The 71,582-nt window shown below is 48.0% G+C and overlaps 1 protein-coding gene across 2 annotated transcripts; it reads left to right on the top strand.

Annotated features, from left to right (window-relative positions):
* Positions 1–12,481: 12,481 nt before the first annotated feature.
* On the top strand, positions 12,482–41,530 carry PCTP (phosphatidylcholine transfer protein). Of its 2 annotated transcripts, none has more exons than XM_075561565.1 (6): positions 12,482–12,677; positions 33,375–33,492; positions 35,837–35,919; positions 37,782–37,953; positions 38,694–38,761; positions 40,219–41,530. In XM_075561565.1, exons 1-6 carry the CDS (start codon positions 12,537–12,539, stop codon positions 40,282–40,284), a joined length of 648 nt encoding a protein of 215 aa, XP_075417680.1. In that variant the 5' UTR covers positions 12,482–12,536; the 3' UTR covers positions 40,285–41,530. The 2 variants fall into 2 exon arrangements, with proteins under 2 accessions (XP_075417680.1, XP_075417679.1); XM_075561564.1 differs by lacking the exon at positions 40,219–41,530 and adding an exon at positions 39,213–40,212.
* The last annotated feature ends 30,052 nt before the right edge of the window (positions 41,531–71,582 follow it).

Raw genomic sequence — 71,582 nt, 5'->3', positions numbered from 1 at the left:
AATGCATTCCATAAGAGATTCCAACTCCTAGAGAGCCCCCATAGGGTTTCTGAGGCTGTCAATCTGTGGGGGAGTTGACTGCCTCATCTTTCTCCTGGGGACTGACTAGTGGGTTTGCAGCTCAGACCTTGTGGAGAGCAGCCTGTCGCTCATTCGATAGCAATAGGTTGTCACTCAGGTGCTGGCAGGCTGATTTTGACTCATAGAGACACTACAAAACAGAGACTTGTCCCCTGGGGTTTTTCTAGGCTCTAACTCATTACAGGAGTGGATTGTCAAGTGTTTTCTCCTGCAGGACCTCTGGCTGGATGGAACCGACAGCCTTTTGTTACGCGGTTGAGCACTTTAACAATTGTGTCACTAGGGCGCCTTTAAAATGACTACGAATATACATGAAATAATCTCTTCTATATTGGCCTATTATATGTAGTCCCATTCCTGGTCATCTTGTTTGTACCCATATGGAGATTAGTTCCCTAATTCATTTCTGGTAGACGCATCTGTGGACATTGTTTTCTCCATGAAAATTCTTCATGTGTTGATGGTGAAAGTGACGTGAAATTGCTTAAGGATGATCTTCTAGCCATGTGTTGGTAATTCCCCTCAAATGAGGGGGTGGGACTGTTCCCAGAGGATGTAGTCAATTTTGCCACACCTCTGAGCCCTCCCAGAAGCAGAGAGCATCTTGCAGCCACAGAGAAAGATGTGTCAGAGGGCCTGTGAAATCTGTCTGAAGTGGAAGAGGAGGTACCAGAGGTTGTAGCACTGAGACCGTGAGGCAGAACTGTGGGCTAACTGGGCAGAGCCACAGACCACGTGGCTGAGATGCTCCAGACCAGATAGAGACAAGCATCCGGCATGGCAGAGAAGAGGTGCTGTGGACAAAAGAATTGTATCTTTTTATTTTTTTGTTTAAAAATCATTTTATTGGGAGCTCTTATAAATCCTATAACAATCCATCATTTAATTTTATTAAGCACACTTGTACATATGTTTCCATCAACATTTCCGAAACATTTTCTTTTTACTTGAGCCCTTGGGATCAGCTCCTCTCCCGCCCCCCTCTCTTTAACACCCTCCCACCCTTGTGGCCCCTTGATCAGTTATTTATTATTATTGTTATTTCATGTCTTACACTGTCTGTTGTCTCCCTTCACCCACATTTCTGTTATTCATCCCCCCAGGTGGAGGGGCTGTCTATCCAACTGCACAGATGCTTCATGAGCATGATTTACAATCGCATCTTACAGCATTTAGGAAAAGACCTGAAACCACACGTGTTGCCATCAAATCTATTCTGACTCCTGTCAACCCATGAACTGTATCTTTAACGTTCTGTTGTAACCTGTTACCTTCCCTAATAAACCCCATAGTGATGCGGATTGTCTGGGAGTTCGGTGTGGCCATTACAGCAGAGAGCCCGAGTGCTGTGAGCCGATGGTGGGTGTCACACTAGGGTAGAGAAGGCTGGAGAGTGGAGATGGGTCTCACCTCTGCCCCGTGGCCATGGGCTCTGGGCTGCTGTGGAGTTGGATTCTCCTCCTCCGTGCAGCCAGAGGAAATCAGACCAAGCACACTTGCCATGCCCCCAGTGTCCCTATGTTTTGTGAAAGTGCCCTTGGTTTTGATTGTGAACGGCTCCCAGGGGTTTCAGTGGTCTTGAAGCAGACGTTGTCTTAATTTATCCGCTTGTGGCTCCCATACAGTACAAGTAACATTCCCCGGTTCTTGCATGGGTTCAGGGTTTGTGTCACCAGAGTGGTAACTCATGGTATCACTTTCCCTCGCTCCATGGACCTCCTTTTATAGCAGACCATACAGACTCCTATAGGAGCCCTAGCGGTGTAGTGGTTACACATTGGGCTGCGATCCAAAGGGTCAGCAGTTCGAAACCACCAGCAGCTCCTCAGGAAAAACCCAAACAAATAGGGCTTTTTACTCCTGTTAATAGTTACAGTCTCAGAAACCCATAGGGGGGTCACTATGAGTCAGCATTGACTCAATGGCAGTGAGTATACAGAATCCTTAGTGATGCTCATTACAATTTCTAATTATAGACTAATATGAGGCCAATACAGTTTTAACTTGCTTAAATGTAATATTTCCTAGATTATGGATACTAACAACAAAATTGCATTGTGGAATCTTTCTACATTGAACAACAGAATTGCATTGTGGAATTTTCTACATTGAACAACAGAATTGCATTGTGGAATCTTTCTACATTGAATTACAACATAGTGATAACATGATTAGTAACTGAGCAGAAGCCTTTACATTTCCCCCTCCTTCGTTTTCCTCTAATTATTATTTCTCAAAATAACGGATATATAGGTTCATAATACCACAATATACAGTGAAAACACCATAACATTTGACAAAACCAGCAACTCAGCGAACGTGGGTGGCAGTATGACCCACCACCTCTGCCTGCAGTTCACGCAGCTGAGCATCACTTAATCAGGCAGCAATGACAGCTCTGCCCGGAGTGCACACATTTCAAAGAGCAAACTAGCATAGAGTTTTAGCTTTGTTGGTATATTGCTACATGTGTCCTGGGCTTTCGAGAAATACTTTTATTGTAAACATTTCTGAAACACTGTAAATTCCACAGTGTACCCAATGAATCTGCCCTTAGGGATGGAAAAGATAATGTCACAGGATGTTGAAATATATACCTCATAAAGCAAGCCAAGCAAAGAAACAAGAAAGCACTTCACTGCCATCAAGTGGATGCTGATTCACAGTGACCCTATAGGACAGCATTGAATTATTTCTGTGGGTTACCAAAACTGCAACTCTTGATGGGAGCAGAAAGCCTCATTTTTACTCCCAGGAAGCAGCTGCTGGTTTCAAATTGCTGACTTCTGGTTAGTAGCCCAATACATAACTACTATGCCACCAGGGCTCCTATATAAGTCATAGCTAGTCTGTACTTAACCTGTTCATTCTTTCCTGATGAACTGTTTCCTTTTTGAGCCCTTCCTTCCTGGGAAAATCATCTACCCCAATAAGGGAGTATTGGTTACAACCATATCTGGCTCACTGAAATGCATAGAAATGACAATCACCACATACAATTGGCCCTAGAACAAGAGAACATTGGTCAAGGAACAAAACTTTGCTGGAAAGATATCATCAGACCAACCCAGGCAGCATTTGGAAGCCAGAGGTTCTACAAGCCATCTCCCATCCCTGACTGTCAACCATACTCCAGTGCATAGTGTTTTAGACTTTAAATTCTAAGCACCCTCTTGCAGAAGGTTATGGATAATGGTGAGAGCTCAATCCATTTCCAGAGTCCCCACATGAATTAAGCCTCCATTGAGATCCTTCTGGCATTTAACTAGGGATGTCAGCCATTTTTCCCTCAAGCAGAGTACATTGGAAAGAGTACAGTTACACCCCTGCTACCCAGCTTAAGGAGGTGCCTGTTTGGGTGTGCCCTTGGCAGAGATCACCATACTGGAGTTCCATCAGTATGAACCAGGGCCTGAACCAATCTTGTAAATCCTTCAATCTAACCCACACCCCCAGACCAAACCAAAACAAAACAAAATAGAAAAAAGCTCCGCTGGGTGGAGCTTTTGTATTACGCATTTCCCCCCACTATTCCCAAGTATTCAGCAACTCCCTCTGAATTAGTGCACCCAGGGGCATCATCTGGGAAGGTTCTCTGTGGTCACAGTGATTTTTTTTTTCATGAAAGCAGTTTTGCTCAAACCTCATTTTTGTGATGGTCAATTCAAGAGAACAGAGTGTGGCTGTGAAATTTTGTGTCCTGCTCAAGAAAAATGTTGCAGAATCTTTTAGATGTTGAACACCTCTTACAAGAACAGCGCTTTGGGGAAAACTCAAGTGTATGAGTGGTTTTCTCCTTTCAAGAACTGTGAAATGTCAATTGATGACAAGCCTTATTCTGGACATCTGTCAACTTCCCAAATGGATGAAAATGTCAACTTGTAGTGTATTTGGAGTTTGTTCCACCAGGTCAGATTGTTCATCAAGCTTTCTATTTAGAGGTTCTGTATTAGTCTGAGTAGATTAGAGAAACAAATCCACAGAAATTCATATGTATATAAAAGATGGTTTTATATAAAGGATAAGTGTACATTAAGAAAGCATCCCAACCCAGTGCTGTCTAAGGCCATAAGTCCAACATTAGCCCATATATCCAACACAGATCTACAGAGTCCTCCTCCATCTCACAAAACACACCCTGTGATGCCAACTGCAAGAGAAAAGCCGAATCAGTGAGCATGTAAGCATCTCAGCACTGGCAGAGGTCTCTACACTGCTGCTCCAGCACCCAGGGCTGCATCAGGGTAGGTCCAATATGACTCCTCCTCGGGGGTGTCTCCCAGGAAATGAGCCTTGCAGCTGAAGCAGGGAACTGGCTAAGGCAACTGCACCCTGGTCCGACCATCAGAGAACAAGAGACCAGAGAACCAGAAAGGCGAGGTTCACCGAGCCATTTATCTCTCCATGCGTCAATTAATCCCACATGTGTTTATCGGCCAGGTTAGCACAATAAACCTTAACTATCTTAGGTTCTGAAAAGATTGTGTAAATGTGTATGGCAAAAAAAGTCCTGATTTGTGATAGACAGGAACTGATTTTGCCACCATGACAATGTTCCTACTCATGCGGCCATCTCAGTTTGCTAGTTTTTTTTTTGTGGCAAAAAACAGCATGCCTCTCTTGCTCCACATAAATATTCACCCGACCTCACTCCGTGCAACTTCTTTTTGTTTCCACGAGTGAAGAGGGGCATGAAAGGACAGTGATTTCACAATGTCTAAGAGGTGAAGAAAAAAATGAGGGAGGTGCTGTCAGCCATCCAAACAGATGAGGGAAAAATGTTTCCAAGAATGGAATCGCATGTTTTGACAAATGTATTAAGTGTATCACTTTGAAGGTGATAAGGTTGTTTTGCAAAAAATTTAAATACAGCTTTGGAAAATTCAGGGTTTTTTTTTGGTGGTACCCCTCATATGTATGTCCCAACAATGGCTCCTTTCTTGCTTCTGTCATCCTATGTGCACCTGCGATATATTGGTCTGCGATATATCATCCATCATCCTTTTGTGACTGTTTCCTTTGCCCTCCCATGTAGCTCAGCAACACTTTGGATACCATTAAGACCTCATGCTAATGGTCTCCCGCATGGGGATGCTGTGCCTGTCTGTGCCGTATCTTTCCTGTTTGCTATGTTGTTGTTAGGGGCCATTGAGTCGGTTCTGACCTACAGTGACTCTGGGCACAACAGAGCAAAATGCTGCATGGTCTTACTCCATCCTCACAATGGTTCCTATGCCTGAGCCCATGTTGCAGCCACGATGTCCATCCATTTCATTGAGGACCTACCTCTTTTTTGCTGCCCTTCCACTTTACCAAGCATGATGTCCTTCCCCAGGGGCTGGTCTCTCCTGACAATATGTCCAAAGTATGTAAGATGAAGTCTTGTCATTCTTGCCTCTAAGGGGCACTTCTTCCATGGGAAATCAGTTTGTCCTTTCCCCGGTCCATGGTAGTCTCAATATTCTTCTCCGGCACCATGATTCAAGTGCATCGGTTCTTCTTCAGTCTTCCTTATTCAGTGTTCAACTTTGTTTATGAAGTGATTGAGAGTATTATGGCGTGGGTCAGGTACACCTCAGTCCTTAAAGAAACAGCCTTTTTTTGAACCCTCCAAGGAGGTCTTGGGCAGCAGATCGATCCAGTGCCACGCAGCTTTTGATCTCTTGACAGCTGCTTCCATGAGAATTGATTGTGGAGACAAACATGACAGAAATCTTGGCAACTTCAACCTTTTCTCCACTTTACACAATGTTACCTATTTGTCCTAGTGTGAGGTGTTGGTCTATTTCACATGGAGGTGTAACCCATACCGCAGGCTGCAATCTTTGATCTTCATCAGCAAGTGCTTCAAGTCCTCCTCACTTTCAGCAAGCAAGATTGCATCGTCTGCATGTCGAGATTGCATCATCTGCATGTCGTGGGTTGTTAATAAGCCTCCCTCCAATCCTGATGCCACATTCATTCTTCTTCATAAAATCCAGCCTATCTGATTACCATATATATTCCAGTGTAAGCCAGGGAACCTAATTTTACCACAAAAAACTGGGGGGGGGGGCTTTTTCAGCATAAAAATTGTGCTGAATAAAAAAACAACCAACCTCGGCTTCTACTCGAGTATATATGGTATTTGCTCAGTATGCAGACTGAACAAATACGGTGAGAGGATACAGCTCTGTCATACGCCTTTCCTGATTTAAACCATGCAGTATTCCCTTGTTCTGTTTACACAACTGCATCTCGCTGTCTGTACAAGTTCCACATGAGCACAATAAAGCGTTCTGGAATTCCCATTCTTCTCAGTACTATCCATAGTTTATTATGCTTTGGCATAGTCAACAAAATGCAAGAAAATACAAGTAAACATCCTTTTAGTGGTCTCTGCTTTCAGCCAAGATCCATCTGGCATCAGCAATGAGATTCCTAGTTCCACATCCTCTTCTGAGTCCATTCTGAACCTCTAGCAGTTCCCTGTCAATATACTGCTGCGACTGCTGTTGGAAGATCGTCAGCAGCATTTTACTTGCATGCGATCTCAGTGCTATGGTTCTATACTTTGAGTATTCTGCTGGGTCACCTTTCTTTGGAATAAGCACAAATACGGGTCTCTTCCAGTCAGTTGGCCAAGTACCTGTCTTCCAAATTTCCTGGCATAGACAAGTTCATGCTTCCAGTGGTACATGAGCTTGTTGAAATATATTTATATGTTTTATTGGGGGCTCTTACAAATCTTATTAGAATTGTCATTCAATTGTATTAAGCACATTGGTAGATATGTTGCCATCAACATTTCCAAAGCATTTTCTTTCTACTTGAGCCTTTGATATCTGCTCATCTTTTTGCCCCTCCCACCCTCGTGAATCCTTGATCAATTATATATTATCGTGGTTATTTCATGTCTTACACTGTCCATTGTCTCCCTTCACCCACCTTTCTGTTATTTGTCCCCCTGGAGGGTTCCCTTTTTCTCCTTCCCACCCCCTATCACCACCAACCTTCTACCCTCATGATATTGATACTTCCATTACTGTTCCGGAGGGTTTTTTCTGTCCTGAATTCCATGTGTGGAAAGCTCTTATCTGTCCCAATGTGTGTACTCCAGTCTAGCCAGATTGTTAAGGTAGAACTGGGTCATGGTTGTGGGGGAGAAGAAGTATTCAGGAGCTGGAGGACTGATGTGTGCTTCATTGGTGCTATACAGCACCCTGGTTAAACCGTCCCTTCCTTGTAACTCTTCTGTGGGGGGTGTCCAGTTGTCTACTGATGAGCTTTGGGTCTCCACTCTAATCCCCCCTCTTTCACATTGATATAATTGTTTGTTTTAGATCATTTGATGGCTGATATCTGATCCCACGAATACCTCATGATCACACAGGCTGGTGTGCTTCTTCCATGTGGGTTTATTTGCTTCCCTGCTAGATGGCTGCTTGTTTACCTTCAAGCCTTTAAGACCCCAGATGCTGTATCTTTCAGCTTAAGTGAGGTATGCTGAGCCTCTTCTTCCCTTTTGATTTTCCAACTCTAGGCCGTTGCACACTGCATCATAGTAACATATAATGAAATGTTATCTTGTTTAAAACCTCATATAATAACATATAAGAGCATTTCACGCAATAACATATAATGAAATGTTATCCTGTTCAAGACTTAGTTTCCTTAAATTATATTTGTTATTTTGGGTCTTTTTTTGTACCTTAAAATGATATTCATGGCCCTTTCTAGGAAATCCATCACATATTCCTGATTCCCTCAATCTACTCCTAGTCCCCTCGCTCTGGGCACTTTGCTGTGCTCCCACGGGAGCCATCAGCAGTCTGTAATTGCACCGGCGCTTTGAACCCTGTGGTTTGCTGTGCTCCTGCTACAAACTTTTAAGCTACCAATTTTTAAGTCCTGGCTGCTCCCTGCTTGATCAGTCAAGGTCAAACTGTCCCATTTCACTCTCCTCCAGTCTCTGTCTGTTTTTAAAGCATTAGACCTGGGCTGTCAACACCTGGAATCAATTTAGATGCCACACACGGGAGCTCATGCCACCACTTTGATGACCATAAAGCTGTTTGGACAATCTGGAGGCGGGTCTTTGGGCATGATAAATTTGCTACATGCTTTGCCCAAATTAAACTTTCCCTCCAGGCACAGGCAGCTCTGGTAAATCTCACTTGTAGCAGCAGTGCCCTCTGGAACTTCCTCAGTGTCCCCGGGGAGATAAGGCTCCATACTGCTGACCCTGCAGCAGGTGCCAGGAAAAGTGGAGCCAGAAAGGATAGGTCCAGACATGCCAGTCCCTTCTCCCCAACTCATCCTTTAAACCATTCCACTTTGGAGAGTAAGCACGCGGATGGGAGAGGCCGAAAGTGTTCCTTTGCTAGAAGTTCCTCTAGGGAGAAGAATGAGGGTGAAATGTAAGCATCCCAACAATATCCAGGTACTTTTATTTTTAGTGGTGCAGCAATTAAGCGCCCATCTGTGCCCTGAGAGGTCAGGGGTCCCACCCAACGTGGCAGTCAGCATCCAGCCTTGAGAAACACCCAGGCAGTTCTCTGTGTTGTGGGATATGTTAGGGTACAAAAGAGACCCCAAATATTTCTTTAAATATCATTGAAGGAAAACATTTACTAAGTCTTAAACAGGACAAGGTTTCATTATATGTTATTGTTTGAAGTGCTATTATATGTTATTATATGAAAAGCGTTAAACACAATAACATTTCATTAAATGTTATTATGATGCAATGTGCAGAAATAAGACAAAGACAGAGACAAATCATCTGGATAGGGAAGACAATGTCCAAGAGTTTTGAGGTCATAATAGAGTCCAAGGGGTTGACTGAGCTGCGGAGAATAAAAAAGATTTTAAAAGGGAGGTTAACAGGAACTGTCACAAAAGCCTGATTGGTGGCAGATCAATACATCACAGTTTGGATTATCACCCTGGAATAGACCCATGATTGGGACATGTACATTATGTTAGACGAAGGAGCTTACACCATTGGTCCATGGCCTTCCGACCAAGGCGATCCAGGCAAGTCTTGATTATGTGAGCCTCCCACCCCACCCCATCTCACTGCCACCTCAATATGGAGATCTTCTTTGAGGACACACCCTGGCCAACAAGCCCCTAAAAGCGTCTGTCCCTCCCTAGGCTTGTCTAGGGAGAGGTGGAGATAATGGAAGGTCAGAAGCACTCTGCCTGAGGGCAAGGCATCCCTAGTGAGTGGTCAGATGGAATTCCATAGACACTTAATCCACTTGGGGACTCTGAAAATGTATGTGGGGTTTTCACTGTCTCCCAGAGCCTTCTGCAACCAGGGACTCAGAATTTCAGCTCTCCAAGAAGGGTCACTTTGGGTGGAAACCAACTCTACAGCCTTGGGTTTGATCCCTCCTCCTGGTGTGTGACTGATTTCCATTCTCTCTTTCCCTTTGAAGTCCAAAATATACCTTTTTCTTTTTCAGCTAAAGTTTGCACCCCACCCCAAACCCCCCCTCTTCCCCAAGGATATTTTAGTTTTGGGTCCAGGACTTAGGCTACCATGTTGCTAGAAATTTCTCCAGGAATGTTTTCCACAAAGGAAAGCTGTCTGGCTGGTGACGGCAAGTTCAGAAGGAGAAACAGGTCTTTCTAGACACTTTTTTACCAATCTGTTGTCAAGACTCTTAAGATAAATATAATTTATCTTAATTTATAAATAAAATCTTAAGACAAAATAAAAATTATTTCCTAGCATGACCCTGTCTTTCTTTAATGGTAATAGTCATGGAGAAACCTTTGCATACTCAAATATATATGTGTGTGTATATATATAACACCTTCTGACGCTAACAAACTTTGAGGTCCATGCCATGAGTACAAGTTAAATTCCTGTCTTACATACAAGGGGGCTTTACCCTGTTCATGGGAAATTTCTATTATCTCTTAGTTCATTTTTCATGACCTTTTTGACACCCTTTCAGATCTTCCAAGATGCTGTTGGTACCCCATATTCACCTCCACTCAGAAGCCCTAGTGGCCTAGTGAGTTATGAGTTGGACCGCTAATCACAACGTCAGCGGTTTGAAACTCCCCGCTGTACCTTGTGAGATCGATGAGGCTTTCTGCTCAGTAAAAATGGATAGATAGCCTCAGAGACCCACAGGGGCAGTTCTACTTTGTCTTGAAGGGTCGCTGTCAGAACTGACTTCATGGTAGAGAGTGGTTTTTGGTTTAATTCATCTTCACGAATGAGCCAAAGTGCAGCTTCATAACGGCCCACTATAGAGTGGGAATGCTTGAAGGGATTTGAGAATCCTTCATAGGCAACAGCTTTGCATGTTCAGAGAACCTTCTCTAGAAACAAAACATAGAAATGATCCCTGACATGATCATCTTCACAGCCAACAGTCTTAGATAAAATTGCTTTTAAAAATACAGTTTTATTGCAGGATTTATAACTTACAAGACATTTTAAAACCGTGGAAAATTATTACTAAAACCATTTGTGCATTCAGCCGAGGGAAATATCACATGCCCTAGACCCATACCATAAATAGAACCAGCATTGAATGGAATAAAACATAAACCTAAGACCCCCGCAAACTGTGATCCTGTTGTTCTTGCAAGTTGGCACAAAAGCGTCATTTACTAACCACTTCAAGGATTTTAAGTGCAGTTGAACCGTCTGTGTGATGCAGAACAGGCGGGCATTCTCATTGGATATTGGTTTTGAGATAGACACTGGGCAATGTTCTATGCCTATGATTTTACTTAATCTTCTTTACAACCCTAACTGCGAGTACAATTCTTAACCTCATTTTACAGATTAGGACTCATGCATCTCCACAGGTTATTTGCACCTAGGATTTGTTTTGCAGGTTTGTCGCTGTTGTTATGCTGTTTTGATAATTAAACTATCTGTTTTATCTAAAGCCAAGTGTGACATGCTCCTGGGAAATAGAGTTATACTGGAGGACCTTCCAAGGAACAAATGATCTTTGAATTGCCCAAAGTCTAGTCTGTGCAAGCTATGGAAATAATCCTGGCCAGATCGTAACACCTTTCTGATGAGCTTCCACACCTTCCAGGGTGGGCAAATCTACCCTGCAATCCAATCTGAGAACTCCTGCTCGGTCTTGGATCCCCTGGATGGATTACATTTCTTAACCGGTTTTGCACCATGGACCCATTTGAGGGCCTGATGGATTCCCAAGGATCCCTTTTCAGGATGAGCTTCTATCTGTGTAACTGGGAGAGGAGAACTTTGATTACACCGTTTGGAGGGGGAGGGGGGGATGTCAAGTACTTCTGCTCTGTCTTTCCCTCCTCTTTAAAAAAAATCATTTTATTGGGCTCATACAACTCTTATCACAATCCATCCATCCATCCATCTATCCATCCATCCATTGTGTCAAGTACATTTGTTGCCATCATCATTCTCAAAACATTTTCTTTCTACCTGAACCCTTGATATCAGCTCCTCATTCCGCACCCCTTCCCCAGCCCTTCCCTCACAAACCATTGATAGTTTGTAAATTATTATTACTTAATTCTGCCAATCGCTTAGAGAATTCCCCTACCTTTTTCAGAAAAGGTAAAGGATAGAAAGCAAGAGGAGAACCTTGGTGGCACTGCGGATTAGGCGTTTGGCCACTAACAAGGAGGTTGGTGGTTCAAACTCACCAGCGGCTAGTGGAGAAAGATAGGAATTGGAAACACAGAAATCCAGGACAAACCCTTCAGGACCAGTGGTGAGAGTGGCCTACTTCGAGGCTGCAGGGAAGGTGGGGTAGAGCGCGGGAGGGGCAAGGATCTACATAGAAGCCCCTCCCTTGGGAATGGTCAACAGAAAAGTGGGTGAGGGGAGACATTAGTCAGTTCAAGACATGGAAAAATAATGATTTAAAAATTATCAGTGGGGAGGGAGGAAGGGGGAGGAAGGGAGGGGAAAATGAGGAGCTGATACAAGGGGCTCAAGTCAAAAGCAAATGTTTTGAGAATGACGATGGCAACAAATGTACAAATGTGCTCGACACAATGGATGGCTGGGTTGTGATAAGAGTTGTATGAACCCCCAATAAAATGATTTTTTTTACATAAAAAAAGAGGCTTGTAACTATGAGGGTCACTGCGTGGAAGTCTACTGGATGGTAGTGCGTTTCGTTTAGTTGGCAGAAGGTGGTATTACAGGATGAACTCCAGGGCGGGTTTTTGAGATGAGGAGCGTCTTGCTTTCTCCCTCTTTCCTTCTCTCTGGCAGCCTCCTCACTTCCAAGTCCTTTTCCCAGACTGAGCACAACTTTCCTCGACTTTTGCCCCTTGCTCCGCCCACCTCTAGACCCGCCCACCCAGGCCCCACCTCCCTCCAGACTCTGCCCCTCCCCCGCGCGCTCTGGTACCTGCCCATCACGCCGAGGCCCCGCCCCCTAAGCCACTCCAACGTCCCGGCCTGGGCCGGGCAGCAGCGCTGCGGCTGCGGAGGAAGAATGGAACCTGCCCCGGGCCGCTTCTCCGACCAGCAGTTCCGGGAGGCCTGCGCCGAACTCCAACGGCCCGCGCTGGCCGGGGCCGACTGGCAGCTGCTGATGGAGACCTTGGGCATCAGTATCTACCGGCTGCTGGACCAGGTAGCCGCCGCCGGCCCGCTGGAGGAGCTCGGTGAGGGTGGGGTGGGGTGGGGGCTGCGGGTGGGCTGGAGCGGCCCAGACCTCCAGGCCCCACCCCACCCCTGTCCCCAAAGTAGGGGAGGATGGAGCTGCAGCCTCCGAAGGGACCCGGGCAGGTTTGCTGGAGCCCCAGTGGGAGCACTAGCGGGAGTGCAGGGAGCATAGGGCGGGTCCCCAGGCAGACTTTGCCCCGTACAGATCTGAGGGACTTAGGTCATCTCCGTTCAGCCCAGTGTTCGAGGCCCGTCAGGGAAGGGGTTGGTTAGACATGAGTTAGATAGAGTTTTAACCTGTAGGCAGGTGCACGAAATCACATACCTGCAGGGGACACGGTGCCAGTGGCCATGGTTGCGTGCAGATGTTGTTAGGTGCCATCGAGGTGGTTCCGACTCAGCGACACAACAGAGGGAAACACCGCAGGGTCCTGCCCCATCCTCACAACTTTCTTGTATTTGAGCCCGTGGTTGCAGTGGGTAGATGGAGGGGGGTGGAAAAGACTTGGGACTCCTGGGGCCTGGGTGTGCAGGTTGGCCAGGTGGGAGTTGTGGGGAACGGACCTTCTGTGATTGCTAGTCATTTCAGCGCTGGGCATCTTGGTCTTCCCTTTCTGGTAAATTGACCTTACTTTATTTAATGTGAGGGTTTCGGGCAGAAAGATGAACGAAAGGGGCAGGAAGAACCACCAGTTGTCGATGCTCATGGCGACCCTGTTAGTGTGGGAATAGAGCTGTGTCCTGTAGCATTTTCGATGGCTGCTGCTTTGGAAATAGATGGCCAGACCTTTCTTGGTAGGCACCGCTGGGTGGACAATGATCTCCCTCCTTTCTGTTTGGCAGGTGAGTGTGTTAATCATTGACAGCACCCAGGGACCCGGAGTTGGCTTGCCATCGGTTGCTTTGCCCATGACCAGGAGGGTAGAAGCATGACCAGGAGGATAAAAACCACCATCCTCATGCAACATATGTGCCACTGGCGTTTCCTGGCATAGGACCAGGAATTGTGGTGTTACAGCAGGGAGGAGTTTGTGCTCACCTGACTCCATCCCACCTTTCATGGATGGGAGAACCAACCCTGGAGGGTGAGGCAATGTCTCAAAGAGGCCAGCTAAGCGGATGGCTGAGGTAGCTACCTAGAGTCGAACTATTTGGTTATTTATTTTTTTAAATTATACTTCGTCACTGCTGTTCAGCTCAGAGTCGATTTCGACTCCACAGGGACCCTGTAGGGCTGAGTAAAACTGCCCTCATCCAACTCTCCCCAGGGGCCTTCCAAGGCTGTAATCTTCATGGAAGATGACTGCTGCATCTTTCTCCCACAGGACGACGGGTGGGCTGGAACTGTTGACCTTGGGGTTAGCAGCCCAATGAGTGCTTAACCACCGCCCAACCAGGGCTCCTAATTGCACCTTAGTTTCCATACCAGATAATCTTAGACACGTGAAATGTGAAACCCTTTCCTAGTTGAAAACATCAAATATTTGCAAGTAATTTGCTCATCCGTAAGACATTGTTCATGCGAAACTCCTGCTCTGCACCCTCAGGGTGTGGAGGGGTTCAAATCAGGTTTGTCAAAGGTGGCAGGAGTGCAGAGCACGGAGATTCCAAAGGCGAGAGAGGCTTCTCTCGCTCTCGAAATGTAGATGTTCTCTGTTAGAGGTTGCCCTACCCTCTGGGGATAGCCACTGACCTGACATTTAGCTGCCTTTGAGGAAGAGCCATCCCATAATATAGCCACAACATGGAATTCTGCTCCAGGGCTCTGCCATCTCAGAAATATTCATCTATTATTGCCAGCCTGGTAGAGGCCCTAGGGACACTGGTTCAGCTACTGGGCTGCTAACTGTGGTGCGTGCAGTTCAAATCCACCAGCTACTCCATGTGAGAAAGTTGAGGCTTTCTGCTCTCATGAAGCTTTATAGTCTCAAACCCTATGTAGGGTTGCTATCGGTATGAATTGCAAGCAGCTACATGGCAGTGGGTTTTGGGTACTAGCCCTGCCTGACCCTTCTCTCAAATCTTGGGGGAATGTCAAGAACGCCAAGGAGTCATTTTGTATTATTATTTTTAAATCATTTTTTGGGGGCTCTTACAGCTTTTATCACAATCCGTACATCAATTGTATCAGTCACATTTGTGTTTATGCTGCCATCATCATGTTCGAAGCATTTTCCTTCTACTTGATTATATTTTCAATAATTATTCTCAAATGACATTGGATGCCCACCAAAAACACAATAGCTTCATGTGGATACAAGCAAATACGATCGCTTGCCAGTGTTCAGTGTTTGTTCTCGGTAAAGGGTCGGCTCTATTAATTTGTCAATGTGTGAAAGTAGCCCGTGTCACAGTCCCATCCCTGAGGTCCCTGTGCTGCCATTGTGCTTTAGTCCTGCTGGTGAATGCTCCACCGACACAGACTGCCTGTCACGGACTGGGACCGCTGGGTGGAACAAGCCGTGCGAGAAGCTTGGGATCTAGGCCCGTTTGAGGCATCTTCTCATCTATTTCAATGTATAGTGACCCCACGTGGCAGTAACACTGCCCATAGGGTTTTGTAGACTGTATTCTAGCAGATCACCAGGTCTTGCTTTCTCAGAGTCAGGGGTGGGGGCTCGATCTACAACCCTTTTGGTTAGTAGCCCAGCGCTAACCGATGTGCCACCAGGGCTCCTTCAGTCTAGGGCAAGCTGAAGTAATTTTAATAGTCACCTCAGTGGGAAAATGGGCTTTTTTTTTTTCCAGACAAATGCTTTGATTGCCTCTTCCAGTTTCTGCATCAGCCTCGTCAAAGCACGTGTCAAGCTTCAGTGGCTCGGATGGTTCATCTTTGGCCAGTTCACTTTCCTTGACCCCTTTTCTCTGCTGCTTGGTGCACTCAGCTCTTCCCACCTATAACTATAGCGACCTCTTAACTCGGCTCTCTGCCTACCGCCTCCCTGCTGCGTCCTACCCATTACCTGAAAAGTCTAGTCTCGGAAACCCAGGGCAGGGTTGATATGAATCGGAACAGACTTGATGGCAGTGGGTTTGGTTTTTGGTCTGTGTGGAGACTAAGGCATGGGAAAGTTAAGATAGTTGCTTACAATTCAACCTGGGAACCCCCCTGTCTAGATACAAACCTGGGCCCTTAACTATGGTCCTGCCGCTCATGATAGAAGGCTAGTGCTGCTGGTAGACCAGGCTGAGCCAGGTGGACGCAACTCGCGCTTCCAGCCTTATCTCCCATGACTCATGTATACACCCTTTGCCCCCCAGTCAATGCTGACCGCTCCACCTCCTTAGGCTGGCTCTGAGCTGTTTTGGCTTCTGTGTCTTCTATAGCGCTCACTGCCTGACAGAGCCCCGTGCATCGTCTTGGGGAAGGCAGCAGTACTGGGCAGTCAGTATCTACACAGTGAATCCTACCCACCCACTGCTACCTAGACATTGCGACTCACAGGAACCCGATGGAGAAACCCAACCCAACTCAACCTAACCTAACCCAACCCCAAACCCAACCCAACCCAACCCAACCCAACCCCACCCCACCCCACCCACCCCAATCCAACCCAACCCAACCCAATCCAACCCAACCCAACCCAACCCAACCCCACCTCACTGCTGTCCTGTCGATTCCGACTCATAGTGAACCTACAGGACAGAGTAAAACTGGCCCTGTGGCCTTTCAAGATCATAATCGCCTCTGAGGGTAGAAGACCTCAGCTTTCTTCGCAGTGGCTTGTGGTTTCCATCTGCTCACTTTGGTTAGTAGCCCTGCGTGAAACCTACTAAGCCAGGGGTCCTCAAACTACGGCCCGCGGGCCACATGCGGCCCGCTGAGGACATTTATCTGGCCTGCCGGGTGTTTTTGCCCATTTGGTTTTTTAACTTCAAAATAAGATATGTGCAGTGTGCATAGGAATTTGCTCATAGTTTTTTTTTTTTAAACGATAGTCCGGCCCTCCAACGGGTCTGAGGGACAGTGACCTGGCCCCCTGTTTAAAGTTTGAGGAGCCCTGGTCACTATGCTCTAGAAAGAGGAGAGCTGCCTCTTTGTACCTTGCAACAATTTGCATAACGGATGGATGAGTTGATAACGAGTCACGGATTCTAGTTTGAAGTGTGCTCTTTGAGATGGTGTTGTGGATCGAAGTGTGTCCCCAAATGCACGTGGACCAAGTGCTCACTCCAAGGTTATGTGCTCGCGCAGGGACCTAAGTCCCACTTGGGAATGAGTTTCCTTCTTCTGATCATGTGGTAGGCCTACTACGCCTTGTGTGGGCAGAGATGGGGAAAGGTCGTTGCCATACCACCCTGAAGATCACCAGGGATGAGGACCCTTCCCCTAGAGCCACAAGGAAAGAAGCTTTCCTCTAGAGGCGGTGCCCTACCTTTAGACTTCTGGTCTCCTGACCTGTGGGAGAAGAAATACCTGTTTGGTAAAGGCACCCACTGTGGTATTTCTGCCTTCGCAGGCCTGGGGAACTAAGACAGGACACGCTCCCCCCTGGCAACATTGCTTATCCACTTACTTATTTCTGAGTGAAGACAGCAGGCTGGATGAGTGTGCCCTGTGCCAGACTGGGCACTCAAGAGTCATTGGTGAACAGGACAACACGTATCTCTGCTCTCCTGGGCCTCCCATGTTCTCCTGGTTCCTGTTGTCACAGATGCACAGAAAGCCAGCACCACGAGGCGCGTAGAGCTTCTCAGGATACCTCCCTGTTTTACGGGGCAAAGAGCCCCCAAAGGCGAAGCACCGGGCGTCAGGCTCAGGGTTGGAGCTGGAAGCCAGGCCCCACATGTGAAGTCTGATCTCCCTTTCCCTGTCCCGTTCATTCCCCTTCTCCTCCTCACGATTTCCCCCAGTGCTTGCCACCTCCCATTTGCTCAAAAGATATTTTGATCTGCTACCACTCTATAGCCCTCCACCCTCCTCCACCTGCTGCCTCTTTCTGCTTGTGACTTCTCAGGTGAGCTGTAATTGGGCAGTGCTTCAGGGCTTCTGGAGCAGCATTCCGGACTCGCTCGACATCCTGCTGTTTCCTTTTTTTTTCTTTTTTTTGCCTTTGTGCCTATTTTCTCCCACCCCTGCCTCACTTCTTGCGTTGAATCTGAGTCAATGCAGTCTTCACTACATAAGGGTTTCCCCCTTGAATGTCGATTATGTCAAATCCAATCATGATCTTCTCTGTGCATCTCTTTAATAAAAAAGCATCCTTTTAGGAGGACCAGAGTGAGCAGCATCTGTTTGTGGAATTCCTGACTTTGGGGTTTTGCTGGTTTGTTTGGATCATCGTGGCTTTTAGGCAGCGGAATTTCTACTCAGGTACTAGGGAAGAGAAAGTTATGGACCATATTTCCCACAGCATAGTAGAGAGGGCTAGTGAAATGAAATCTTGATCTTCAGCCCACCCCCCCCACCCCCAACAGTTTCTACACGTGCTAGTTAGTGACATTGAATACATTCTTCAAGTTCAACGACCATTCTCAGCTTCCTTTTCTGTGCTGTTCCTTCCCCATGAACATAATTCACTGCCCCTGAGGTTCCTCTCTGGTCTTTCAAGTTGATGTGCCAATTTGACCCTGAATGGACAGTTCTTCTATCATGCTCAAGGCAGACCTTTTTCACTATTAAGTTAAACCCTTGTTTGGTTTTAAGGAGACTTCTGGGGATTATTTTTTGTTAAGGTTTATAAGGTGGTTTTGCAAAACATTTAAATACATGGCTTTGAAAAAAATCTGTTTTTTTTGGGGGGGGAACTCCCGCATATGTACTCGGAGGTGTTGAACATCTGCGTTGTTGAGGTGGTGGTGGTCGGGTGCTGGTGAGGAGGTCCCGACTCATATCACTGGATAGACCTAGGTGCTTCGATGGCCAGACTGACACAGAAATACATTAGAAAATGTGGTTTCGCCTGTATAGTTGACCTGTCAGTGATTCCAAACAAGACACGTTTAAACATGTTTCTGTGATCAGTGGCTGGCTGCAGACAAGTTCTCTCCATAATAAACTTGTCTATAGGGTGCCTAAAAAATGGCCTACTAGAAGCAGTGGTTTCCAAGGGGATCTCCTGGGCCAGTTAAACTCAGGGCAGATAATTTAGCCCCAAGTTATGGTGACTGTGTTTTGGGTTCCAGAGGTCATGCTGACAGATTATCTGGAAGTGCACAGGGGGACCACAGAGTTAGGGTGAGAAGAAATTTAAAGAAAATTGAAATCTGCAGTGGCGAGAAAAGGGCCAGCAAAGTTGCACCAAGGACGCGTTTTAATCCTGACGCTAAAGCTGTTCGTTGTTCCAAGGGTAGTTCTTTGGAGAATTCCATCAGTCAACACTGTGCCACTTGCCCTGCGGACCAGATTTCGCCTGCTCAGACTTCTTAAGAGGAACATGATTCGAGGTCCTCAAACTGCCCTGTTGAAGTGAGGGGAACTGAAGAGTGGAGAATTCTTCTGTGGAGGTTTAGAGGGATGGGGACATTGAGCACCAATAGCTTCACATTTTGGTGTTTTTGCTTAGTAACGGTTTCCATGATACGTTTAGCAGCACTCTTTGACTTATCCTCTTGGTTAGAGTTGTTCTCAGGCTTGTGTGGCCCCAAGAGCTGTAACAAGAACTGATGGATGGAAACTAGACAGTTATTTCTAACCCACCTAATAGTGCCTACTCTTACTGAGTGCTCTGTGGGTGCCAGGTGGTACATTACTTGTTTTATATATCCATTATCTTTCAATTGAACTTGTCCAGGAACTTTATTGTGTACCTGCTCTGGGTCAGGCGCTGCGGTGCGGATCTGAGATCCTCAGGGGAAGATGTTCTAAGTATTGGTTTGGCTAATGGACCTTTGAGGACCAACAGGCTTGCAACGATGGGTCCCTAAGGTGGTGGCTGTTGACCCTTCACTTTGTCTTCCACGTTCAACATCAGATGTCAGCCTAAAGCCAAGACAATGGTTCACTAGGGTAGAGAAAGTCAAAATTGTGATCATGAGCTAACCAGTGCTTCTTGAGAAGACTGAAAGAGTGTAATGAGTGTAGAGGGACTTGACATCATCTTTATTCTAACAAATGTATTGCATTTAAAAATAAACCAAAAATAGAAATAGAGGAAAGAACCAGGAGGCAAAGGACATTTACAGAGGTCTAAATACAGACATGTACATATGTAAATATGTGTATGTATAATGAGCGGGAAATAGATATTTGTACTTATATCTATATGTTAAGAATTAAGGTAGCAGATGGACATTGGGCCTCAACTCAAGTACTCCATCAACACAAGAACACTTTGTTCTAATAATTGGCATTCTGTGATGCTCACCTTCCTGACACGATCACTTTAGACAAAGTAGGTGAATAAGCAAATGTAGTGAAGAAAACTGATGGTGCCCAGCTATCAAAAGATACAGCATATGTGTTTTCAACAAGTGACAGTTCTTCCTTTTTTTTTTTTCTTAAATACTTTTATTGGGAACTCTTACATCTCTTATCACAATCTATACATTCGTCCATTGTGCCAGGCACAATGTGGGTCTGGGTCTTAAAGGCTTGAAGATAAATAAGCAGCCATCTAGCTGAGAAGCAACAAAGCCCACATGGAAGAAGCACACCAGCCTGTGTGATCATGAGGTGTCAATGGGATAAGGTATCAGGCATCATCAGAACAAAATCATACCAATGTGAATGGGGTGGGGGAAGAGGAGTAGAGACCCAAAGCCCATCTGTAGACAATTGGACATCCGCTCACAAGGGTCACAAGGGAAAGATGACCCAGCCAGGGTGCAGTATAGCACCAATGAAACACACAACATTCCTCTTGTTCTTTAATGCTCCACCCCCTACCCACGTGACCTCAGTTCTACCTTACAAATCAGATTAGACCAGAACATGCACACTGCTATAGACAAGAGCCTGAAACACACGGAATCCAGGATAGATAAACCCCTCAGGGCTAACAGTGAGAGTAGAGATACCAGCAGGATAAGGGGAAGGTGGGGGGAGAAAGGGGGAACTGACCACAAAGATCAATATATAACCCCCTCCCAGGGGGACAGACAACAGAAAAGTGAGTGAAGGGAGACAGAGGACAATGTACAATATGAAACTAATAATCTATAACTTATCAAGGGTTCATGAGGGAGGAAGGGTTGGGGAGGGATGGGGTAAATGAGTTTATACCAAGGGCTCAAGTAGAAAGAAAATGCTTTGAAAATGATGATGGCAACATATGCATAAATGTTCCTGACACAGTGGATGAATGTATGGATTGTGATAAGAGATGTAAGCGTTCCCAATAAAAGTATTTAAGAAAAGATAAAAGAATGGTCGCTTGTTGAACACACATATGCTTGAATAAATGGCCACGTCCAATATCTTTGTCCATCCACTAAGCGGAGACTTTGAGACCTAGCGAGTTCTTCAAAATGATTTCATCCAACGCCAGCATCTCTGTTCTCATTTCTTGTTTTCTTCGTTGGCCTGCTCCACCCCCCCCCCCCCCCCCCGCCGTGCTTCCCTTCTCGGATTGCTTTCACACGGAGCGTTTTATGTGTCCCTCCATGGAGCCCTGCTGGCTCAGTGGCTTTGCCGGGCTGCTGACCTGAAGGCCTACAGTTCTAAACCACCAGCCACTCCACAGGGGAAAGATGAGCGTCCCAGTCTCGGGGCAGTTCCACCCTATCCTATAGGGCCGGCATGAGTCAGAATGGACTTGATGGCAGTTCGTTTTATTTTGGAAACAACTTCATAAGAGCAACAGGGATGAGCTTATCCTATTTTATCAGCAGACAGAGATTTAGAGCCCTGCAGTAAGCTCCCCCTCCCCCCCCCCCACCCACTAAGTATCAGGCAGACATGAACCATTGTACTTAGAGTTGGGAACAGCTTTTTCCACGATATGTAGTCAGGGCTTAGAGGAGGTCCGGCTGCCCTGCCATGTCCGTGGCCACCCTGGCGGAGTGCAGAACCCGTGTGCAAAGGTTCCCATCTTCAAGTCAGGCAAAGTAGATGTTGGCCTGATAAGATACGGCTGATGGCTTGACTTCTGAAAATGAAATAAACACATCGAAATGCCTGGCACTGTGAGAAGAGACCGCCTAAGTTGTGTGTTGGTGCTTTAATCGGCCTCCTGATCAAAGGGTTTGGTGAAGAGCAGGCTGTACTTTCCCAGGGGCTGTTCTTTGTTCTGCTTTTGAGCTACTAAAATATTCAAGGCCCGGCACCTGGAAAACTGCCGGGCTGGGCTGGGAGAAAGATCCGTTAAAAAGGAGAAAAGCAGAGAGTTCTCTCATCACAAGGAGGACCTGCTATTTCACCCCAGCCTCTGTACACAAGCACTGTAGGGCTGGTGGGGCCCCTCCTGCCATCTTTCGCCTCCCTTGCAAGTGAGAAGGTTTAGCCAGGTGATTCATAGGACAGTTATTAAGCCATATTCTGCCATAGGGCAGGGTCACTTCGCCCCAGCTGGCTGAATGCTCAGTTGTGACATCCTTCTACTTTCTGCCATCTGCACCAGACCAGGGTCTTGTCTTCTTTGCACCTCCTCCGAGCCTCCGCTGGATCGACACGGTGATACTTCAGTTTGCCTCTCAGCTCTCAGGATGAAGCCTGTGGGCATGAGGGGGTCTAAGGATGCTGCTCCCAAGATTTAGACGTGGTGGGAGGAAGGGGCAAGCCGAGGGGAATGCTTCACTTCTGCCAGGTGTGCGCCCAGCTTTGATCTCCCACCTGGTCTTTCAGCAAGATCTCTGCCTTGAGGCTCACAGGGTGTGGCTCCTAATACAGGAGAAGGGAAGGGTGACTTCTGTCCTGCCTGGGCAGCCTTGTGAAAGTGGGGTGCAGGGGGCGCTGTGCCACTGGTCCGGATGACTGAACATTTTGACTCCATGGATGGAGGCTTTCTCATCCCATAAAGAATCACAGTCTCAGAAACCCACGGGCCAGTTCTACCTGTCCTGTAGCGTCACGACAGGAGGCCAGGTGTCTAGTGGCTGCTAACCACAAGCCCCACCATTCGAAACCAGCAGGCTTTCCTCAGGAGAAAGACAGGGCTTTCTACTCCCGTAAAGAGTGACAGTCTCAGAAACGCACAGTGTTAGTTCTGCCCTGTCCTTCTAGGATCGCTGTGAGCCGGTATCGGCTTAGTGGCAGTGAGGACTTAGCGGCAGTGAGTTTGGTGTTTCTACATAGGGCCGGTGTGAGCCAGAATTGATGGGATGGCAAGTGTTTGGTGGAAGGAGGCTGTGGGCTACAGTATGGTGTTTCCACAGCACCCAAATCTCATACCACTGGGGGCCACACGACTGCCATGTGTCGGGGCTACCCCTCAGTGAGCGTGTGCGCTCAGCTGGGTAGTCAGGGTGACTGTGTCAGGGTTTGCTGACATGGTGGTGCTGGTGCCCACCTGCCCCCACCTGCCTCCGCTCTTGCAGTGGGGCTGCTCTCTCCTGGGCTCAGCATCAGGGACTGCCACTCAGAGACCCTCATTTCCGCTCAGACACCAAGAACAGGAGTCTCAGGTGCATGGGAGCATGCTCAGGACCCTCCCACCCCCACCCCAATCCCCTTGCCCTGCCCCTGATCAGTCTCCTATCCCCAAGGATATCTGAAGTTCACCACCACCAGGAGGCCCTGCCATGGCCAGAGGAGGGGCTGTTAGACCAGCATCCCCAAGGTGACCTGAGTCGGTGTCTGGAGAGACAGCTGGCCTGATGTGCGCAGGAGCCTGTGAAGGTACCCCTGTCTCCCCAGCCCCCAGTGTGGGGACGGCTTTGGCCCTGAAGCCAGTTTGGAGTGGCCTGTGGACCAGCCACCAACCACTGCCCTACTCACAAAGGAGGTTCGCCTGGGGCCTGAGCCTCCCAGTGCAGGCAGCCTCATGGTCTGGAGGTGGCCCAGAGTGGGCTGAACTGGGCAGCAGCACCTCTGACCTGGAGCTTCAAGTACAACTTCCTGCAACAGCAGTGCTTTCCCAAAGGTGAAGAGAGCCCTATGCCTCTTATGGGTGCCCCAAGCCCTCCTGCTGTACCGGCACCTTCATCCAGCGTCCCGGCATCAACAGGGGCGAGAAGCTGGAGGAGGGTGGCCAGCGGGGCGAGGCCTTCCAGCACAGCCCGCACTTCACACTGCCTCTCTTTGCATGGACCCCAGCGAGCTGTGCCGCCAGCATTGGCGAGTGAAGGCAAGCTTTCCGCCAGTGTTCCCACCTGGCTTGACACTTGGGGCGTCACACAGGTGAGGACCCGGACACCTGCAGCCAGATTGGTAAGGAAGGCCTTTTTCTGGAGCTCATGGTCAGGGTCACCAGGGCAGTCACACAGGAGAGATGTCTTAGGCGTGCCGCCAGGCCTCCTGCAGTCCATCCCGCTTCTCCAGCACCCGTGGAGCACAGAACGACGCCTTCATCCAGCACCGCAGGATGCACGACCGGGGGCTGGGGCAGCCGGAGGGGGCCTCTGGGGATACCTGTGGTCCTTGTTAAGGCTCCAGAGGGAGAGCTTCTACCTGCTTGTCCTCCTGCACGGCCTCCTGTGTCCCCTGGCTGTGGCCTTCCCAGGTGTCTCTTAGCCCTGTGGTCATACAGCCTAGAAGGAGGTGGAATGCCCTCTCCCCCAGGTGGATACACTTCCTTTTGCCTTTTGCCTTGGAAGGTAGACCTTTGTTTATGGAGAACACGCTGAACCTTCCGGCCTATTTCACAGAGTACACTGCTGCCTCCCCTCAGTTGCATGCCATGCTAATACCTGGGGCGACCGGATGGAGGAGGCCGTTGGCCAGGCTAGGGCCGCCACGGGACCGTAGTTAGCTCTTTTAATAGAGGACACGCGGGCTCATGGGAGTCAAACCCTTGAACGTTTAATGCTTTTCTTAATAAGACTGCTGGTCCCCATGGATTGACCACTCCCCGGGCAGTGCACGCTCAGCTTCCAGACAGGCGTGGAAATGACTAGGTGAAGTGTTCCTTCGGCTGAATGGCTGGGGTGCTTCTGCACTGGTTCCCCAGCCTCTCAGATGGCTAGTTTGCCCTGCAACCTCAGTCCTCGGAGGGGCCCGAGAAAAGTTCATTTTCCGTTTGCTCAGCGCTTTTCTTGTCACCAGGAGAGGAGTGATGGCTTCCCAGCTCATCACATGTCAGAGCTGAAAATGAGATTGCGGCACCGTCAGTGAACATCTATTAGCATTTATTGAGAACAGTGCCAGTGGTTTGGAATTCAGATGATATATTATTATTTTACTAGGAATAAACGTGTGTGCGTGCGCACACACACACACACACACACACACAGGCAGTGAATGAATGAGTCAGTGCACCCCTAGAGCACAACAGGCAAAGGCTGATGCTATTAAGTTGTTTCGAACTGACAACACCTCTGTAGGACAGAGTGGAAGGGTCCCTTTTGGTCAGCAGCTGAAAACGTAATCCCTGCATGGACGTCCTGTCTAATCAGCATGCTAAATCCCATGCACTTGCCCCCACAGACATCGCAGAGCAGAACATTGCTGACTTAGGGACCACCTTTGGCTCCTTACACAAGAATAGTTTTTCGAGGACACATGGCTTTTTCATGCCTCTCTTTAGCTTTCAAAGCATTGGTAGCTCTCCACCCTCCTCAAGTGAAAGAACGACTTTCTACTTTGCCCCTACCTACGTGTTTGATTCAGTTCTGACTCACAGCGACCCGCTGCACAGCGGAATGAAACACTGCCCAGGACTGCACCAGCCTCACAATTACACCTAGATTTGAGCACGGTCGCAGCCACTGTGTCAGTCCATCTTGTCCAGGGCCTTCTGCTTTTTCGCTGCCTCTCCATTTCACCAAGCCCGATGTCCTGCCAAGACAGATGGGTGTGCTCTTTTGGCAGGGCACGGTGCTTTCAGTATTCTTTGCCAGTACCATCATCCAAATGCACGGATTCTTCTTCAATATCCCTTATTCAGTGTCCTGAAAACACCATGGCTTAGATCAAGCACACCTTAATCTTATAAGTTTAGTCCCCAACAAGGCTGCCTCCCAGAGTGTCTAGTCTACTTCAGCTAAACGTCTCTCCCTGGTAGGTAGGGAAACTCTCCTCACGCTCTTTAGCATGTTCTTGTGTTGCCCTCTGTCTCTCTCCCAAGTAATCCTCGCTCCAGGCTATTGTACCTTTGGAAATGAAGCCCAGCTTTTCTGACAGATAGCTGTCCCATGAAAGATAATGGTCTGGACATGGTGTGGCTCTGGTTCAGGCCTGGCTCTAGGAAGAGATTTGACTCGCATAAGGGAATTTCAAAGAGAAGGCTAATGGGCTAGACTGTATTGTGGCAAATCAATCAAAGAGATGTGGCAAGCCATTGGTTGAGAAACTAAGGAAGAGAGAGGAGTCAAGACCTTCTTGGGGCTGCTGCGATAATACAGTGGAGCCAATTACTAGGGGATGCCTCTAGTTTCTGAAACATCAAAGCCAAAGACGTTTCTGACCATGTGTAGCAACTGCCACTGTGAACTCATACCAAACTCAGTGCCATCAAGTTGGTTCCGACTTGTAGCGACCATGTAAGGCCAAGGTAGACTGCCCATGTGAGCTTCTGAGACTGTCACTCTTTATGGGAATAAAGCCTCCTCTTTCTCCCAAGAAGTGCCTAGTGGCTTCAAACTGCTGACCTTGCAGTTAGCAGCCTAGGGGATCTTGAAGTTACTTTAGCCCTGGGTAACACAAATGGTTATGTGCCCTGCTGCTACCCAACAGGTAGGTTGAGATTGAACTTTGAGCCCACCCAGATGTGTGCTGGAAGAAAGGCCTGGTGATCAATTTCCAAAAACTCAGGCATGGAGAATTCCAGTTCTCTTCTGATATGCCTAGCGTCACCATGAATTAAAATGGACTCAACAGCACCTTGTTAACATTTTTATTATAATTTTACCTAACTCTCTGTACTCTTTAAGGAGGCTTGGTAGTACTATAGGTTAGCCATTGGGCTGCTGACCTCAAGCTGGCAGTTCAAAGCCACCAGCTACTCTGGGTGAACAAAACGAGTCTGTCTGCGCCCACAAAGATGTGCAGACTCGGAAACCTATGGTGTGGTTCTCCTCTGCCCTGTAGGGTTGCCGTGTGTCAGACTCCACTCAGCTGGCTTGGCTGGGTTAGCTGAGTCAACTACCGTGTTTCCGTAGATATGGAATCGCTGTCTTTCTGTCGACAGGCCCGCTTCCCAGTGACTGCCGTCAGTTTGACTTCTGCCTCCAGAACTAGATCTCTTTTGTAAAAAAAACCCCAAACCAAAACAAAAACGCTTGCTGGTCCTCCTCCTGGAGGCAGTTTCTGGCCACCGAGGGCCACCTTGGACAGCTTCCACAGACGGAGCGGGCGGCTTCCTGTCTCGAGGAGTGGAAATGGGGTCTTCCGTGACAAGCCAAGAGGACTCAGTGCACGATCCCAGAACCAAGCCTGTGATTTATCAGGGCCGCCTTGTAACTGGTGATGCAAACGCAGATAACGCCATGCATGGAAGGAAATGAGCGGTGCTTTCCTCCAGGCCAGGCGGGCTACTCGGTTACTCCGTGGGGGTTATTCTGTGGGGGTTACAGAGGTGAGTGTGACGGCATTTCTTTCCTGTAAACTCGTACTAGCTCTTTCATAACTTATTCTGCCTGGAGCAGATAAGTGGACGGATGACAGACTTGGCACTGCCTGTAGTTACCAAGCATCCCCCATAAAGCACCTTATAGTAAACACCCTACACCAGAGCTCTTAAGAACAAATGGGCGCTACTTTGCCTCAGACATCAAAACAGGAACCCTGGGGGTGTAGTGGTTATGTGTTGGGCTGCGATCTGCATGGTTGGCAGTTTGAAACCAACAGCATTTCTGAGGAAGAAAGACTGAGCTTTCTACGCCCATAAACGGTCATAGTCTTGGAAACCCACAGTGGGGTCACCCTGAGTCAGCATTGACTCGATGGCCTTGAGAGAGCCCTGCACTACTGTATTCCATGAAAGATGCTTTCATGTATCTGGAATTATTTCCTTAATGTTGTTTAGGTAGCAGAATGTACCGTATACACTCGAGTATAAGCCTACCCAAGTATCAGTCGAGGCACCCAATTTTACCATAAAAACTGCATTACAGCTGTGCCGAAAAACTCAGTTTATACACGCGTATATACGGTATAGTACATACGAAGACAATGAGCTACAGACCATACCTAACTGTCCAAGTTGGGGACAGCTGTAGAAATGGAGTTGTGAGCAGTCTGGGCACCGTCAGTTCTCTGCTGCAATGTTTTCACAACACTTTTAACACTCAGATGCAATTGGGAACCAATGTGTTGTTTTCATGCATCTGAATCAGTGTTGCAGAGAAATTGAGCTACTTGCTGTTTATACAAATCAGCCCAAGTAGCCAGCGTCTCAGACAAGGGAGCTACCCGCCCGGCTCAGGGCACCCCAGCCTCCTTGCTTCATTTCAGCAGTGGAATTAACTAGTGATGCTGACTGAGTTTACAAGGAATCGTGAGCCGAGTTCCTGGGTCAGGACCGTGCTCTGTGTAGGATGTTACTGCTGGGCGCATGGGAGTCAATTTCAGCCCATCGTGACCAGGCCTGTCTGAGGGGAACTGCCTCAGAGGACTCCCCAAACTGTCCTCTTTACCTGAGCAGGTAGCAGGTTGCAGGCTGTGACCTTTCTCCGTGGAGCAGCTGGGGCTTCCACGGCTGACATTTCCATTGGCAGACGGGTGCTCAAGCGTCCTGTCACCCTGGCTTCTGCACCGTAGAGGGTCCTTTCCTATAAAACATTGTATGTGCCTTCTGATACAGTTCCGAGTGCCTTGAACGAACTGCCCTTTAAAACAGAGACTTGAATGACTGATTTCTATCAGTTCTTTAAGGTGATTTAGAGAACCCAGGCTTTGAAATCAGGCAGGTGTCAGTGCGTCCACTTAACTCACTTTGTGACCCTGGCTCAGTTACTGAGCCTCTCGGAGCCTCAGCTTCTTCAGTATGCAAAAGGAGACGACGTATCGACCTGACTGATGAAAACGGGAGCTGACGTGTTAAGTGCTTGTTCTGGGCCGGACGCCGCAGGAAAGACTGTAGATATATTACCTAATCATTCCATTGCTTAGGCGCTCTTACGGGACCCACTTTGCAACCGGAGGACACTGAGGCTGGTAGGTGGAAGAGCCTAGATGCCACCCGACGGTGACTCCCAGCCCTCGTCGTAACCACCGGACTGTGTTGCCTGCTATAGGGTTTTCCAGTTGATTCTTCCGATGCTGTATGGAAGAATTTAGCATAGTCCCTAAGCCATTGAAGGAGAAACAATGTTTATATCCTTTCTCTGTCTCTTCCTTCCCGCTTGTCCTGTCTAATCTAATGGTAACATCCCCCTCCCCTCTACACACACACACACACACACACACACACACACACACACACACACAAATTGGGCAAACACATTAGGCTTAGGGACCCAGGGGAAGCATCTCTGTGGGAGGTCCATCCTGGGCTGTCTGGGGCAGTAGCTCTGGCTCCAGAGCTTTAAGGAATGGATTTCAGCCGGCCTCTGCCAGCTATAGCATCATTCGCCCGTCAGACCTCTTTTAGACCAGGGGCCTAAGGCTCCTTCTGGCTCTCAGGATCCTCTGGGATGAGTCCTTTTACCTGACTCATTCCTTATGGTTTGAGACAGTGGAGAATAGGGTTAAATAAGGAGACACTGGGGAGTAGGGGAAAATGGAGTCTGGAAGATTTGATTTCTCTTCTTGGCTGGCGCACGTTCGAGCTGTAGGAGGCATGTGGCAACACATTGGGCTGCTCACCTCTAGGTCAGCTGTTCAAAGCCACCAGCTGCTCTTCCCTTAAAGAGTTACAGTCTCATAAGCCAACCCGGGCAGTTCTACCCGGGCCTGCAGGCTCCCGATGGGTGGGAAATGACTCCAAGGCAGAGAGTGTTTTCAAAGCGAGACCCTTCCATCTTCTCATATATGAATTGGTGTTACCTGGTCAGTAGATGCCTTGGGACAAACTGTCCTTAAACAGGGTATGCAAACCCTTAACAGGTTAACACTTTACTCCAGAACTCACTCTCTCTCTTTTTTTAGTAGCAATCTTTCCTAATGAGAAAGGTTAGAGGTGTGGGCCAAGTGTTCTCCATGGGATAATTATGATACCAGCAATATTTGTCTTTATAGAACTATTTGGAAATAGAAATATCTTAGGATGATTCAAATCAGTGGGATTTCTCTATAGCCCTGACACAATATCAAGTTAAAAATCAGAACACAAAGCAGATCATATCATTCAGGGGGGTGCAAATCTTTTGCACTTGGCTCCAAAACAGAAAATTTGGAAGTTCAAGGTCACTCGGTGGTGCGGTGGGTGAAAGAAATGACCTGGAATCCACTGCTATAAGATTATCAGAAACCAAACCAATCCCACTGCCAGCAAGTCGATGCCAACTCATGTCAACTCTACAGGACAGGAGAGGACTCCCTCTGGGACTTCCAAGATGGGAATTCTTTACAAGAGTAGAAAGCCTCTTCTTCCCCCCGCCGCCCCCCCCCCCCCCCCCCCCCGCCCAAGATTACAGCCATCGGAAACTACCCAGAGGACAGCTGTGTACATGGGCTCGTTCGTAGTTGAAATTGACTTGTCACGAGCAGGTTTTGTTGGGCTTTTGGCTACCCCATGTCAGACCTATTTTGTAACAGTATTTAAAAATATGTACATTTATAGGAAATGTGTCTTTTAATACTATCAGCAGTTGTTTGTGGGCTATAGGGTTACATATACTTATTTTCTTTATCCTTTTTGAAAATTTCCAAATTTCTTATAATGAATGTGGATTCCTTTTATAATTATATTACAAAACCAACAATATGGTCTTTAGAACATTAACTAAAAGTGAGTGTGTCTGGCGAGGTGATTTTTTTTTTTAAGGCCTAATGGTTGTGGAAGTGCTTCATTCCAGAAACCTGGGTTGGGGCTGCCTAGTCCTTTAAGAGGACACTTTATGGCTAGCTTGGGACAGGTGTGCAGTGTAGTTAATTCTTCTGGAGCTCTGGGGCTTCTCAGTGCGTCTAGTTAAGGGAAGTTGTCCCAATAATTCATTCTTTTGTATCCATGCAGATCCTATCATTCCATGTCCGTCTTCCTAGCCGGCTTTCTGTTTTTCTTTCCTGTGGCCCACGTGTGACTGAGGTCAGGAAGGGAGCAGCTACACTCCAGAGGGGCAGGTAACCAGGTTAGAGGAACAGTTTGCCTGCATTTCTCCAGGATAATTAATCAAAGTTCTGTTGTGCAACATTAGAGAGATAATTATCCTAATACATCATCACAGTTTAAAATGGGTCAAAAGGGAGATCGCATGATAAGGTATTACATTTTAACTTAACTATGTCATCTGCCATAATCAACTTTACAAATGCCGTCTGTCTGATAACAGGGCTATTTACATCCCTTAACTATGATCGGAGGGGATTGACTGCAGGCTGAATCCATGTATGGACCTTGCAAAAGGATTTTGGGCTTCCACTGTCATCCGTAGCCTTCTGAAAACCAGGTGTTCACAGTTTAAGCTCTGATGCCATTCTCTCCTGTAGATTCGGATTATATTATTGACAATCCTTGGATCACACACGATGATGTGCTTCTTCCCTGTGGACTTAATTCACACCTCACTTAGAAGGCTACTTGTTTTAAGACAAGCCTTTAAGATCCCAGATGTTATTCTTTCTTGATAGCTGGGCACCATCTGATTTCTTCACCACACTTTGCTATAGCACCCATATCTTCAGCGATCTCTTCATGAGGGCAAGTATCCAGTAGGGCCATGGAGGTGACCCTTTTTTCTGACTGCTCTGCCCTCCCATTGGAACACTATGGCCAAGCATGGACAGGGTTAAGGTCCACAGTGTCCTTTGCTTGTTGCAAATCTTGGGATAAAGCCACATACTTTTATAAGAGGACAGTCCTGTTGGATTCAGTTTCATTTTACCTTCTATTTCATGCCAAGTCCTTTCACATATGTTTGGGATTCTTAAACTGGAATGTGTTTATTCCTGGGTCATGCAACCTTAGCTAGGAGATCCTTGAAGCCTCAGGATCTCCAGGTAGATTCACCATGTTAGTCACCTAACCTTCAGCACCTTTAAGAAGATGCCACTCATTCATGACTCCACTAACATTGTATTAGCCTATAGGAGCAAGTTTCCATTAAAAACAACAATAATAACAACAGCAAATAGATTTTTTTGTCTGTTTGCATGTAAATTACCATTTATACTTGTGTATAAGCCGAGTTTTCCAGCACATTTTTAACGCAGTTTTTGTGGTAAAATTAGGTGCCTCGACTGATATTTGGGTGGATTTATACTTGAGTATATACGGTAATCTAAAAGGGATCATTGACCGCTATTAACAATTAAGACTCAAGGCAGGACAAAGATCAGGAATTGCAAGTTGTCGTTCAATAGGACATGAAAGGTGCTGTGGGGCCCCCACCAGCCCAGAGCCCCTTGCAGAAAAGAACACGGCTTAACCTGAGAGCAGAGACACTGGTTCCACTTTGGAATCTAGAAACAACCTTTTTCTGAGCAACAGAGACAGAGGCGATTCGAGGCATGTGTTTCTTTCCCCTTTCAGCGCCTTAGAATCAGAAAGAAGCAGTTGGAGACTCTTCTGTTATGTGATGCTCTGTGAATATATCAAAGAATAGCATGTCGCCAGAACTCCATTGCCCGCACCATACCATGGCTTGGATCAGGTACAGATTAGTCCTCAAACTAACATGAATATTTTCCATCGACACCACCATCCGAATGCATCCCCTCGTGAAGGATTATGTGATAGAGGGTGTTGTCCGTACAATCAGGTGGTCAGGAAAGATCTCTAGGAGGCGAGCCTTTCTGAGAACATGGCATTCACGGTGTGAGCAGGGGTCAGCCGTGACAAGATGCAGGGGAACGTTTTCAGGCTGGTGGTTTGGCACGCTCAAAGAAGGGAACAGTGCTCGGAGTCCTTCTGGTTGGGGAGAAAAGGGTAGGAGCGGTCATCGGAGAGGCAGCTGGGACCAAATCCCAAAGGATTCTGCAAACCCGAGTACGGGGTAGGGACGCCATTAAAACTGCTGTGGAAAACCAAAGGTCAACTCCAACCAGGGACTGACCAGCACTGTGGACAGCCAAAGAACAAGTCAGTGTTGGAAGAAGTACAGGCAGAATGTTTTAGAAGTTAAGATGGCAGGACTTTGTCTTAGGTACTTTGGGTGTGTTATCAGGGGGGACTAGTCCCTGGAAAAGGACGTCATATTTAGTGACGTAGAGGGGCAATGAAATAGACAACCTTCTGCAAGATGACTTGACACAGCAGCTGCACGGACAGACTCACACTTAACCTACACCCTTGTGAGGATGGCGAAGGACCAGGCGCTATTTGGTTGTGTTGTACCCTGAGACCTGAGTCAGAGTCGACTCATGGGCAGCTAACAGCGAACATGGCCAATACCTACAGCAAGTCCCTGCCACTAAGTTTGAGATCTGTGAGCGAAGTGGCCTCACAGACACTATTGGGGTCTCGGGCTGCCAGAGCGGGGCTCACAAAGTGTATGGAGTTATACGCCCCTGCTGTTCCCAGCTGTTTGTCATTCAACTCTCGCAACCTGGGAACTGAAAGGACTGTGTCGACTTGTTCTGTTTTTACAGCAGAGTGGCCTTTATGAGTATAAAGTCTTTGGGGTCCTGGAGGACTGCCCACCAGCTCTGCTAGCAGATGTCTATATGGACTTAGGCTACAGAAAGCAGTGGGACCAATATGTCAAAGGTAAGTGGTGGTGGTGGCCGTGCTGGTGGTACTCTGGAGGCTTGATTCTGACGCAGTGGCCTCGTCTGACACAGCAGGGGGAGACCACTGGGCCTTCTCTCCTGTGGAGCCACGAGTGCGTTTCAAAGCCCCCTTCCCCCCAATATTAGCTTCACAACCAACCACTTAACCATCGTGTCACCAGGGTGCCCTACAGGTAAGTGACACTTCATTTCCTTCCTTTATTTTTAAATCAATTGGAAGTGACATCCTTTCCTGTTTATTCTTGCCCCTTCCAAGGAGCAGCATGAACACCTACGATAGTTATTGCATTGCTAACTCTATTCTAGAGAAGCCACGGGGGCTGAGCTGAAATGCACGTTTGCTATTCCCAGGACTTGGCGCCTGGCCTGTGGGAAGATCTGCTCCCTCTCGAGTTTGCTCCCAGGGTGACTTGGTTCTCATCACTAAGCTGTGTGGAGGAGCCCTGGTGGTGCAGAGGGTTACTGGGCGGCTAACCTCAAGACCAATAGTTCAAAACCACCAGCCACTCTGCAGGAGAAAGATGGAGTGTTCGACTCCTGTAAAGAGTTGGTCTCAGAAACCCACAGGTTTGCCATGAGTCAGAATGGACTCATTGGCTGTGTGGAGGAGGAAGATTAAGATGTGTGATCAGCCCATATACCAAGGTGGACATGGACGGCTCTTGGAGCGGGCAGTGTCTAAGCTGTTGAAAGCTGAGTCAGAGTCTTCTAAATATCCCAGAACACATCTGTGTGAATGGCCACAGAGGTGACTGGGTTAAGGGCATTTCAAGCCAAGGGAGCAACGTGAGTAAGTTACAAAAGAGTGAAACTGTATGATGACTTCAAAAACCAAGAGAGGTTTAGTGTTGCTTTGTTGGCTGGGGTAGCAGAATCTAGCTAGGTTAGGTGGCAGTGCACAATCCCTAGGAAAAGTTGCCTGACATTACCCTCTAAGTCAGTGGTTCTCAACCTGTGGGTCTCTACTCCTTTGGGGGTCGAATGACCTTTTCACATATTTCCGATGGTCTTAGGAACGGAGACACTGCTCCTCTATCTGTCTCCAGGCATGTCTACTCACATGCAGATGCACCCACCTACGAGTACTCGGTGTGAAGACTGCTACCCATGATATACCATGCTTGGAGACAAAATTTCATTTATTTGTCATTAGAAATAAATATTTCACCATCTATAATTACATAATTATTTTGTGATTCATCACTATGCTTTAATGATGCTCAATTTGTAACAATGAAAATACATCCTGCATATCAGATATTTATAATTCATAACAGTAGCAAAATTACAGTGATGAAGTAGCAATGAAAATCATCTTATGGTTGGGGAGCGGGTCACCACAACATGAGGAACTGTATGAAAGGGTCGCAGCATAAGGAAAGTTGAGAACCGCTGCTCTAAGTGATGGGGCCTTATAAAGGCCTTGAGTAGAGCCAAGAGATGAGAGTGGTCTCTAGCCTTTCAGTCTTAGTGGAAAGAACCATGGAGCTAGCCAAGAGTGACCCAAGAACTCATAGGGCCGGTTCCACCCTGTCCTATGGGGTCGCTATGCGTTGGTGTCAACCCAATGGCAGGGAGTAACTTTTTTTTGTAAATGATCAGGGAATGCTGAAAATATATACATATATATTTGGTCTGAAACGGTAGTGGTAAGCCAAATAAGCGTGGGCACCTACGTTGTAAAGCATGGGAGAAAACAAGAAATGTGGGTTAAGTCACAGCTCTGCCACTTTCCAACTATTTAGGAAGGACCTTACCTTCCCAGGAACCTGAATCTCACAGGGCACTTAGGTGCTGGTCTGGGTGACCCCCTAAGATCCTGGGCTAGCTGTCACATATCCAGAAATCTAAAAAACAACACTGGAAACCAAACTCACTGCCATCGAATCGATGCCACCCCACGGAGACCCTGAAAGACCCTAGAGGAGAACTGCCCTGCAGGGCTTCTGAGACTGCCACTTTTTATTTTTTAAATACAGAAATCTAAAAGAAGTCTCAAAAGCAAAACTACTGTACTCTAGTGACATCTGGTGGTAACCTTGATTTTAAGCCGCCGGAACGTTTAATTTTCGATGCTTGGTTTTCTTTCATTTCTGCTCTCGTATTTGTCATGTGTTGTGATGGTGGCTTATACCCCCGCACCCCCGCCATGGTTTTCTGTCCACCCGATGCTGTCCTTGGGCATCAAGCTTTCAAGACTGTCATTCCCTGTCCCGCCTGCTGTTCTAGAATTTTATGCCCGTGAGCGTGTGGTTTCAACACCGCGAGTTCACCGAAGAAGTCCCCAAGTGCACTGACTGCTCGCGCTCTCTCTCCCCTAGAACTGTACCAGCAGGACTGCGGGGATGGAGAGACGGTGATCTACTGGGAAGTGAAGTACCCCTTTCCCATGTCCAACCGGGATGTATCCTTCCAGCCGCACGCCGCCCCCCCCCTCGCCCCCCGTGCCTCCACTTGTAAGCACTGCTGTGCAGTTGGTCATCCTTGGCTGCGATGCTAGAGCAGGGGCAGGCGACTCGGTCTTCGATCCTTGCACCAGCGCCTGCTAATGCCCTGGCGTCTTTTGGATTCCTGGACCCGAGTACATGGGGGCGGGGGGCTCAGGTCATGGGGTCTCACATTGCTGAGCTGCAGAGTTCCCGGGCCTGGGAGAAACCTTACAGTGTTTGGTACAGCTCCCCGAGTCTAGAGAGCAAGGAGGACCCAGAGAGGTGACATAGCACAGGTCAATCCCTGGTGGGTGGCAGGGCGGGGACTGGAACCCAGGTGCCTGCACATCCAGCTCTCAGCCCATCTCATTGACCCCACGTGTGTCTGAGGGAGGGTGGGACCATGGAGGCGCCAGGAGGGTCACGGACAAGCAGTGATGTCAGACTTGGAGTGGCTTTTGGATGCTCTTAGGCTTTCCTTCCTTCTCTGCTGCCCCGAGTTCTAGTCCTTGAAAGTGCAATGAACACATTAAGGAGCCCAGTTAGTGCAACCGGTCAGCTCGGCTGCTCGTCCAAAGCTTGAGCCGCCGGAGTCCAGCCACTTGAGGGATACTGCGGAGAGAAGCCCGGGATGTGCTCCCGTAAACTTTAAAGGACTGGAAAGCACCCCAGGGCAGATGCACCTGGCAGCACCTTCCTTGGTGAGCACAGAAAAGAGTTGAGTCTTGTGAGAATCCTGACCTTTTAGCTAGGCTTCAGAACAAGATGTGGCTTCAAGTTCAAGTTCTGTCCCTAGAATTGGACTGCAAGAGCTTGGGTCGGCTCTCCAAACCCTTCTGACCCTGAGTTGTTGACATCATCTGTAAGATGGGGTTACCTAACCCTGACCTGGTCTTTGTAAGAATCAAAATTGAGGCTATATGTTGAGCACATTGCGTTTCTTACTAAAACCAAAACGCACTGCCATCGAGTCGATTCTGAGTCCTAGCGACCGTCTGGGACAGGGTAGAACCTGCGGGTTTCCTAGCCTGTAACTTTTAATGGCGGTACACAGCCTCGTCTTTCTCGTGTGGAGCGGCTGGTGGTTATGAATTGCTGCTGATTTTGTGCTTTGCAGCCCAGTGGGTATTTCACTATGTGGCCAGGGCTGCCCGGGCCAGAGAAGTGTTTCTTAGGACATAATGAAGCTTCTCCTGCCAGAGTGGTTGCTCTGTGACTATTGATCAAGGGGGAATGTCATCATGATGCTTGGTGAACTGGCATTAACTCAGAGGGGACCTCTGCCGGCAAATCCTGCAGGCATTCAAGCACCCTCCCTTGATGAGGAGCGGTCACTCTGACCGACTGGCCTTTAGAACTAAGGTATGTCATTTGAGCTTGGGGAAGAGGGGGGTCCCAGGTGACCTACACCATCATTTGTTGAGTGCTTCTTCTGCCCGGTCCTCAGCCCGGATGCCCTCAACAAACTTGCATGGCAGGCAATGCTCCTCCCTTTTCCTGGATAAGCAACCCCCCTGCCTACCCCCCCACACCCCCACGCATCGGGTTCACACAGCTCAGTGACCCATCCTCTGCCATCTCAATGTGTCTTCTAGGAGAAGAGATAGTTGGTCTCCCTGCATCATTAAAAAGCACCAGGGAACCATTCACAGGGAGGTAACCTTGTCCTGAAATGAGAATCTGGCCGTAGGAGATGCAGTCTTGCAGGGCCAGCAGGGCCACAGGGCAGGTGAGGGAAGGAACTGCACCAGGAAACAGCTGCCATGTGGGTCTCTGCTCGGGGTCTCGGGGGCTTTCCTTGCACGTCTGAGATGTCCTGCCTTGACTGGAGGCACAGTACGTCTATCTCCGGGAGCGGCGAGAGCTGGAAGTAGAGGGGCAGAAGGTCCTTGTGGTCCTGGCCCGGAGCACCGCCACGCCTCAGTGTGCTGAGAAGTCAGGCGTGATCCGGGTGAAGCAGTACAAGCAGAGCCTGGCCATCCAGAGCGACGGCAAGAAGGGGAGCCGAGGTGAGATCCCAGGGTGCAGCCTGGTTTGCCCAACCTGGGCCACCCTTGTGCCAAGACCAGGCTGACCGCTGAGGGGGCTCAGGGGAGACCCTTGGGGGTCAGAGACAGAAGGGTGGGGTGCAAGACAGAGTAGAGTCTCTGCCAGGGAGAGGGCCCCTGTGGGAGGTGGGTGTTTCAATGTGGGTGTTTCAATGTGACTGAGTGGTGTGTAGTTGAGGTGCAAATAGAAATTCCCAAGTCAACCAGAGGATCTAGCCATTCACTTCTGGCTGCTCCTGAGCTTCCAGTGTTGCTTCAGGGGACAAGGCACACACAATAGGTGCTGAGTCTGTCCCCCTGGGCCTGGGATGGGAGCGGCTGGTGGCCTCAAAGGCGCACGGCCTCAGCCTCCTGATGCTGCTTCTTCCTGCCCCCCTGGCCACGCCCCCTACCTTCCCTGAATGTTGACTTCATCATTTGCAAAATGGAGTTCATTTTAGCGGGGCCCTACGGTTGTCATGGAAATGATCAATGAGGCTCTTTCCAAGTGGCCAGTGCCAGATGTTGAGTGAACACCAGCATCATGTGACTGCACTCAGCGCACTCCTGATTACCTGGGAGAGTGGAGTCGGGGGGGAGAAAAGTCTCACCTCCCCCACAAGTCCCTGGACCTGAAAGATGTTGATGTTTGCAGGTCTGGTGGCTGTATTTTCCAACCTTTGTTCCCCCTTCTCCTGAACTGTCCTTTCTTTCCTCCTTAGTGTTCATGTATTACTTCGATAACCCGGGTGGCCACATCCCATCCTGGCTCATCAACTGGGCTGCCAAGGTGAGATCCCAGGGGGCCCCCAGGGGCAGGAGTGGGTGGCACAGTTGTGGACTTAGGCCCCGGTGCCATCAGGCTGCAAAGATACTTTGTCTCTGGTGGAATGGGGCGCTTTCATGGAGCTGCATGGCTGAGTGGCAACGGTTAGAACTGGGGTTGCCACCACGCAGGACAGAGAGGACAGAGGCTGGGACAAGAGAAAGAATCTTTAGGTTGGGACATCAGCTGAGACATCCTCCAGAACCACTCTCTGGAGCCTCAGCTCACCTGAGAACTAGAGAGCCTTTCGATTCCATGTCTGCTTACAGGAGAAAGACAACCTGACAACCAGCCATGGGTCCGGGTCTTGGGGAGGCTATTGTTGTGGTTGAAGGAAGGGCCTCGGCATGGAAGCAGGGCACTATGGGCCCTTTCAGATCCCTGGGCAGTGCAAACCGTTTGTGCTCGTCTACAGGGTAAAGGTGGGCCGTCTGAAAACCTATCCAGAGGTGCTGCAGGAGCAAGGCCTGGTAATTTGCTCCCATAAAAATCACACCTCCCACCCCCACCCCCAAACTGAACCTATAGGGATCAGTCCTACTCTATAAGACCCGAGGTCGCCACGAGTCAGAACCAAACTGACGCCAGCAAGTTTGGGTTGGGTTCTGCACCAGCCCATGAGTGGTGTCAACGCTCAGCGCTTAACTGCTGAGAGATTGCAGAATGAGCTGAGACTTTGGCAGTTCGAGTACATTCAGAGGTGTCTCTGGCCTTGGCAGTCTAGTTCCAGAAAATGGGCCCTTGAAAGCTCGGTGGAGGACAGTTGTGCTGACACACACATGCACATGCATGCGCTCTCGCAGGGGTGCCTGACTTGGGCTTAACTCCACGGCGCAGCTGGCTAGTGCTGTTCTGCGCCCCCTAGCGGCGCAGCAGCTCCCTTGGGGGAGAGGGCAGCATGGAAGAGGACAGTAGATGTGATTCCAACCCCATAGGAGCTGCCCGTGCAACCTAGGAGCCCTTTACCTACGCTCCTTTTTACAAACGGGTTTGTGTGTCGCCTGCCCCACAGTGGAGCAGATAACTCCGTGCTTGGGCAAGCCTGCACCGTCCCCAACACTAACTAGAGAGCAGCCCCCCTCCCCCGCCGCCTCCCCAGCCCTTACCACTTTCCCCAGAGCCAGGTCAATTCCATTTCCTGGGGGGGGGGGGGTGGGAAGAGGAGAGAGAGACAGACTTTGTTTCAGAATCTGATCCGTAGCTTGTTACTAGCAAACGCCCAAACAAAAGGCAGTGGATGCCCTGAATCCAGTGGTCTCTGCCCCTGATCTCACTCAAGCCTGACCTTTCCCCCTTGTTGTCCACACACAGTTAGGTACCCACATGCCACCCGTCCGTCCTTGGTTATCCCCAGAGCCAGCGTTGGCTCCCTCTTGCCGCACTCAGAGGACATCCAGTGCCAGAGCCTCTTTGCCTTTCAGAACGGCGTTCCTAACTTCCTGAGGGACTTGGCAAAAGCCTGCCACAACTACTCCAAGAAAGCCTGAGGACAGGCCAGTGGGAGCCATGGGTCCGCGGAAGGATGTCTCCGCCTGCTGGTGCCTGGCTCTCCGTTTGTCCTCAGAGGCCTGCGAGCTGGACATGCGATCCTGGGCCGTGCTGGCTTGGGGGGGCGGGCGCCTGGCTTGCCTTCCACTTCGTTTCCCACTCTCCCCAGCCCAGGGCCGCTATTGAACCAGGGCAGGATCAGGGAGACCTTTGCTCGTTTATTTTAAGAAGGGGAAGTCGTCAGGAGGGAGCACAGTCACTCTATTGTACCGTCCTGCAAGGGGTGGGATGGGGTGGGTGGGTGGGTGCAGGACGGCAGGCCGGCTCCCCCCAGGGCATGATTTCTTGCAACTGTGGAGGGGCCACCGGAAGTTGCATTCTCGTCTGAAAAGCCTTCCAGAGCTGGGGCCCGAGGTCCTTTGTTGACTTGATGAGGCTGCATGTGAGGGGGTCATCCCATCAGTCTCCTGTGCCTGCTCGACCTCCTTGTGGCTTCAAACCATCTCAAAGAACACGGGGGCCTCCCTGGGCACATCCCAGGCAGCCACTTTCCCTCAGGTCCCCGTGTTTCAGTTTTTCTGCTTTCCATATGCCACTGGGTGGAGGCGGCCCACCCCTCTCCAGCGCGGCTGGGAGACCTGGAAATTCTGCTGCTGGCCATCAACAGCTACTGTGTGCCCACCTCCAGACCACTGGCTCTACGCTCACTTAGAGGAATGTCCCTCCAGGTGTGAGTGGTCTTGCTGATGAGGTGGTCGTGGTTCACAGCCAGAGCCGATTGAGTGAGTATCTTGGTTGAGTGAGTATCTTGGTTGCATCTTTTTCTCAGGAATTCTACCTAAGTTGCCTGCCTCTTACACCACCCAAAGGCCTCTTGGCTTCCTCTCTTTTCTTGTGAATTTCGATAAGGAACGCTATCTTGTGATCAAAGGCCCTGCCTTGATGATTTCTCAGGGTTAAAACCTGTACCCAGTGTGTAAAGGTATCAAGCCTCAGGTCCCGGGTGCAGACTCTCAGGACGGTATGCCAGGAGGAGGGGATTTACTACCCTGGGATACCTCCAACTGCAAGACTTCTCTCTAGGAAGGAAACGACTCCAGACAAAATAAACACAGAGCACCTTGCCCTTCATGGGGCCGTACTTCCTAACTTAATTGTTCCTTTTATGAGAATGGGCAAGTGCAACTCAGATGATTTTGCTTCATGAAGGTCTCTCTGATGTCACAGCAATAAAACCTATTTTGAAAAACCAGATCGCTTAGGCCTCTTTTGTTTGCAAGCCATAGCCAGCCTAACTTGGGTGGAGCGAAAAGCTGTTTTGGCGCTCCTCTGCTTGGAAGACCAGGTCATGTGGGGTCTCAGGTAAGGCTTGATCCAGGCGCCCAAATGATGGCTTAGCTGTGTTTAGGTTTAGCTTTGTTCTCCAGGTCACCTTTGATCTTGGTCTGTATTTGGTGTCTGGGGTTGTGGCCCACAGCAGGAGGTGGGTCTGCATCATCCCAGATTCATGCTAAGCCAAAAATTAAAAAAGAAGACAGTTTTTTGTTTGTTGACTTCTGGTGTGTGCTGTACCCTCCGACGATTTTCTTTAAGCCACGTGCCTGCCCTTGCAGTTGTCATGTCATTGTGGCTGATGTTTGGTGCAGCCTAGTAGGTGCTTACTCATAGTAACTACTCATGACCGACCATTCCTCAATGCAGAAGCAACCAACCCCATCATCGTTGTGGTTAGGAGCTATCGAGTTTGTTCTGATTCAAAGTCACCCACCCTGTGTACACGAGAAGGAAATCCCGCCTGACGCCACCCTCACAGTTGTAATGTGTGAGGCCTTCCTCGCAGCTACTGGGTCAATGTCTCTTGTCAAGGTCTTTCTTTCACCCCTCTTGACTTTACCAAGCATGATGCCCTCTTCCAGCCACCTGTTTCTCCTGATAGATGTGCAAAACAGGTGAGACAAAGTCTGACCATTCTTGCTTAAAATCTAAGGGGAATTCTGGCTATTTGTTCTCTTGGCAGTCCATGGTTCTTCCAGGATCCCTCCCCAGCATCATCACCGTAGTTGTCATAGAATTAGACAGAAAAGTAAATACCTCATGTGTATCATTAAAATAGCATTATCTGTAACTTAAGTGGAATTTCATTTTAGATTAAAAAACCAAATGCCTCAAGCTATAGAGTTAATTAAGATTTTACATACAGACTCTGTTTGTAGCATACACATTAGAAGAGGGTGCACCCTTTGAAGTGAGAATGTATGTGAATTGTCGACCGTTATGTGAACCATGCCTTTAAAACAGTGTTCAATAATTTGCTGGGAACTCCCAGGCTACTAAGACGATTGTGTTTTAGGTACAGTGTGTAGGGAAGAGAGGTCACCCAGTTTGTTATGATTAGTAGGGTGGTGAGATTTTGGAATATAAGGTTGCTGAGATGGGTTCTCTAGAGAAGCAAATCCAGTGATGCGTGTTGGTGTTTTCACATAGAAAGAGGTTTATAGTGAGAAATGGCATACACAGTTGTAGAATTACCTACTGTATATACTCAAATATAAGCCGACTCGAGTATAAGCCGAGCTACCTAATTATTACCTGGGAAACCAGAAAAACTGATTGACTCAAGTATAAGTCTAGGGTGGGAAATGCAGAATGTGAATTAACACAGAGACCAGAGGGGAGAGACCGAGGGCAGCCACAGACACATCCTTATCAGTTCTGCTGGCGTAAGTGAATCACTACAGGCGCTTCTGCGAATTGGAGCTGTCCACGTCATAGGATGGCTCTGATTGGTTAGATGTGAGTAAATAAACATTCAAAGCCCTGCAGTGTCAGCGGGGCTTTGAATAAATAGCAGAGGAAGAGCAATCACCCCATGAGATGTTACACCTTGCTGGGGTACCACTGACCCATGTATAAGTCAAACCCCAGTTTTTCAGCACATTTTTTTTGTGCTGAAAAACTCGGTTTATACATGAGGATATACGTAAGTTAGCCCATTTAAAGTCCTGCACCTGACCTGTGTTGCTGTGGCAGCTGAAGACCAGGAAGCAGGATGATGAACCCGGGCTTGGGGTCACAGGCTGATGGATGCGAAGGTAAATGGACTGCTCCGGCTATTTGCAGGCAATGCAATGGGAAATGGATGAATCAGAACAAGACCCAGCTCCAGCAGAAGGTGAAGGCCCAAAAAAAACTTGGGTCTCTCTTATACATAAGGTCACACCCCCAAGGAAGGGGTGGTCACCAGGTTGTGATTGATAGGTTGGGCTCCACCCCTACCTTCGCCCAAGGGTATCTACTTGACAGACCAACCATCATGAAGACCAGAGTTACAAAAGCCACAGAGCCAGTACTCAGGGTTACAACCAATTCCTTAGGGCTTGCCTTTCCTCAAGGCTTGGGGTATTATTTGGAGTTTGAAAGTAATACCGCTAGCTTTTAGTTTCACTTTTCCTGTGTTTCAAAGGAACCCTGGTGGCACCATGGTTAAAGCGCTCAGCTGCTAACACAAAATTCGATGGATTGAAACCACCAGCCATTTGGAGGGAGAAAGATGTCTTCTTCCAAAAGATTTCCCATCTCAGAAATGCACACGGGCAGTTCTACTTTCCTATAGGGTCTCTATGAGTCAGAAATGGACTCAGTGGCAGTGCGTTGAATTTTGGCTCTTATGTGTGTATGTGTGTGTGGTAGTGGGGTGCAGGGAGGGTGTCTCAATAGACCAGAAGCTTTCTGTGATTGGAAGTCATTACATATTTCTTGTGATTCCAGATCAAGTCCTGGGGTGTTGCAGATGGTTTTGCATTGGGGCCACTGACCCAAAGGTTAGCATGGGAGCCCACCCAGAGCATCCTGGAGGACAGGCCTTACAGCCTGCTTCCAAAGCCCTGAAAACCTCATGGAGCAGGTCTACCCCACACATGGGGTTGCCATGAGCCAGCGTCAACTCCATGCTGACAGAAGTAACAGCAAGGGCAATCTGTAGTAGGCGCTGACACAGAAGCTGAAGAAGGGAGCATGTGGTTTACAGAGGCTGGACCAGAGGACAGTAGCCTAGGAGACTAAATCATTCCCGGTTTGGAGACTCATTCCCCAACAATTCTAGCTAGATGGTTCTTGATATTCTCAATTTTCCCAGTTCACACTAGCCCTTCGCTCAAGTCTTGAGCTCCCCTCTCGGTGAGAGGTAGCTTAGCTGGTGCAGCTGCAGGCTCTATCTGGATGTTACTGGAAACAGCGCCCTCTGGACTGGAGCCCGCTGAGATTAGGCAGCATTTCAGTTGAAATTCAATGGCTAAAGTAGCTCTAGCATCAGGTGCTAAATTTTTTTCCGCCCCAGAGAATTATTCACACTGCATAACAATTCAAAGTGAATGGCCACTTTGGAACTCAGAAATTCCAGCAGAGGGTCACTTCCCTTGAAAATGTTCCTGTTTCATAAGAGACCTGGCTGGGATTCCTAGCCCAGAGTCCCCATCTGTGATGCCTGCCCTTCAAACCTCCTGCTTCCCCACTGGATTTGGAAGCGACAGAGCAGGAAGAGCCCATCTGGTTCTCAGTGTCTGGTAGCACCACCCGATTGGCTCTGGGGATCATCTTTAAAAAGTTTTGGGGTGTCTGGTGTCCATCCTCCTAAAGGTGGTAGGCACAGTGGTCTCTGGGCTGAATGAGGTCCTGCCCTCTGGGGGCTTATGATCTAGTGAAGAAGGCGTAGTGAATTAACTGTTGAAAGGGTGATGAGTGCGAGGCTGTCAATCTGGGCACACTAACCAGGTTTGAAGGAGCAGAGAATGAACCCAAAGGTTAAGGAGGCTTTAGAGACACGATGTAAATATACGTGTAATGGGATATATGAGGGGAAACCAAGGAGTATTGCTACTAAGGCGCCAGCTCATCTGCACACAGGCTTATTCCAAACAAAATGTATTTACACACATTTTGCAATCATTGGGTGACTGCAGACACGTTCGCTCAGTAATACATTTAGTCTCAGTCTTATTAGGGTAACTTCCCCAAAAATGGTCTAATACAAACAGTGGTTTTTGAGAGTCAATTAAACCCACGGCAGAGAGGTCAGGCTCAACAGGCCATGGCGCTATCTTTGGGGATTTCAAAGGGGGTAATGTGGATGTTATTGAAGAACACAGGATGGTTAGGGGGCCTTATTAGGAGGGAGGTTAAGAACATTGAAAACTGCCCTAGTGGGCAAAAGACCAGGAAAGTGGTGCTCTGGATTTATCAATACCCCTCCCCCCCAATACCACAATGTGTCTGCTCATTCTTCCAGGCCAGCAAGGGCTGTCCTATGAGAGTTTCATGGGGAAACCTTATGCCATTCGCACTACAACACTGATCTGGTTCCTTCCGACTCCTTTTTATTCCCCAAACACAAAGAGCACTTTAAAGGAGCCTCCTCTGCGTCCCTTGGCGATATCCTAACTGCCGTTTGGACACGGTGTGAACAAAAGCACACAGACTGATGGGGGGAGTGTAGGAGAGAGGCCAACACTGCCTTCAGAAATACTTAGCAGGAGAGACATGCTGAGAAACAAGAGCTTCACGCGTTGCTAGTTGTGGCTAATGAAAAGTGCTGTGTGTGTGTGGCCGTACTGTCTGGTTTACCGGCGCACAGGACGGGCCCTCCGAGGGAGTCTGGATGGCGCAGACAATTAAGCACTGGGCTGCAAACCACCTGGAGACATTTTGAAAGAAAGACCTAGAGACTTCTAAAAGAGGAGCCCTCGAAGACGCTGCAGAGCGCAGTTCTCCCCTGCGACTCATGGGCTCGCCCTGCGTCGGGATAGACAATGGCAATTTTTAAAATTTGCAGTCCATTTCATAAAATACAGTGATGATTAAATTTTTCATAAACTATGGTGTCCCAGGAGCATGATATGTGAGTGACTGTTGGTGTCTTTTGACAATGGGACCTGCCAGGCCCCGTGTGAGGTCGTGAAGGAAAGGTGCCTAGGTGGACAAACACCGATTCTCCCCTTCGAACTTGTAGTCTACAGAGGAGATGAAGTCCGTACACAGGGGTCGATGGCCGGGAGAAGAATATGGTCACCACCATATCAGGAGCTTGTGGCAGAGGGCTAACCACCCGGGAGGATCTGTTCTCTCTGACTTTCACAGTCCATTGGCTTTAGTGGAGTGCCTGATCTCCCAGCCTCCCTTGCAGTGCAGTGCGGCCTTGAGTCAATTCTGGTGAGGCCGTTTAAGCATTAAAGATATGCACCATGTCCAGTTCAGTCACCTGGTCCTCAGTCCTATGTCTGGAAATGAGAACTGGAACAGCGCCTTGGATTCAAAGATGCAAGTCTAAGGTTAAAAGTGGTCAAACTGCCTCCCACCCCTGGGCTGTTACAAAGAGAGGGTGCACCTTTCTTATTTAGGGTACACCCTTTCTGTACTTAACCCCCTATGTACCCACCCGCTTGCCTGCCGAAGACTTGTTTTGAGGAGGTCAGCTTATCACTACTAATGAATAGCTTAAAAGGTAAATATCCTTTTGGGTGAGCTGGTCAGAGACTTTATTTTTAGTTGGTTCCTTGACCTCTGAGAGTCGGTAGGATTTCAATACAGGCCTGTGGGGAGCAGAGCATTAGAGGTGGAGGTACCCTTTGAATTAAGTAATGCAGGCGTGGAATTATACAATGTTGACCATTCAGCTTTAGATTAAAAAAGGTACATCAGGGACCAAAGCCTACCAAGAACATGGATGCTGGGGCCAGAGAAACCTGGCATTGAGTTCCCACTCTACCACTTCTCAGGCTGTTACACGCAGGCATGCCATTTGCCATCTCTGGGCCTCATGCTCCTCATCTGTACAGTGGGATGATATTTCCTAGCCCTGTCTCTCCCCATCCTACCCTTTGTCTTCTTGGTTCGACAGGTGCACTTGTACATTTATTTTATTTCCAGTGCTCACTGAGAGTGATGTTTTAAAGATAAAATTATATATCACTACCTTGCCTGAAACTCTCTATAATGTCCCTTAGCACTTTGAGCTCCCTACTCTTTTTCAGCCTTACATGGTGCTGGGCCATGCAAACCAATAGCAGGTAAGCAATCCACTGCTCACTGCGAGGCTGGCAGTCAGAAGGAAGACACTCTGGTGGATCAGCTTCTTGCATTTCATGGCCTTGATCATCCTGCTCTGCACACACGAAGGCCGCCTGCGTTGGAATCTATTTGATGGCAACTGGTTTGGTTTTCTTGGGTGGCGTGTCCTAGCCCACTTTTCTTTCCATCTCCACGTCACAGCCTCTCCGATCTTCCTTCTGTCCCCTCAATGTGCCGAGCCCAGGCCTGCTGCACAGTCATCGTACTGGTGATTTCTGCTTCCCAACACGCTCTTCTCCACGAGTCACAGAAACTCCAAATCATGTCATGCAGGTGACTGTTTCATGGTCACCTCCTGAGGGAATCCATGCACTGGAGGCAACCACGCAGCTCCTCCCTATGCCATCCCTCTCTGTCTGCAGGACAAACTCCTCACTATGTAGTGTGTTTACACTAATAGTGTCTCATTCCCAAGACGACTCAAGGTATAAAGCATGCTCAGACGTTAAGACTGTCCTTGTAGAGAGGGATGAGTGGTGCACCAGCAACTCCATCATTTCATCCACAATGCCAGAAAGATGTCATGCTGTAGGCATGCACATGCATGTGCGCGCACACACACACACATACACACACACACACACACACACTGTAGGTGTAATCCCCTTAGCTGTGTTCTACCCAGTTCTCACCAAAGAGTGAACTTGGACCACAGATACCTTTTTAGCCTCTGTAAAGCTAGAATGGATTCATTTTTCAGTTTGCGTGTGTGCGCTTTATTTCATTATATATATATTTTCTTCTTTTTCCTTCTGATGCAATGTCTTTGAAAGACTTGTCCCTTCCATCTGAAAGCCTGCACAGCAGAAAGGCATTATTGATTTCATGGGGAGGGAGAGAGGCAGCAGGCCCAGCAGGGTGAGAAGAGAAGGTCTTTTCATTTCCAGGCTGGAATCTTGAAAGTCTAGAAATCCTGATTCCTCCAGGGACAGATGGGGAGGCTGGGCAGCACACCAGATCCATGTTCTCCAATCGCGTTTCCCCTTATTCCTCTCTGGTGGTTCATAAGCTGAGAAGTAGAAAGACTGAAGGCTCAGGACAAACACGGTACTTAGAGCTGGGGTAGCAGACACACAGCGACTTTTTTTTATTAAACATTTTATTAGGGGCTCATACAACTCTTATCACAATCCATACATATACATACATCAATTGTATAAAGCACATCCGCACATTCCCTGCCCCAATCATTCTCAAAGCATTTGCTCTCCACTTAAGCCCTTTGCATCAGGTCCTCTTTTTTTCCCCCCTCCCTCCCCGCTCCTCCCTCCCTCATGTGCCCTTGGTAATTTATACATTGTTATTTTGTCATATCTTGCCCTATCTGGAGTCTCCTTCCCCCCGCCACTTCTCTGCCGTCCATCTCCCAGGGAGGAGGTCACATGTGGATCCTTGTAATCAGTTCCCCCTTTCCAACCCACTCACCCTCCACTCTCCCAGCATCGCCCCTCACACCCTTGGTCCTGGAGGTATCATCCACCCTGGATTCCCTGTGCCTCCAGCCCCCATATGCACCAGTGTACAACCTCTGCCCTATCCAGTCCTGCAAGGTAGAATTCGGATCATGGTAGTTGGGGGGAGGAAGCATCCAGGATCTGGGGGAAAGCTAACTTTTGCTGTCCATCCAAGCGCTTTCGATGGGCTGGAGCTGTCTGTAAGTGGTCATGCATTCTGCTTCTCCTTGAAAGGGGGCTTCATTTTCCAAGGTGAAGTGAGTACGATTCTTCATCCAGAGCCTCTACTGCAGGCCTGATGTGGAATAATTACTGGAAGCTTCCATCGAGGGTCTCGCCCTCCACAGCACAACTTGGCTCCCTTCCCCCTTCCAGCTACGCCAAGCCCTCGTAAACAGCATGCGTTTTCCATTACAAGCTAGGAAATGTGACTGGGCAGCGGTCCCTGGAGGGCGCCTGCCGGGGAGGCCGTTTCCTCACCTCTCAATGGAGCCTGTGACTTGTGGGCGAGGCTGAGTAGCCATTGCTGCAGCTTGGAGTCTTAGCATCCTATGCTGTCACACTCCCTGATGGGACAGCCAGTGACCTGCGGGAGCACCAGCGGATCAGCCAGATGTTTCCTGCACAGAGACAGCGCACACTTCCCTTGCACATCATCTTGTGAGAGGGGAAGGCTGGCAGGACACTGATGTCATTGGGCGAGGTAGCCTGTGGGAAGATTTCAAAGCCAAGCAACTTGGCAGTGGAAGAGTTCAGCTGGAAGCTCTGTGCTAGGAAGAACTGACCCAGAAAACTGTGCAGGGACCACTTCAGTTGCGCTGCTTCTCCAGGAGGAAGGAACCTGCCTTCCCGAAAATCTATGGGCTATGGGCGATCCTTCCCATTGGCTCAGGAAACACAGTCATGATCGTGGCTGCTATATCGTTTAACATCCCAACTCCTTGTTTTCAGTGACTTTTGTTCAAGTTTAAAGTGGGACAAGTGCAATAGATTGCAATGAATAATAGTAATAATAATTAACCCATGCATTGCCACTGAATTGACTTTGACTCATAGTGAACCTATAAGATAGAGTAGAATTGTTCTCTGGGGCTATAAATAATTATGGGAGTATATAGTCTCATTTTTCTGTCAAGGAGTGATTGGTGGGTTTGAACTGCTGACCTTTTGATTAGCAGCCAAGCACTTAAAAATTGTACCACCAGAGCGCTAATAATAATAAATCAGCAAACCCTTCCTCCCCAAATAACACACAATTTGTTGCTATCAAAACATCTGGGTGGCTTAGTGGGTTGTACACTGGACTGAGAATCATGAGGCTAGCAATTTGAAACCTCTAGGTGCTCTTTAGGGGAAAGAAGAAGTTTTTAACTCCTGTGAAGAGTTACATCCTCGGAAACCCACAAGGGCAAGTCTACTATGGTAGTTACATAAGACACAACAAAATAATCATAATTTATGAATTATCAAGGGTTCATGAAGGAGGGAGGGGAAAATGAGGAACTGATACCAAGGGCTCAATTAGAAATATAGTGTTTTGAGAATGATGATGGCAACAAATGTATGAGCCCCCAATAAAATTATTTTTTAAATTATCTGGTGTCAATTTGAGGATTAAGAGTCTAGCCTGTCAATCAGGATATAGCCAATGATGCCTCTGTGTGGGCATGACCACCTTCTGATGATTCTGGGAATTCCTGTATTTCCTCCTTGGAGGCAGGAGACACACTCTAAGTTCACTCCCTGTGAGGCATCCCTGTGGAGAAAACACATGGAGAGAGGCTGATGGGGGCACATCTTTGGAGTCAGAGAAGCCACGTGGAGACCCCTGTCAGTGCTGAGATGCTTACAATGCCACTGGATCCACAAAATTTCCCACCCACTGGCCTCTATCTGCGTTCAGCGCCATTGCATGTGTTTCGTGAGTCTGAAGAGGACGTTATAGACTGGTAGCAGACATAGGGGCTAATATTAGACTTATGGACCTGATCTGGACAGGGCTGGGATGTTTTCTCAATATTCAACTGCTCTTGTGTATAAAGCTCTTTCTTATGCACCTATGAGTGTCTATGGATTTGTGTCTCTAGTCTACCCACACTTGCACATCTACCTTGTCCTAGAGGGTTGTCCTAAGTCAGAATGGACTCTCTGGCCATTAGCTCATTGCTGTTGAGTCCATGTGGACTCTTCGCCATCTTACAGGACAGAGCAGAATGCTCTTCTAGGGTTCCCAAGGCTACTGATCTTTATGTTAGCATATTGTCACCTTTTCTCTTGCAGAACGGGAGTGGGTTTGAACCACTGACAGCCTTGAGAACCTATGGGGCAGTTTGACTCTGTCCTGTAGGGTCAGCATGCATCAGAATTGACTCAATGGTGGCAGGTTTGGGGACCCTGGGCCTGAGGACCCAGCTAAGACATATTTATCTACAGGTTACAGAAATCATGAGATAATAAATATTGCTCTTCTAAGACCATTGTTAGATAAGCTGGTGCAGTGGCAAAGGTGCTGGGCTGCTAACACCAACCCTTCCTCCCAATCCACTCTGTGCTTTTCTGCTGGGTTTGATGATTTATTGAAATGACCACGCAGAACTCATAGATGATACTTAGGAGTATGGGGTTTATTAGGGATATCACAGGTTCAGGAATGCCCAGGATACAGTTCTTTGATTGGCACAGACTCTTTTCAGCCATGCCTGCAGTCAGGCCTCTCTCTGGCCATTGTTCCCAGGCCAGGTCTTTTCCCTGCCCAAGCGTGACAGCACTCAGTTCTTATAAGTTCCCAGAAGCAATCTACTCTGCCAGCTAGCCTCCTGCCCACAGACACTCAGCTTCCTGCTCCCGTGGGCTGGAAAGCACACCAGCTCCGTCCTCTTGGTTCTGCTGATGCTGGTTCTCTTCCAGTCCCCCGGGGAGACTCTCGCCAGTTTCAGTGCCACAGCCCCGTCTGCTGAAGCAAGAGCCTCAGGTGGACTCCACTCCTGGCTCTCCCTTCTTGGCGGTCTTGAGATCCCCCGCTTTCCACCTTTGAGGGCTCACTGGAGTTTCGAGGAATGCCAAAATGGATCCCAATTTTTGACAATTGACGATTTATATGCATGGTATCACCCCTAAAGGGTGCCTTGCACCTTGTGTCTGTTCTTGGCAATTATCTAATCCACTTGGTGGGTCACCAGCACCTCACATTTGCATAGTCCCACCCAGTTATAGGGTCTCTATGAGTAGGAATCAATTCAGTGGCAGTGAATTTGGTTTTGGGGCTTTGGTTTACCTAGGCATTTGGTGGGACTCTTAAAGATTATAGCAAGACGAGCCATATCCAGTAACATATCACACTGCATTCATGAGCTATGCATAAGAATCACTGGAATCTATAAGATGTATATGAATTTTATTTTGTTGACTTTAAATATAACCATAGTATAAATATTGTTCTGTAACCTTTTCTCTTGGCCAGCTCTGTACAATTGGGACAACATCTACCTAGTGTATTGATATCTCCTTCTGCTGTTTTGACTGCTACACTTTAGTCCTTTGCAGGGATGAATTGTAATTCATTTCACTCCTGCCCAATTGGGGGCGGTGGGTGGTCTGATATTTTCTCTTTTATAACTAGTACTTCAATAACAACCCATGGATATATTTGTGTGTATAGATCTAGATATATAGATAGAGACCTTATGGCAGTTTTTATGAAAGGTTTTCTGTCAGTAAGTTCACAAAAGTCAGATTTCTTGTGTCTGGGAAGATGTACAATTTAGGTTTTGAAAGAAATGGAGAAAAATGCACAGAACCTGACAAGTTTGAAGAGGATTTAAAAAGAAACAGCATTGAAAGGAGAGAGTCACATCAATAAAGGCATCAAAAGCGTAAGCCACCCTCCTCCACTGTTCCTAAGAAGCATCAGCATTTTCACCCAGTGTCTGAGTTAGACTGACAGATTGCAGCTCCTGCCAGAAGGCCACAAGCTATGCGTCATTAGGTCTCCTTATCCTCTCCTGTCCCTTCAGTGATGAAGTTCCCAGGGTTAAATGCGCCCATGATTAATCTCACCACAAGAATCTGAGAAAACCAATTTTTTTGTGGTCCATTGGGTCTTTATTTTAATGACTCCTTACCACACAGAGACCCCTTTTTGTGCTGTGCACAACCTTTCCCGATGAAGCCAACGGCTGTAATCAACTGCAGTCAAAGAAAACAAATTCTCCATGTACACACACACACACACACACACACACACACACACACAGCCTCCTCTTTGCACCAGCCATTAAAACTTATAAACGGAATGAACATGATGTGAGTTGTTTCTAAAGAGCTATCGCCCGGCCATCAGCTTCATTAAGAGCACAAATATGCAAGGGCATTTGATGGTGTTTATTTGGAGACATGCAGTGTTTACCTTTGGAAGTCTATCTCTCACCTTGCAGTGAACAAAAGGTCATTGTAACTTCATGTCGTCGGACTGCTTGCTTACATTGAGGTCTGCACTCGAATGAGAAAACACTTGAGTATCAGGCATCTTGGAATCCGAGACTTATTCACAGAGCATGTGGGGCTCTATTCATGGATGATTTATGTCTTTGCCAAAAAGGGGGGTTGGGGGTGGTGCGTGTTGCCTGGAGAACCATCGTCTGCCGCTCCTGAGTAATTTATACAAGATCAATATTTATCAAGGTGAGCCAAGATTGCGCCATAGCTCTCCAGAAGCCAAAGGCTTCCTGTACAGCTCCTTCACCTATGGACGGGAGCGTGACAGGTTGAAAAGTCTGTGTAAAAGCTCCTTACAGTAGTTCTCCCTGGGCTCCTCTGGCTTCAGATTCAGTGTGAGGCTTTGGAAGAAACCAGAGCTTTCTGCGCTGCATATAGCTCAGGGACTAACATGGAGTAGCTGCCCAATCAATTGACATATATTTGTTAAATTAATGAATGAAGGCAAGGGACGAGACAACCATTCCCGAGCCTGCTGCAAAGTTCAGGAGGATTGGCCACGTCATGGCATCTTTGAATAATATGCATGGAGTGTTGATTTTGTTGTTCCAGCTCATAGCGACCCCAGGTAGAACAGAACACATCACCGACTGCTCATGCACCATCCTCACTGGGGTGGTTGCGTATGAACCCATTACTGAGTAGCCAATAGCTATTTTGCATTGCATGAAGATACAGTTATTGTGTAGATTCAGCTACTGGATATATGTGCAAGAAGGAAACAATGCATACCTGCAAAGTGCTATTTATTACAGGTTCAAAACAGCGCTCTGGAGATGCAGAGGAGGGGGCAGAATCGGTCTGGAGGAGCTAATCTGACAGATGGTGAGAATTGTTAGCAAGAAGCTAGCAAGCATGGATGAAGGAAAGGTGAAAGGGCTTCATATTGTGAAAATGGAATAAAGGCGACACCATAAGTCTTCATATAAATAAGTCTAACATTCGCACCGGAGCCAGGGAGCGTCAAGCTTTACATCTGAACCAGGGGCTGGTTACTTTAGTCCGGAAGCAAGCGGAGGCGCTTCCAGAATACTAAGCTCAGGAGTGATATGATATGACCGACAGTCCTTCAAGGATGTGTGTATGAGGACGCGATCTGTATGCAATCTGGTAGCGAAGGTTCAGGAGAGTGGAGGAGTCCGTTTGCTTGTCAGTTGTAGTAGTGTCACGGTGGGGTGCTGCTTTGAGAAGGACCTCAGCCCTGCATTGGTATGCACTGGGGATGTCTCCACTCCTAGAGACGTGGTGTTTGTCCTGAGTATGAGCACAGTGGGAGCTGGCCTGTGCCATCTCTGAATGAGAAGGATGCGGGGGAAGACGAGGTGACACTCTAAAGTACTGAGCTCAGGAAGCTGCAATGAAGGAGTGGGAGAAGGCGTAGATGCGTAAATGTATCAAGATAGTTGTTGTCAGGTGCCATCCTCATCATCTTTGCAGTGCTTCTACCCATTGTCGCCGTCTCGGTGTCTGTCCATTTCCTTGAGGATCTGCTTCTTTCCCTGCTGGTAATGAGTCTTCCTCCAATATGGTCAGCTAACGGGGTCTCATATAGTCCTGCTTCTCTGATGATTTGTTCAGCATACAGATTGAAAAAGTATGGTGAATGGATACGGCTCAGATGCACAAGTTGGTCCATTTACAAATTCTGCGGGAACAAAATTGCGTGTTTGTGTGAAATTCCCATTTTGTAATGTCGCCTGTAACGGGTTATGATCCACAAAGTAGGGTGCCTTTGCATAGTCTTTGGACACACAAACAAGCATTTCTGACAGGCTCTGCTTTTCGCCAAGATTCATCTGGCATCAGCAATGCTAACTCCTATTTCATGTCCATTTCTGAATCTGGCTGGGATTTCTTCCCCTGTCAATGTCCTGCTGCAACCATTTTTGAATGATGTTCAGGAAAATGTTACTTGGGTGTGATAGTAATGATGTTGCCTGTCAGTTTGCACATCCATTTGAATGGGAATGATATGGATCTCTTGTCATTGATCTTTCAGATTTCCTGATATAGGCCAGTGAAGGCTTCCACTATTGGATCCATGTGTTGAAACCTTTCCATCGGTAGCCCTTCAGTTCCCGCGATCTTATTTTTCACCAATGCTTTCAGTGCAACTTGGATGTCTTCCTTTGATGCCATTGGTTCTTGGTGCCATTGGGTCTACCTCCTAAAGTGATTGGCGCCTATCGACCCGGTGAGACAGGCTAGAACGACTCCCATGGTTTCTGAGACCATAACTCGATGGGAGTAGATTGAGCTGGAATCGACAGCATGACAGTGAGTGAGTGAGTGAGTGAGTGCTGAACTGTCACAAATCCCTTGTCATACAGTGACTCTGTTTGCCTTCATCCCTTTTTGCGCACTGGTTCTGTCTTCCTTCCACCTTATTTTGCTGTTTCCTATCTTGTTCACTATTTTACACATAGGGTTTTTCAGTATTGCCACTTGAGGCTTAAACGTAGTCTTCACTTACTTGAACGTAAGAGATGCCAAGAATGTTCTTCCCTTTCAGTTTTCTAACTCTAGACCTTTGCACATTTCACTATGATGTCTTGTTGTGTAAGAAGCTGCCTTCGCCGGTTGTCCATTGAACTCTTTGGTTTGGCTATTTTACTCCATTCTTTCTCCTATTTGTTTTAGCGACCTTACACTGCAGAGCAAGTTTCAGAGTCACTTCTAACCTTTATTTTGATTAAAAAATTTTTTTGATCTTTTCTTGGATTTCTGTCTCTTCAATAACTTTTCAAATCTTTTTTTTACCCCCGTGGGTGATGACCTTGATGTCAATGGACAACGTGCTTGGTCATTATTGTTTAATGTGTCCATTTGAGATGGTGTCTAAATTCAGGTGGGGGTACGGAAAGTGGGCACTGGGCTCTCCCAGACTGGGTTTATATCGTTCCTCTTCAACTGGAGCTCCTGGATCAGCAGCTGATGGTCTGTTTCTCATGGACCTTGGTCTTGTTCTGACTGATGATGTTCAGCTTCTCCCTCGTGTCTTTCCATAGATATAGTTGACCTGATCCCTGTGTATCCCGTCTGCTAAGGTCCACCGGTATAGTTACTATTTATATTGTTGAAAAAGGTACAGTGAATAATTTATTGGTCTTGCAAATGCTTTATTATGTACTTTTTATTGTTTCTAGCAGCAATTCTATTTAAAAATAGCTTTTTATCACTGATTCTATATTTCCAACACTTGATCCTTTTCTTTTTCTTCGTTTCCAGCTTTTGCATTCTAATCACCAGTCGTTATCAATGCGTCTTGACGGCGTGTCTGATCAATTTCAGACTGTAGCAATCGGTAAAAATCTTTAGCCTCTTCATCTCTGGGAGCGGTGGTTCGTGTGTCGGTTTGCGTAATAGTCATAGTGATTGACTTTCCTTGCAGGCATATGACTATGATCCTACCATAGACAGCATTGTAGTTCAGGAGAGATTTTTAGCTGTTCTTTTCTGGTGACAACTGCTATGAGTTAGAATTGATCCCATATAGATTGTTCTTAAAATAGTATAATGCTCCAGGAAGATTTTTTTTACTAGCCATGTTAAATTAATATTTGGGTTAAACCAGAGTTCATGGTATACTTATGGCTTAAGGTTTAAAGATGATCCCAGGGCAACAGTTCTGGGGATTTATCCAACTCTCATGGCTCCAAAAAGTCTAAAATCCATGAGATTTTGAAATTTGATTCTGCATCTGTCTCCCTTGTGTTCAGGATTTTTCCTATAACAATGCACATTACCATTTGAGTTCTATTTTACCCTCACAAACTTGTTGGAGCCCCTGCGTGTTTCTATCAAGAAGCCCTGATGATGTCATGAATTATGAGTTTGGCTGCTAACTGCAAGGTCAGAAGTTCAAACCCAACAGCCAATTTGTGGGAGAAAGAGGTGGCTTTCTGCTCCCTTACAGCCTTGAAAACCCACAGGGTCAGTTCTGCCCTGTCCTAGAGGGTCACTATGAATCAGACTAGACTATATGGCAGTAGGCTTGGATTTTAAAGTATATCTTATCACACAACTTTTGCCAATTCAACTTTTTCAGGTGTACAACTTATTGACAGCAATTGCAATAATAGACTATGAAAAATCTACCCTTATGCAATGTGATTGTCCCACCACAGTTAACCTCCAATTTCTCATTTCTTCCTACCATCAGTAACCGCTAATACACTTTGGTGTTTTATAGGACAATTTAAAATATAGTAGGAGTTAAGAAGAATAACGGGGAGCGGGGCAGTGGTGAAGGTGTTGGAATTCTTTTCTTGGTTGCCAGAATTCTCCTTTAGACAGGAGTTAGGTCATTACGTAGTTGACACAAATGGGCTATCAATGATGGCCTATCCTTAAGGCAATGAAGTCACCCTGATGGATTATAGTAATTTTTTTTATTATCAGCATAATCACCATGATTGCTACTTGGAAATGACTGTGTTTGTAACAGATGTGTTTACTAAGGGCTAAACCCTCAGAGGTATATACCGTATGCACTCCAGTATAAGCTGACCCAGATATCAGCAGAGGCACCTAATTTTACCACAAAACTGCATTCAAAATGTGCTGGAAAGCTCAGCTTATATACGAGTATGTACGGTATACGAAAATAACGCAACCCAAGGATTTCCAGTGGCCTTGGCTAGTCATCCACCGTTGGGAGTGTCTGCTGCTGTTTCTTTCTCAGGTGGGGCTTGCTCCTGCTAAGTCGGACTCCTCAGAATCACTTGTTCAAGTCTGGTTGCAGATCTATTCTCACCTCCATCCCCTCTCATTTGGACACAAGTCGAATCATCGGAACCCGCGTACAGGTTCAGGGGATCTCGGTCTTCCACAGCACAGCGCATCTCTGACTTATCCCCGCCCACTTCTGGCTAGAATTCTCTGTTCAGTAAGTCTATTGACTTAGTTGAAACGTTCACATAAAGCCAGTGATTAAATCTTTAAACCGAGCAGTAAGTGGTTGACCTTAATAAATGTAAACATCATGGCCTGGAATGACTGATGAAGTATTTTTATGTTTTCATTTTTGAGCATTTTCTCTCAGTCTTCTCAGAGAGTAGCTTCTAGAGAGATGAGAGTAAAAACGATGATAAAACACACGGCAACGACGTGGCATTCAATTAACCATGGTTGAAAATTCTAGTTTTCCACTCCTCCGCATTTTAAATCATCCCAATGTCTTAGGTTATATGCTTGCAGAACCCTGTTCTATCTAATATTTTAATGCAGCCGCATACATTCTAAGAAAGCAGGCGTTAGTGACAATGAAAATTGTAGTGTGGATCAAAGTAATGTTTTAATGTTAATTATTTTTAAAACGTTTCGTTGTGAATTGGGTGGAGGTTTAGAAAGCAGATACCCATTCTGTTTCATCTCCTTCATTGCACTCCCCTCAAGGTAACATCACCCATTTCTTCTCCACGGCATTTCTGGTCTCCATTCTTTTCTGTCCTAACACTTCGGAACTTTGTCCTTGGAAAAAGTACTGCCTCCTTTACCCCAAATGGTTGATTCTGCATGCACTGCAATGGAGTTATTGTTCCCCATGTAGACCTGTCTATTATTTGGCTGAAAATTGAGCACAGGGGGAGTTCACTTCCGGGCCTGAGGGTGACCAAGTGCCCGGTCTCAGGGGTCCCACCAATCTCCATCTGACCAGTAAGTCTGGTGTCTTTTAGAATTTTGAGTTTTCTATGTTTTTCTCCCTCTCTATTCAGTAACTCCTAAGGAAATCCTTTTCAGAGAAGTTAACTGACAGCTGGGGCACCATCTACTTCTTCTGGTCTCGGGGCTGTGGAGACTGATGTATGTGTGGACTAACTGATTCCACGTGTCCTTGGCTTTTATCACTCTTCTTTTCTCTGGGCAGGAGTTTTAAGATTCCAGTTGCTACTCACGAAAGTAGGATGCAGAACATTGTCTTTGTGAACTATGTTATGATAATTGACCTTGGGGTGCCCCTGGATTCGGATCCTGAGTCCAGGCTCCAGGACTCATTCCTTCAAGGTTTTTGGTTATGTCTAAGAAGTTTCCCCTATATGTTCATCATATCCATTGATATATTTACAGCAAAGGTAAGTTCCTTCTGTCAAACCTATCTAGATTTGTAAGTATAAGTCCGCGTTCCTCTCATGCTCGCTCATTCAACCTCCATGCCTAACTAAGCATGCACCTACTCATAGATCTCCCTCCGACCTGCCGACCTTAGACTCTTTCCCTCTGTAACTAGGAGATTGCCATCTGACTCGCAGAGCCTGGGTTCATCCGTTCCTGCAGCTACATGAGTTAAGAAGCCTCCAGCCTGACATCTCGCCCACAGACTTGGAAGTAGGCCATTTCTACAACTGTGCTATTTCCTTCATGCAAATCTTTCTCTCTCTGTATGTATGTATATGTACACACACACACCCTCCCCCACTCCATTGGCTCTGCTTCATTAGAAAGCCCAGTCTGAGACAATAGCTTTTAATTTTTTTCCAGAGCGGCTCTCTGTATTCTTTCCTTGTTTTTGGATTTTGAAAATCTGACTATGACATGATGGTGATTTTCCTCTGGGGTCTGTACAGTTTGGGGTTCCTTCAGTTCCTTGAATGTTCACCTTCATGGGTCTTTTACGATAATAGAGAAGTTTTCTTCCAACAATTTTTTGGCAATTTTCTCTGTGCTGTTGTTTATCTTTTTGTAATCTGGAATCCTGATTCCCTGTTTATCTTCTTGCCATCAAGAAGAATATAACTTTATATAATTCCTCGGCTTTCTTTGCACACTTTTTGCTTGCTCTTCTATTTTCTGACTGCTTCTCTAACATGTTACTATCGAGAGAGGTTTGTCTTTAGGCTCACTACTTTGTTTTTTCACAGAATCATTTCTAATCCTTTGCCTTTCCAATGCATGATCTATTTCTGATATCCTACGATTAATCTTCTGGATTTCTCTCTGTGTCTTTGTATGGTTTCCAAGTTCTCATTAATTTTGTCTGTTTGTCTTGTAACCGTTTACTGATTTCTTCTGAAGTTTCCCCCCCTAGGTTTTCCTTGATTTCATCAGAAGCTTTCTCATTTTTTGCTCCATCTATGGAAAGTACCTAAATATCATCCTTTTGAACTCCTTATCAGGTCGTTTCCATTTCATTTCTTCCTAAGAAAAGTTTCCTGGTTGTGTGCATTGGTCACTTATTTGAGCCATTTTATCTTGTTTCTCTGTGTGGATGCAAAGCATGTGTGGTCTTTGAGGCACGGAGGTGTTGTTCTGTTTGTACGTTGTTATGGATGAGTCTGTGTTGATGGGCTCCTAGGCCCTCACCACCGGTCTCCTGCTGGCACAGAGAAGGCGAGTGCGTGCAGAGTCCTCCCGGCACTGTTTGCGTAGCTGACACTGTTCATGCAGTCGAGGTGGGTTTGGCTGGTGCCGACTGCTGTCTATTGACAACGAGGCCATTCAGGGCTAGGCAGTGTGGCCCTTGCTAGTAGGAGGCACTACAGGAAGTACCGTAGGACTGTGACTGGGCCATGCGGGCCTGCTTGTTGTTTCCCACCGGGTGCGGCAAGAGCAAGAGAAAAACTAAAACCAAACAACAACAAAAATAAAATACTGAAGAAAAAGGGGGGAAAATGAGTGCGTGAAAGCAGGCAAACTACCACGCGGAAGAAAAAGAAGGCAAGAAAAATAAAATGAAGGGAAGCGAAAATAAAGGAAAAATAAAATAGCCACTGCTACAGAATGCAGGTGAAAGAGAATAGTAAAGGCAAGGAAGCTAAGACACCTGTAAAGATGGGACGAGACACAGAGGAGGTGGTGTCCCCGAGGCCGACTGGCATCAGCCACTCAGCAGGTTGAACTTTGAGCCCTCCAAACCCTGCCCCCCCCAATATCTCAGAGGTGTCTTTGCCTTGCTTTGATGCCAAAGAGGTAGGCGCTGATGTGGATTCTGAATACAGCACCAGGCTGGAGAGGATGGCCGGCTTGATAATCCGCACCTTAAAACAAACCTACTCAAAGCTTTGGCTGGACAGGCTCACTCTCCCCAGCCAGCCGGGCTGCGGTCCCTGTGGGTCCACAATGCGCTTGGGCGAGACTGCAGCCTGAGAAAGCAACATCTGCAGTCTGTGTCGAGGTTCTGCCTGGTGGTCCTGAGTGAGCTAAGGCTTTGGCTCGCTGGCCTGTGCTGGGAGCAGCGAGGGGAGGGCAGGAGGCCTCCTTTCTTTTTTTGTTGCAAACCTAAGAGCAAAAGGGACAAGCTGGATGAGGGATCCAAGCGCAAGTCCCCAGGCACCCTTTATTTACTGAGCACTTACAACTCATCAGGGAGTCCCAGGCTGGAGTAAACATCTGACCATCCAGTGGCTACCTGAAGAGCTGCCTGCTAACCTTGCTCAAGTCCACCCAGAAACAAGGCCGGGTGATGTACTTGTGAAGGCTCCCAGGTGTTGAAACCTTATGGAATGCAGTGTTCCTCTGACGCACACGGGGTCGCCAGTCAGCCCGCTAGCAGAGCTCCGTTTCGTGTGCAAGGAGGACGTTCCTTGCTCATGACCTTGGACCTTTCCCGTGGGCCCGTGCGGTGGGCGTCGCTGTCTGTGTTTCAGGGATGCAGACATTGACGCAGACGTGCAGAGCCACTTGCCCAGGGGTATCCACTAGTAGGATGCAGAAGTTCTCACCCCACGTTCCTGCTCTTGCCTCTACATCCAGCTGTTTCTAGATCAGTCGGCGGTGAGAATGAAGAATGCAGAGGTACTGTAATACAGAAGATCACGAAAATCACGACCATCGTCCTCACACGTACTGAGTTCTGCTATGTGACAGGCAGTGTAGGGAACCTTGACAAGCATCATGCCACGTCATCCTCATAACAACGGCATGCGCTGGGCACTAGCATGGCCCCCAAACTAAAAATAAGGGGCCCAGGGATGTGGAGTCATTGGTCCAACTAGCAAATGATAGTGCCGAAGTTTTAGCCCAGGTGGGTTTTTGGTGTCCACCCCCACCCCACCCCACCCCACCCCACAACAGATTCTTACAACAGTTGGGCACATGGGGCAACATGGGAGTCCTTGGTTGAATTCTTCTGGTCTTCTTCTATCTCCCCAAGATCTAAAGGGAAACACCCACAGAAAGGGGGAGGTAAGAGCTTCAGGTGTGACTGCCATTAGGGTGGCCAGAGGAAACCAGTGGACTCAAGACTCGATGCTCACGTCTGGCTTCCGTGTTCTGAGATGAACGTAGGTAAACTGCAGGTAGCCTCTGAGACAGGTGATGGTGAGCGAGAGGCAGTTCACCTGGCCTGGGTGTTCGGATGTCCCAGGCTTGACATCGATTTCCCTGTCTCCTTTAGCTCTTTTCAAGACCATATTAGCAGCAGTTTAGGAAAGAGGGCCAGCTGATCCAGTCTTTAAGAATTCACCACCTGTCACTGAGCTATGGAAAGGGCCCGGTGACTGGGGGGTCAGTCAGTCCTTCTAGAAGAGTCAGGGACATACTCTCCTACAGCCAAACCTGCACCCAGGGATGTGGGGGCAAAGCAGGAGGTGGGAGGGGAAGAGGGAAGGATGCTAATCCCAGAGTGATAGAGAATCGAGGTGAATCCAGGCCAACCCAGGGCATCACTTCAGGGTGCCAAGAAAGGGAAAATTTCTCCTGACAATAAAGGAACGGGAGAGGAAAGATTTGTTTTGTACCCACTTATTAATTCATCCCACTCCACATGGGCTCTTTATATGTGTGCCTGAGTTTTTACATGGTTTCTTTTCTTGTTAAAAATCAAAGATGTGATTAAAGTAATAGGACAGTGACATGAGAAGTGTAATAAAGCAAAGCATCAGGGGAAGGAGCCACCTTCTGCTTCTTTCTTTTTAAAAACGGAACCAGCCTTTTGGCTAAGATCAAGTGTAGTATCTGTTCTTATCAGCTTAAAATGACCCCCGCTTGCCTTCCCTCAGGTTTGAGCCATTCTTCCACTATAGCCACAGAGCAGCGTTAACATCTCCTGGGTTATCTCCTGGGGCCTGGAAGGATTTCTCCAAAGGTAACTGGCCAGGTGCATGATTCAGGCTCGGGGCATCTTTCCTAGGGTTTTTTCATTGTATTCGGGTATTTTCAGCTGCATTCTGGAGTAGGCACCTACCCATCTCCACTCTGGAGAGTGACTAAAACCCACACATTAAAAGCAAGGGCGACTTGTCTACCGGGGCAGGCTTTAGGAACTCTCCCGAGACATACAGCAGGGGCTCGATAGTGGGAAAGCAGAAGGGCCTGACCTGTCCCTTGAGGTAGCTTTTGTTCCCATTCTTTTCAAGGGAGGAAGCTCCACAGTAAACACACATGCTGAAAAGTGGACAGAGTGCCCTTCGCTCCAGACACTTGGCAGTGATTCCCTGGCTGCTCCCAGGAGAGGACGCTCCGGAGGGCTGTGCCAGCAGCGGGGCTGTGGCTGGGCGAGGTGGGGCGACACAGAAATGCCGCACATACCTTTGGATGTGTTTAGTCATGGACTCAGGAAATAGGTCGGTGTCGCTCAGCTGGTAGCCTCGCTCCCTTTGCCCGGGAGGCCAAAGGTTCAAGTCCCACACCAGAAATCTGGCAGCTTCCCAAAGCCAGCACTTGCAGAGTGGTGGACAACGGTGGTGTGCACTGGGGGAGAGGGGACCTTCCAGGGAGAGAGTGCACAGAAGAGCAGACAGATCTCGCCACAGACGTAGCTTGGCTCACTGGCTCCAAAGAATTCCAGTAAAGAACTGGCCAGACTGTCAGCAAGGGATGGGGTTGGACAGCAGGCACCTATCTCCAAATAGCCCTGGGGTCAACCTGGGTTCCAGTGACAAGCATCTATGGCCCAAGAAGAGCACAAGGCAGCAGAGACGCCTGCAAACACTGGGGAAGCAAAACAAGGAGTGTGGAGCTATTCTGCCATAGAAAGGGTGATGGATGAAATTCCAGTTAAAATGTTGAAGCACAGCACTGCTTCAAAATGGAATATGATTTACGAAAGCGATTTATAACACACAAAAGATGTGTGTCAAATCTGATGCCAAAGGCGATAGGTCAAAGGTTCTGGAATTAGTGGTATTGGTCACATGCATTAGGGGTATACTAATGGCCACTCGATGGTCCACTGGGCTAACGGGGCCCACAGGGGGATCCTACAGCAGCCCAGGAATTATATAATAAAACACCATAAACCCAAATCATATGATATTGTGCATATGGAGAGGGCTTCACAAAGTACCCGTGGGAAAATTCTGTTATCTTTTTATCCCAGAATTCCATGAACTCTCCAAAGCCCCCTTGTGTTAACACACCTGATCATTTTGCTTTTGACTCGATCTTGGAAACCGGTTGAGGAAGCACAAATAAAATGGGAGCAGAGAGGGATGCAGTCATGGTGAGTGGGAAGGGAAGGAGGTGAACAGTTTTAAACAAAGCAACCCATGACAATCAAAGATAAAACACCTCAATGTGAGATGACAAGTTTTTCTCCAGTCTAAAGAATTCCTACAACGGCCTGTCTGGCTTAAAAACCAGGGTGGTGGTATTTCCGTATCGGGTAGTGTTTAGGCTCGAAAGGCGCCACCAGACTAGCTAACAGGTGGACTCTTGTGCACTTATTATTGGGCAGTTAGATTCCAGAGTCCTGCACCCAGGTGTGTGGGCGGCCGAGCGGAGGGTGGAGGTGGCCTTACTCTGGTCAAATGTCTTTAGAACGGAGAAGCCACAGCAGGAGAAGCTGTTTCTCAGTCTGAACACACAGCAATAACTACAAAACCAGTCCTCCTTCTCCCATTCAATGGAACTACCAGCTCTGAGCGAGGCACGGCCTTGCCCGGCCACTGTCAACTCCGGGCCCAGTCTGGCGTTCTGCCTCCAGAGGCATTTTTTATCATCTGACCAGGGGTTCCTTTCTAGTCAAAGCTCCCCTCTTCCTCCTCCTCCTCCTCCTCCTCCTCCTCCACCTCCTCCTCTTCCTCCTCCACCTCTTCCTCCTCCTCCTCCTCCTCCACCACCTCCTCCACCACCTCCTCCCTCCCCTCCTCCTCGTCCTCCTCCTCCTCTTCCACCTCTTCCTCCTCCTCCTCCTCCTCTCTGAGCACTGACTGTCACACCCACCTTCCCCCAGACACCCACACTTGTCCTCTTGTCTTTTGAAACCGAGGAGAGAATGAGACAATGGCAGGTGCCAGGAAAGCCTACTAAGCATGAAAGCCGGTGAGCTGCTTTTTTGACCGATCTTCTTTAGCACGTTATACTGCCTGTTTCTTCTTCTTGTCAGGGGCCATCAAGTCGTTTGTGACCCATAGCGGCCTTGAGCGCACCAGAACGAAGCACTGCTTGGCCCTGCACCAGCCTCGCAATTGCTCCGCTGGGTGAGCCTGTTGTTGCAGCCGCAGGGCCAATCCATCTCCTTGAGGCCCCCTTCTTTTCAGGCCTCTGTGGAGCGCCCTCCGGCTGGAGGGGCCCGTCCTCCAGCACGATCTCCGACAGGGTTGGGCCTCCCTTCATGAGGCCTTCCCTAGCTGACAGTACAGAAGGCTTTCAGGGGCTCGCTCTTCTGAAGTGAGGAGCCTGGTCCTTCGTCGTTTGTTTGCTCTTCTGCTCCTCTCACACCCGCTCACTTTGGGTGACCCCGCTGGCACTTGAAATGCCAGGGACACCGCAACACACAAGCCACCACAACAAGCTGGCAGACAAGTGGTGGCCTGTTTCTAGACCTTCATGATGCGTTTCTTTCCTATCTTGGTGAGAGCCAAGTGCTTTCTCACTTGACAGCTGTGCGGAGCCAGACGTCCCACCCATAGCAGACAGCTCACCCATTTGAAGTGCGTGGTCCCATCGCTTTCCTTGAATTTGTAGACGTGCACATCCATCGCCACAATCGATTTAAGCACATTTTCAGTGACCAAAATAAGCAGCCCTGGGACCCTTCTGCTACGAGGGGCTTCAGAGAGATTGTGGAGACGTGGCAATAAAAGAAAAAGGAATTTTCCCCATGAACGTTGTGAAGTCCCCTCGTATCACCCCTCCATCCCCCCATTTCTCCCAACCCTAGGTGATTGATTAGGAATCTCCTTTCTGTCTACAGACCTGTCTATTCCAGACATTCAATAGAGAGGAAGTGGACATCTTTATTAACCATTTTGCTATTCTTTCAAGAAACCCTGAGAAGTGCAATGATTCAGCGCTCGACTGTTCACCCAAATGCGGGTTTGCCCCCAACCCCGTGGCTCTGTAGGACGAAGAGCTGGCAATTTGCTCCCAGTAAAATGACAGCCGAGAAAACCCTCTGGGGCAGTTCTACTTTGTCACACGAGGTCGCTACGAGCGGAAACCGACTTGAGGACATGCAGCAACAGCGATGGCTTGTACCCCCCCACAGAGCCTGGCACGAGGCTTTGCACCTACTAGGTCCTCCCGTCAGGTTAGTTTGTTCTGCTGTGGTCCACGACTTCACTGTCCTTGCGGTCACCATCCAACGCCCAGGGAGACAGCAAGCAAGAAATCAAGTGACCCATAGCCTTGGACAGTGTGCTCCCAAAGGAGCGCAGTAAAGGGTTCAAAAGCAATCGTATCCCTTCGGGATTTCCCTGAGCCATCGGTCTTGGGCTGGGTTCTCCAGAGAATGAAACTTTTACTGTAGCACCACGGCGGTCATTTTCGGTTGTCGCCTAGGTGCATTGAAAGCCGAAAGAATCGATGCACTTGAATGATGGTGCTGGTGAAGGACTTCCCACACACCACAGGCTTCCAGAAGAATACCGAATTCTGTCTCGGAAGAACCATAGCTTGGAGACTCTGTCGGAGGAAGCATGGAGCACCGCAGCCTCATGACTTCAGGAAGGACCCGTTCCGGGGAAGGACGTCAGGATTGGTTCAATGGCGGGTCAGAGAAAAGGAGGAGGGTCCTCGAGGAGATGAATGGACGCAGCGGCTGCATGAATGGGCTCCAGCCTAGCAATGATGCTGAGGATGGCATGGGACTAGACGCTGTTTCTTTGTGTTGGACGTGGCGTCATTGTGAGTTGGAAGGAACTCAAAGGCTCTTAAGAACAACACTACGTATTAAGTCTGTTGGATGAGCAAGTCTGAAGACTAATGAACTCATGAAGTAAGAAACCGGATAGTCCGGGAGGAAAAGCTTCCAATGCCAGTACCCAGGGGCACGAATGGTCGGGATGTTATCAAAGTGAAATGACAGCCCATGATTCATAGCTTCCTGTGGGCCAGCCCTCAAAGACACAGGCCCCCGCTCTCCCAGACTGCTCAATGACACAACCCAAACGCCGTGCGTTCAACAAATCAGAACTTGATTCCTTAAACGGCTAGAGCCCTCTCACGGGCTGGCACGCCGCACTGCGTGTTAACAGGCGGGAACACGAGAAATGCACTAAAGACCATGTAATTTATTCCCAACATGCTGTGATTCTTTCCAAAACATTAGCTTTGGAGCAGAACACTTGCTAAATGTCGTCTTTATTTCCAAAGCTTGGGGCACAGATCACATGCAACCGGTGCCGGAGAGATAATTGGCCGCTTTACAGTTTCAACCTCAAGTGAACTCCCCCGCCGGAGCACATTTCCTGGTCCAAGATGCCGTTGTAATCGAATGGGAGCGCTGCAAGGATGCGCTTACAGCTCCCAGTCTGGTCCGTGAGAGGAAGGACCAGGAGCAGGATTTCTTCAAACCACATTTTGTAGACAGAGTTAACGCAAAGCCCAGGGGGAAAAAAATCCCAGGCTGAAATGAAACTAACATGTGTGCCTCAAGCCCACGATGTGCCAGGGCTGGGAGGGAAATGGGCAGGGATCGATACCAGGAGTCTTTCAGGGGCTTGGTTGGGCATTGTTCCCCAGGGTCTGGCCTTGCACACCTCTTCTGAAGGCGGAAGCCAAAGGTGGCTGTGCTAAATCTGCTCTCGGGGTTGCCTTCAAGAGCCAAGAACAATCCTGTCTTGCAAACAGCTTCCATTCACTGAGCTGGCCTTGAGCCAGAGCCAGATTCTTGTTTTGTTCAGTAGCTGCAGAAATGAATGTCTTGAGTTTCTCGCCCGAAGGTGATCTCTGGCCTTGACAGTGTATCCCGGAACACTGCCAAGTGCCGGACAAGATCAGTTCTCCCAGTCAAGTACTAGGGGGCGTGTGCCTGGTGTTTATGTTGAGGTCCTTGGTTTCCCCCTTTGGATTATCACGGGATCTGCCTCATGGGGACCCGGTGGCTGTGAGTTGTGTTTTGCAGGCATTAGCCCGTTTTGCAATTAGATTCCCAAACGGGAGGGCAACAAGAAACGGTTTCAGCTGCTGCTCTGACTGTGCATAGTGGTGACTTAAATTCCCCAGCCAGAGAGGACATCCGCCTAGTGGCCATCTTACAGATGCCAATGAACTCTTCCAGAAATACAGGGAAGAATAACGAGGACCAGGAAACTTATGCGGAGACGTAGGCTCCGGAGAAGCACTAAGCAGGGCCCTTTCCTGGAGGCGCTCATCATTCATCGGCCCTTAGAGGGGAAGAGTGGGGAAGGGCCGTAGGGGAGAGCTCTTGTGGGGGATCGCATTTGCAGGGGGATAGACTAGGGCAGCATTTGACCTCTGGTCCTGGCGAAGGCTATTGACTGTGCCACGGAGTCCCAAATGAACAAACAGGCCTGTCCAGATACTCCTTAGAGGCCAGGATGATGAAACTGGCTCTCACGTACTTTGAACATGTTATCACTGGAGACCAGCCCCTGAGAAAAACATCATACTTGGTAAAGGGGAGGAGCAGGGGAAAAAGGGGAAGACCCTCTTCCAGATGAATCGGCACAGGGGCTTCAACAATGGGCTCAGACGTAAGAACCCTTGTGAGGACGGCACAGGACCGAGCGGTGTTTTGTCCTGTTGTATTCCGAGTCCGAGTGGCCGCTGTAAGTAGGAGCCAATTCATTGGCACCTAACAACAACAACAAAATAGTCTGGGGAGTGCCATGACACAGGGTTTTAAGGGATCTGAGGGCTGGGTCAGAAAGTCTCTAGCCTGGGCTGGGTCTTGAAGTAGGAAAGGGAGTCGGCCAGGCAGCCAAGATTGAGCATTTGTGTGAAAGAATCCTCTTGGTGGGGGCAGAAGAACCAGCATTTGAAAAACAGTGAGGTTCAGCAGACCTTGTGGGGAGTATGTCTATCTTGGACCGCGAGGCTGGGCAATTCAGCAGAAGCTAAAGCCAAAGGAGCCCAGTGAGGAGAACTTTCAATGAGAAGGATTGATAAGTGACCTGCAACAATGAACGAAGGCCAACGAGGAAGCAGACCAGTGATCATGGAGATGGGGCGAACTCAAAACCCAACTCCCTGCCATTGAGTCCAGACAGAGTTCCCCGCTGTTTTCCCCGAGATCACCTAAGTCTGAGTTGACGCAATCAATGGCAGCCAACCACACAGGAGCCTAACCATTGAAATGAGAGTGAGTTCCTTCTCTGGGCTCTCAACCAGTTCATTCTGCTGAGAATTTGCCTCCCCCCCGCCCCCCTGGAGTCCTGAAAACAGAACCGACACTTTAACAAGATCCCAGACGATTCTTAGGTACATAATCAAATCGTATGGGAATCTTGTTAAATGCTGGTTCTGATTCGCTATCTCTGGTTGGGGCAACATTCCAGCAGGGAGTTGAACTGGAATGAACCTGTTCAAAGTCCTGGCCCTTTCCCAGCATCTCCTGGGTATTGCAACCAGGCAATGTCTGCCCCAAGTGCTAGCTTAGCATTTGCAGCTGCTAGCGCGTCCTTCCCCTTTGCTCCAAGCACATAGCTCTCGAATCCAGTTCTGGCTGTGCCAGCATTTACGTATGTAATGCCAGGCAAATGACTTGACCACAGGGGACCTCTGTTTTCTCTCCTGTGAACTGGTACCAGAGCAAGAAGAAACTCACAAAGGTATTATGAGAATTATTGGGATGAGACCAGCACAACGGCTGGCATTCAACAATAAAAGTGCTCCTGAAATATTTGTGGAATCACCTGGGCACCAGAGTGGAAAGGAAACGGCAGGGCCTGGAAAACAGCCTTCAGCTTTCCAAACACCAGTAGCTGCCAAAGCAGCCCAGGACACCCGGAAAGAGGTAGAAGGACTCTGCTCCCCGAAGAAGAGTGACAGGCAGCCAGGAGCCCAGAACCAGAAGACAGTAGGCTAGCTACGCAGAGCAAAGTGCCCGGGCTGTGTCTCGCACCAGAGTAACAAGGGCACCACTAGATCAGGAGTGTGGCCCGAGGGGAGGTGCTGGCAGATGCTCACCCCTCAGGGAATGGGTGTGCAGTCACCCGGGCTTCCTTTTTCCTGATGTCGTTGTCCTGGTATCCTACCAGGGCCTGGAAGGAAACCAAAAAAATAAAAAAGGGGGAGAAAATGCAAAAACAAAAACAGCTGCATTTTTTGTATAAGTGCAACAGGACTGAACAAACTTGGAATCCGATGGGCACTTTCTCAGCCTGGATGGAAAGCTGCCCACAGTCACCATGGAGGGGCCTGGTGACATAGCAGGTTATGTGTGTGGACTGTGAACTGCAAGGTCAAGACGAGAACTGCTGCTCCTATAAAGATACAGAGCCTCAGACCCCCACAGGGGCAGTTTTATTCTGTTCGGGAGAGTTGCTCTGAGTCAGAATTGACTCTACATTGATATTACTATAGAGACATAAACACATATACATATGTGTACATATACACAATGGATACACATGCTATATCTATGTGGATATAGTGTGTGCATGTAGCCATTGTGTATGCGTATGTGTGCATATGTATGTCTATATATATATGGATATATATATATATACAGTTGGATACTGTCCCCCTAAGATCCAGAATAAAACAAGAACGTCTGCTCTTGCCACTTCTTCTCAACATTGTCTCAACAAAATACAACAAGCCCCCAAACACCTGACTACTGTCCAGTTGATCCTGACTCACAGGGACTCCATGGGGCAGAGTGGAACTGCCTGTATGCATTTCCCAGACCGGACCTCTTTACAGGAGTAGAATGCCTCAACATTTATCGTGTATTTATAAAAAATAGGATTTGCATCTATTTTGGTCTCACTTTGACTTGCAAGATCTTACTGAAAGGTAGCTATTTGGGGATTTGATAGCACAGGGGTTAAAGCACTCAACGGTTCATAGAAAGTTGATGGTTCAGACTCACCAGCCCCTCCAGAGGAGAGATGTGTGGCAGTCGGCTTCCGCAAAGACTGACACCCTTGGAAGCCCCT

Source organism: Tenrec ecaudatus, chromosome 10 (genome assembly GCF_050624435.1).
Source record: "Tenrec ecaudatus isolate mTenEca1 chromosome 10, mTenEca1.hap1, whole genome shotgun sequence".
NCBI classification, from domain to species: Eukaryota; Metazoa; Chordata; class Mammalia; order Afrosoricida; family Tenrecidae; genus Tenrec; species Tenrec ecaudatus.
Note: the sequence above shows the minus strand (reverse complement) of the source record. Positions and strands in the feature narration are given on the sequence as shown.

What these genes read in the sequence shown, in the direction of transcription:
- PCTP (XM_075561564.1), top strand. Translation starts at nt 12,537, where the DNA reads ATGGAACCTGCCCCGGGCCGCTTCTCCGACCAGCAGTTCCGGGAGGCC. An exon ending in CGGCAAGAAGGGGAGCCGAG is followed by an intron (nt 37,954 to 38,693) that starts GTGAGATCCCAG and finishes TTTCCTCCTTAG; the next exon opens with TGTTCATGTATTACTTCGAT. An exon ending in TCATCAACTGGGCTGCCAAG is followed by an intron (nt 38,762 to 39,212) that starts GTGAGATCCCAG and finishes GCTCGTCTACAG; the next exon opens with GGTAAAGGTGGGCCGTCTGA.